General features: G+C 46.2%; 2 protein-coding genes, 2 long non-coding RNA genes, 1 other non-coding gene and 3 pseudogenes across 24 annotated transcripts; 6 read left to right on the forward strand and 2 right to left on the reverse strand.

Annotated features, from left to right (window-relative positions):
- Positions 1–386: 386 nt before the first annotated feature.
- LOC125546003 (uncharacterized) lies at positions 387–5,635 on the forward strand. 3 transcript variants are annotated; one of them, XR_015599002.1, is made up of 4 exons: positions 387–602; positions 1,434–3,734; positions 4,852–5,209; positions 5,302–5,635. It is a non-coding gene; the product is annotated as an uncharacterized LOC125546003 (long non-coding RNA). The 3 variants fall into 3 exon arrangements; XR_015599003.1 differs by having other exon boundaries at positions 4,852–4,989; XR_007300397.2 differs by having other exon boundaries at positions 4,852–5,635.
- Positions 5,636–6,255: 620 nt separating this feature from the next.
- On the forward strand, positions 6,256–7,039 carry LOC125546006 (uncharacterized; annotated as a pseudogene).
- Positions 7,040–7,147: 108 nt separating this feature from the next.
- On the reverse strand, positions 7,148–9,777 carry LOC125546004 (putative FBD-associated F-box protein At1g61330). Its single transcript, XR_015599004.1, has 5 exons — positions 9,541–9,777; positions 9,140–9,255; positions 8,002–8,853; positions 7,712–7,877; positions 7,148–7,585 (listed from the first exon to the last, which is right to left on the reverse strand). It is a non-coding gene; the product is annotated as a putative FBD-associated F-box protein At1g61330 (transcript).
- Positions 9,778–14,649: 4,872 nt separating this feature from the next.
- On the forward strand, positions 14,650–19,496 carry LOC147981686 (uncharacterized; annotated as a pseudogene).
- A 10,113-nt stretch (positions 19,497–29,609) lies between these two features.
- On the reverse strand, positions 29,610–35,351 carry LOC125546007 (uncharacterized). 18 transcript variants are annotated; one of them, XR_015599009.1, is made up of 10 exons: positions 34,982–35,351; positions 34,575–34,692; positions 33,974–34,060; positions 33,767–33,863; positions 32,115–33,641; positions 31,325–31,926; positions 31,063–31,218; positions 30,873–30,922; positions 30,347–30,709; positions 29,610–30,171 (listed from the first exon to the last, which is right to left on the reverse strand). It is a non-coding gene; the product is annotated as an uncharacterized LOC125546007 (long non-coding RNA). The 18 variants fall into 18 exon arrangements; XR_015599006.1 differs by having other exon boundaries at positions 29,610–30,204; XR_015599005.1 differs by having other exon boundaries at positions 29,610–30,216.
- A 3,502-nt stretch (positions 35,352–38,853) lies between these two features.
- On the forward strand, positions 38,854–44,303 carry LOC147981687 (uncharacterized). The gene is made up of 5 exons (XM_087516050.1): positions 38,854–39,045; positions 41,000–42,554; positions 42,629–42,840; positions 42,944–43,897; positions 43,974–44,303. The coding sequence occupies exons 1-5, from the start codon at positions 38,854–38,856 to the stop codon at positions 44,301–44,303; spliced, it is 3,243 nt and encodes a 1,080-aa protein (XP_087372176.1).
- Positions 44,304–46,739: 2,436 nt separating this feature from the next.
- On the forward strand, positions 46,740–47,276 carry LOC147981688 (uncharacterized). Its single transcript, XM_087516052.1, has one exon. It carries the CDS (start codon positions 46,740–46,742, stop codon positions 47,274–47,276), a length of 537 nt encoding a protein of 178 aa, XP_087372178.1.
- A 6,152-nt stretch (positions 47,277–53,428) lies between these two features.
- LOC147981689 (alkane hydroxylase MAH1 pseudogene) lies at positions 53,429–55,076 on the forward strand (annotated as a pseudogene).
- The last annotated feature ends 16,226 nt before the right edge of the window (positions 55,077–71,302 follow it).

Raw genomic sequence — 71,302 nt, forward strand, 5'->3', positions numbered from 1 at the left:
ATAGCCGGGCCGTGCCGTGCCGACCCACGGGCGTGGCTCTCTGGCCCAGGCACGACCTGATTATTAAACGGGCCGGCCCGTGGCACGTTTAGCATGCTGGCCCATCTGAGGCCTATTGGGCTGTATTTTAGGCCTATTGGGCTGTAATTTAGGTCATATATATAAAAAAATCTGAAAAAAATTAAACGGGCCATGCCATGCCGGCCCGTGTGCCCAGCCTCCAGGCCCAGGCATGGCCCATGGCGTGTCACGTGCCGGGCCTAGCCCGTTTAGCTCGGGCCGTGCCGTTCCTGCGTGCTACCGGGCCGGCCCAGTTAGCACGGCCCGTTTGGCCAGCTATACAGCAAGTCCTCTGCTCTCCGCGTTTCCCTTATTTCTACCGCGTCTGGAGAGTGGAGACTCACTGAGAAACAGAGAGACAGAGAGAGGGGGTAACCGTGGAGTCGATCTCGCGGCGGGGACTCCTCCGAGGCTTGTACGTCTTGCCGACCACCGGCGGCCTGTTCGCCGGTGAGTTCCTGCAGCGGCCCGAAGAGGCACGTGCTCGCAGTGGGAGGGGGGAGGCGCCGGATCTAACGGGACAAGTGCGTCAACAACGTGTGGTATATTTCGTTTCTTCCTCACCTGGATCCGACTAGTTTAGTTTTTGAGTTTACCGACGAAGTAGATCTACTGTGTGAACTGTTGGTGGTCAGCCGTAGGTTCCCTTCAGCGTTACTTCTTTCTTCTTCTTCTTCTTCTTCTTCTATTCTAGATCCGATTGAGCTAGATTTGTTCGGCTAAGTTCATGGTGGTATGGATCTGAAATGCAACCTGTCGGTCATCCATTCCACCATAGGTTTCCTTCCGTTCTACTCCAACTCTCCAAGCGAATCGTGCGTCTACTTCGAGATCCAGTTAAATCATGAGTGGATCTAGTTTCTTCAAGCAAATCACGAGTGCCAAGCATTTGTTTTCCTGGCCGGCCGGTGTGTGCATCTTAATTCTTCAGTGCAAATTGCTTCCCATGCATGATAGATTTACAGTGCTAATTTGGTCGTACAAGCTACTTGACAACATCCACCAAAAGCTTCCTTTTCCGTGTTCTACTTGAGGCAATCAATCCTAGCTAGGTGGATCTGTATTAGATGCATCTTGAGCTCATCCACCAAAAGCTTCCTATGTGTGTTTAGTCTATGAAGAACTGTGTACTAGTCATACTAGTAGGGTGAAAATCACAACTGCCCGGGGACTTGAAAAGATGCTGCTGTGAAAGAAATGAAAGGATGTCGTTATTCACCTGTACCATCCACTGTTCTTTTTTGTGCTGGTTGATGTTTGATATAAGCTGTTTTTCTTTTAGGTTTTGCTTGTATTTGCCTAGATAGATAACTAGCTCATATTCTTGCTGATTTGCTTGCTGCTAATCATTCCAAAAACTTTCATTTGAACAGGTACCTTGCATGGGGTGAAGTGAAGGCTGTTTTATTAATCAATCATCGTATTATGTGCACAATAAGCTTTTGCTATGCTTTCACCGTCGATGCCCACTGGTTGGATCATGCTTCTGTTTATGAGCTCATTGAAGTAACTCTCTCCAAGCTCAAATGGGCCAATTTCTCGTTTGCATTATATATAAAACCTTCAGCTATCCATCTCCATATCAGTCCGTCTCTCTTAATTTTGTAATCTTTTGGAAATATGCTTAAATATCCTCGAACATAAGAACGAGCCACACATGCTGCACCAATACTGTGAAAAGTAGCATAGAATGAGTAAAAGAGGCTCTTGACTTTTAGATTATGCAAGAGCTTTGATCTACAAGTCAACCCTTTTTTACTAACTACTAGTAGCTTTGATCTGCCTTCTTATCTATAGGATTAGTTATTATGTTTAACTATGTTTTTAGAAGATTAAGCAAGCTTATTCGATATGTAAATGGATAGTTTGAGGTTTTATTTATAATGATAAACAAGGGATTAGCAAGTTTGAGCTCGGTGATAGAATTACTCAATGAGATCCTAAATAGAAGCATGGTTCAACCAATTGACATCAATGTTGATAAAGGCATGGAAAAATCTTATCGTATACATGATATGGTGATTGATTCCATATGTTTTTGCCAAGTGAAGAAAAACCATTTGCATGGCACTCAGTCAAAGGCAAGATTTGAAGATCAAACATTCCAAAGAGCATGACAGGTAGCAGCGATGCCACAAGTGAGGTTTGTTGCAACTGTTGATTCAGTGTAGCTTATGCTGAGTGTTCCAAGTTCTACATGTGCTGGATTTAGAATATTATGCTGTATGCCTCCGTTCTTGCCAATCATAATGATTCAAGAGCACTGCATTTGTCTTGGTGTTTTGATTTGTTTTCCTTTTGCAACGACATGAAGCTCTCATTTTATTTATATCCACTTATGCTGAATTGTATTGTCATGAAGCTCACATTGTATTTGTACCCACTTGTGCTGAATTATATTGTCACTTCACTTGAGTCCAGAACCATCAAGTTTCTGTGTTGGCTCCTGCAATTGACTGATGACTAACTTGTTTTCCCATTTATTTATCTTGTACGGTTTCTTGCTGGTTAATCTGCCTGGTTTTAGCTGTCCATTGTGTCTCTTATATTTATAACAGCTTTCAGTGTCGTTTTACTCTACACTGAAATGAAATATTAGGTCATTCAGTTTGTGCAATGTTCTGAGATTTCACCTTTTAGGTCATTAATTTTGTTTATGGCCCTCTATGTGACACATTTGTTTGAATTTGACTGCACAAATCTGGCAGTGCTACGAGCCTGAATTGGTGCCTATGATTTTTTTGATGTAAAATGGTTTGGATAAGCAAGCAATACGATAACCTTTTGTAGTTTACAGTTACAACGTCATAACTGTTACTCTTTTGTCTTTTGTCTTAACAGTTAATGCCTGTTTCTGTTGAGCGTTCAACGGTTCAAGTTCTCCTCTTCTTGGATTTAGTTAGGATATATGCTTCCATTCTTGTCAATTGAGACTGCCTGAGAACACTGCATTTGCCTTGGTGTTTTGATTTGTCTTTCTTCTGCAACACATACATGAGAGTTCTCGATGAGATCCTACCCACTTACTCAGCAGTGCCTGCTGTACTTTGCTCATGAAGAACTTCTTTTCTCCATTTCTCTGTTTTGTAAGGAGTATAGAAGTAAGGTGTACTGCTGGGCTTGGACCATGTCTTTCTGTTTCCAGCAGCTTGCCGAGTCGTTTTACTCAATACTTGTGGACTGAAATTTAAGTCGTTCAGTTTGTACAACATGTCGTGATTTCACCTTTTATTTGTAGATGTTGCTATTGCCTTGCTTCTTCCGCAGTTTTCTTGAGGGCAAGGCGGGGCACCGTCTGTGCAGGCGACGGCAGCAGGAGCGGCGCAGCGCCACGATACCCGAGCACAACCTTGGTCGGACCGCCCCGCGACACCCCACGTGGAGCGCGGCGGCGGCGAGCGGTCCGGGAGCCCAAGGAGGCCCTTTTGCCAGCCGGCGTGACTGCGAGAGAGTGCCCGAGCTACCACGCCGAGGTGGCAGCCCGCTCTCCACGCAGGTCACAGCCAGACGAGCCGGAGGCTCCCGGCGCACGATCGGCTGGCCGGCGGCCACGTCGTCAGCCTCTACGAAGTCGGCCCAACGCAGCTCCGAGCACAGCGCGGGGGTCGGGGAGGGAGACGAGGGGGCGGCAGGCGGCGCATCCGAGGAAGGGGCTACCGCGGGGAGGCGCTCCGGCGTGTCTCTGCTTTCTTTCTGCTTCTAACCATCTGATTGATTTCAATTCTTTTATGATATGCATGGCAATATAAAAATAAGTTCATCACTGACATCTGCATGTGCGAAAAAGAAAGTCGAATGGACTTCATCCTACCTGGGTGTGCACCTTCACGAGAAAAGAATCCGCCTAGCTAACATGTTGTCGACGAAACAAGAGGAAGATGTCCTTTTATATTGGCTAAACGAATTTTGTTAAAAAGAATTACAATGAAGGAAATGAGGTAAATGGAGGAGTTCCACTGTTATGAGCTTGGAAGGAAAGCAAAAAAAAAAAAGGAATAAATGGTCATCCTTATGATAATTAAGGCAGGAAGGGAAGGAATTAAAGGAAAGAATAAAAGATGGAATAAACTTGATTCTTTATGATAAGGTAGGACGCGAAGGAATTAAAGGAAAGAATGAAAGAAGGAAAAAAATAATTTTCCCTATTATATACGAGGCATGAAGGAAGGAATTAAAGGAGAAATAAATTTCACAAGGAAAGAATAAAAGAAAAATTGAGTTTCACTAATTATATGAGGAATGAACAGAAGGAATTAAAGAGGAAATAAAATTCGCTGAGAACTAAAATAAGAAATCAAAATTTCACAGTTAAGGAATTAACAGAGCTAAATAAATTCTGTTGTGGACCAATAAAATATATTGAGTCATGCATCATCGACTGTGTGTGCACAAAAAAAGTTCCGTCATGCCTCTATCTAGGAATATATGGGGTCACGCTAATACATAAAAAAAAAAGACTTGGATCGTGGAGGAGCTTGTCAAAAGTGACCATGTTACTTTTGAATCTCCTGTTGTTGTTGTTTTTCTTAAATCTGATGTGAGTTATTATAATTTGTAATGAGTTATTATTTATGGCAGAGTGAATGTCAAGTTAACAACTAATTGATTTGTAGGAATGGGAATGAACTTCATGAAAATTAGTTTTCGCCTTTTTCTCACACTTGATGATAAGAACAATGAGTTCACTCTCACATTGCTTTGTCACGGAGTTATCATCATGTAATAATAATGGTTCCTATGTACGTGAGAGCTGACAATAGGTATATGTGACTCTACCTTCTACTATTACAGGTGATCCAGTCACTTCCGTGTTACGAGTTTATTTGCAAGTTTTGCGGCAGTGGAGGCAAGAGTGAAGTCATCCCAAATCACTGCACCGGGGCTCTGTATTTCACAAGATCGCGCACGCATTGGCGGGGGATGAGCCGGGTATTCCATTTATTTTTGTGAGTTAATGCGGAACAAACCCAAATAGTTGAATTGGCCCTGCTGAAATATCAAATCAAGATTTTCAGCTCGTATACAGACATCCAAATGCATGGTTAAATTGCTTTGGCGGAACGACACAACATGGTTCACTGCTAGAAACATGTCGAAGTTCATGTTAGAGACGATTAAGATGGACCGTGGCGATAGTGAAGTGGTTTAAGTTGAGTCAACAAGTTGATGACCTCACACCTTAATTTAATTTTGCATTAATAATTATTATTGTGAGCTCTTAATAAATAAATGCATCGCCAGGTATATTAAGACATGATTGGTGTTGAATCATACGAACATGTATGTGCGGCTGCAACACACAAAGAATTACAAGCTGTTGCACGTAGGGCTCGAGAAATCGACATGGTGATTGTGATGACCAATATCACTGCCTTGGGACGATCATATTTGATGAAATAGGCAGGCAAGTGATCAACATGGATGATGATGACGAAGGGGAGAAGTGACAACACAGATGACTCGTTGTGGGTGTGTGAGAGTTTATTTCTTCCGTTGTAACGCACGGGCATTTGTACTAGTATGTACCTTAAATACATAAACTGACTTTATAAAATATATGGTTTCATGTGTGCTATAGATGAGATGCATAAAAAAGATCTATTTATGGGCACCGAGATTAAACATGCAGAATTTCCTGGGAGTTTAGAGCATCTTCAATAGATGGTCCAAATGTAAAAGTAACTAACTTTTGAACCGTCTGAGGCCCAAAACGCAGCTTCAACAGACGGTCCATATGTAAAAAAAAAGGGTCACGGCCTCGCCGTGATGTAAAATACAACACCTCGCGGTGCAAATTTAGATCACAAGGTGCATCTTGTCCAAAGCCAGCCGCCGTCCGCGAAAGCCCAACCGCCTCATTGCTTTATATGTAAAGCGGGGCGAAAGCCTTTTTCGGTAAAGCCCAACCGCCAGTTCCTTTCCTTTCCCGCCCGCCCGCCCGTGACCTCCCGCCCGTCCGCCGCCGCCCCGCCGCACGTTGCCCGCATCAGATCCGGCCCCGCCCCCGTCGCTGTTTCCACGCCGCCCCGCCACGGATCCGACCACGGCCGCAGCGTGCGCCGCCGCCCCGTCCGCCGCAGCTCCAACCCACTGCAGCTCCGCCCGGCCCCGGCCCGCCCGCCGGAGCTCCGACCCGCCCCGGCTCCGTCCGCCACCGCCCCGCACGCCGTCGCCGCCCCGCCCAGCTCCGTCCGCCACCGCCCCTGCCGCACGCCGTCGCCGCTCCACCGCTCTCCGATGGCGCCGAAGAAGGCGTCGAAGGGCAAGTCAGGCTTCTTCGGCGTGAGGCAGAAGCCCTCCGGTAACTTCGGAGTGGAGTTCTCCGACGCCGGGAGGCGTTGGTGGATCGGCACGTACCCCTCCGTCCACGAGGCCGCGCGTGCCTACGGCGTGGCAGTGTGGCGTGCCGAGAGGCCTCGGGAGCACCTCAACTTCCCAGAGATTGAGAGTCGGGCGGAAGCGGAGATGCTTGTGCCGCAGGGCATCAAGATGAAGGAGATCCCGACGAAGAAGACGACGACGAAGAAGCCGTCGGTTGTCGTCGATGCCGGCGAGACCGACGAGGAGGCGATGGCGAGGTTTGCTCCGAAGCATCCGGAGTACGTCCAGGCCGAGCTGGAGTACTACTGGAAGCGTGAGGCGGAGCAGAAGAAGAAGGAGGACGAGGCCGGTCCCTCGACGGTGATCCCCCCATCGAGTCCTCTTCCGAGGAGGACTGGGCAGACTTCTCGGAGGAGGAGGAGGGTGCGACGACCCGAAGGAGGAGTTCTAGGCGCAGTTCCGCAGCTCCGACGATGAGTAGTAGTTTATCTAGTAGTTTGAATAAGTAGTAGTTGAAGTTCATGTATGAAACTATGTTGAATTTGATGTTTGAACTATGTTGAATGAATTAGTAGTTTGTCGTTTTAAGAAATTTACATCTTCATTTTGGACCATCTATTGGAGTTGCTCTTTTGGGCCATCAATTTAGACCATCTGTTGGAGTTGAGCTTTTTTCGGAGCTCCAAAACGCAGTTTTTGACGGTCCAAATTTTACATCTCCGACTTTGGACCGCCAAATTTTAGACCATCTATTGGAGATGCTCTTAGACAAGATAAACCACCCTGACATAGATCTACCGGCTGCCGGTATGGCATCGACTACAGGGCCCCATGAGCTCAAATTGAACAGCCAATGGAACTCTCCCAGCTATGTATCTACCAACAGTCTTCACAGCTCTATGAGCTTCGTCAACACCTCTCTTGCTCATCGGCCAGCATTTGGCAATCTTACTTGAGGTAGTGCATTTGCCAATGGTACCAGGCCCTTCAATACACCTATTGTAGTCATAGGTTGTGTCCAGCGTCAAGCGCTCAAGCGAGTGTGTGCTCTCAAGGATGTGAACCGTGAGCTCAACCAGGCTGTTGGCTGAACAGAATCCCGTGATCGTCATGTGTCTGAGGCGGTTATGCGACAAGTCCAGCTTCTGCCTCGGGCATTCGTCATTATCTCCAACAACAGGATAGTGTTTCATGACATACTCATTATATATATATATATATATATATATATATATATATATATATATATATGTAGGATTAACATCAAATGTCAATGTCGAAGTGTAATACGGTAATACCATAGATACATCTGAGAGATATGGATAGTGACTTACGTGTAGGGTGAAAGACTCCAAGGCAGGAGAAGCATCAAGAAAAGAAACCAAAGAAAAGAACTCATAGCTTGGAGGGGAGCCTTTGAGGAGGACTGCTCTGAGTCTAATTTCCAAGTTCTTGAGGTGGGGTAGCTTGGATTGTAGCAACGGAGTGTTGGCATTCTGAAAAACGATAAATTACAAGATTAATCACGTGTTCCTGCATCAAACTACTCCTATACACTATTCCCTATATACTTGAATGGTCCCAATAATTTGATCATTATAAGATGGTAAATGCACATACCTCGCTACGACCAACCAAAATAAGACTCTCAACATTCCGTGCGATGGACGGAAGACTAGTGCGAGCATAAAAAAGAACACCAGACGAGCGTGCAGATGATAACTGTACATGCTTAAGTTGAGAACAATTTCTCACGTAGATTTCTGGCAAAGCGCTGTCATAGTTAAAATAGCAGAGGTTTGGAGCATCAATCTCTACAACCCGCAGCATGTTGCAAAGTTGAACATCAAGTATCTTGAGATGCTGCATCGTACAAGGTATTTTCAAGCGAATTATCCCATGGCATGCGAATATTCTGAGCTCCTCTAGGGTAGAAGATTTTGAAAACAAGTGCTCCAATCCTTCCTCGGTAGTGTGGACAAAAGACAATCTTACAGTTTTCAACCTTGCCAAGGAGCCAAGTGTTGATGTGGGATGAAAAGTTCAAGAGCCGATGTTAAGAAACTGAATTGAACTTGCAGCTCCCTCATCAGACAAAACTGAACACGGGAATTTGTAAATTTTCTTCATGGATAAAGGCATCTCCAAGTAAAGATCTTTAAACCCAGACTTAACGGTTCTTCGGAGCCACCTGTCCAGGTAGGAGGCTTTGATATTCGTGCAAGGGGTAAGAATAAGGCTAAGTGTCTCCACCTTCACCCCTTTGTCATGATGGTTTTTAAGAATTTTGTCAACTTTGTCAATGAGATAGATTTTTCTTTCCTCAAATTCTATGTGATTCAACCCAAGCGCACAGTCGTTGAGTATGAGTTTGGAATAGCATCTCCAGGAACGCAAAAATGCACGAGACGCACAGGCAGCACAAGCAGCGTCTTGTATTGGTAAGAGAGAATGTATACGATGTAAGATGTCCTGCCAAAACAAGGTTCATCAGTTATACTGTAGTACCTATTAGCTGACTGCAATAGTAAATCTAATCAAAGACCAGTAAAGTAACGAATGAAGATGACAATGCATCAATAGAGCCAAGTAAATGTAAATATCGTTGGAGGAGCACGGGCAAACAGTCGGTTTGTTCTTTTTCCTATCGTCAAAGTTGTATGCCCAAATGTAATAATAATACGTATTCTTGTGCCAGCAGTTATGATAAAGAATTACTTGTATCTGAATACTTTGTTGACAGCAAAGTAAAACATACCTCGGGTAGTTTGTCAAAAAGAGTTTGTTGTTTCATATTCTCAGCAACTTGAGGAATATCAGTACCACCTTGATGATGGTTTATTTGAGCCGACGAAGCCTTTGATCCACTAGTATCTGCAATGCAGCAGAGAAGGTAATAATATGTCACAATTTTACTCAAGCAACTCGGAGAAGATAAGGTAAAATAGTTAGTCCGTCTATAAAGAGTCAATAATCTGAAAAATTGTTTACATGAGCTCTTAGAGAGCTATATATTTTTTTCTTTTTTACATTCATTCACATAAAAGAGTATAGTACTAGCACGCTAACCCGAGCATCCATTGAGGATGGTTGAAACTGTTTGGGATATAGGAGTACATACATACAGTAAGAAGAAATAACCGAGGAGAGTATACGCACTTGCAGCAGCCGTATGACGTTTCCGCAGCCAACACCACCGATGCCGTGTCCTGTGCACCGCGTGGAGGATCGCCACGGATCGAGATGGGAAAAAACATAGGTGCCGACGACGACGAGGGGGCGACATGGATGGAGGCTCGAGGAGAGAGAGACGGTTAGGGTTGAGGAAGGAGGTCGCGGTGAGAGAGATCTGGCGCGGCGACGGCGGAAATTAAGGATCCGCCGACCGCCGCTCTATCTTTTACCTTTGCGTATCCGCACAACGCCCGACTATTGTCCCCTAGGCCCAACAGCCCAGTTAAAAGATGGATCGCTCAAGGTAAAAATCTTTCCCCTAATAATAAAGCATGGATTGACTTTGTCGGATTCATCATTATAATACGCTTCTTTCCGTAATTTTATGCTTTCAGTTTAAATTTAAAACATATTCAAGATGGTACTAAATTACGTTAGGCCGTCATCCGTCGCTCCCTGCCTAGCCCACGTATCCACCAAACCAATCCGAGTAGAACTCTAAGCCACACAACGTGGTTAAGCAGCGGCCGAGCTCTGACCCCCCACGCCCCGACCCGTTTTTCGCCCAAGAGAATTGACGGCTGTCGCCGCACCCGACCAATACGACGAGGCCGGCGTGCCACCTCCCGGCTCCTCCCATCCCCGATCCGGAGCACCAGCCTCTCTTCTGCTCCCTCCACCACGATCTGGCAGCATGCCAGGAGCTAGGCCACCGGCGACTGCTGTTTTTTTGCTAATAGAGGAGAGATGGTTGGGCACTGCTGCATGCGGCGGCAGTGGCGGAGCTACAACAAATAAGTTGGGCGGGCCAAAAAAATTTGATGTTAAACCATATAGTTAAGTATCGAGATGATGTTGTCAAGTAAAATTTGAAGAAAGAAAGGAGATTTCTTATGCGCTAGCTGCCTAGTTTTATGGTCTTGTGCTCTTTGCCTGGGTAGCTAGCCTCTGGCAGCCGCCATGGCCACGCCCGCCTTGGGGGATGGGTCACCGTCGGCGCTGCTACACCCGGTGGCTGGTTGCCTGGCTGTTGCACCTCTCCGTCTCCAAGTGGCTTGGCTTAGTGCTGAATCGGGGCAGAAAGCTCATAGCTGGATGCAAGGCAGTGCTTGATGATGGATGCGAAGGAGACATGCACTGTTGGGTTGGTTTGCTACTCGATTAAGCTGTTACATGTACACAAGACTATTATTTTCCTCTGGAGCTGGGGGGGGGGGGGGGGGGGGGGGGCACGGTCTGGTTTTGCCCTCAAGAAGCTCCGCCAGTGTGCGGCGGGCTTCAAGATCGGATCCACCAGCAAAACCCATCTCTGCATCGACACAAGATTTGCCGGAGCACACTTGCCGAACGACGACGTAACGGGTGGTTGGGCGACTCATCAGCCACTCCGGCGCCTCTCCAGCTCCATAGCCACGTGCCTGCAGCGTCGTCTATCCATGCACCCACCTGAGCGGCGAGGAGCAGCGAAGGACACGCGCACGGAGTAGCTCCCGCGTTGATTTCCTTCGCGTACAAGTACGCGGATCTCTGGATGGACAAAAGCTATACGCGTACACAAATCTCCGAAGCGGGCGAGCGGATTTCAGCCGACTTGGATATAGACGATACACGGCGAGCAACGACTGGGCCCACGACCCTCAGCCATGCCACATGCATGCGTGGCCTCCAAAGACACGTGAACACCCACAGAATCACTGCGTTTGCATGCAGCTGGCATACGTCGTGTGCTACTCATGCCGGCAAGACGGATCACATCAGCGTGCAAGCACACGACCGACCACGTCACGCATGATAGTCTACAATATTGGAACACCAGCCGGTACACCGACACCAAGACAAAATCCGCCAGCGAACCTGCAATCCTGCATCAAGTAGCCACCGAACGACTGCACCTAGCGATTTGCATCAAACCACTGATCTCTGCACCAACCCCACGCCACGACGTTCTGTATGATTGCATCACGCTAAAGAAAAAAGAACTATTCGTCGAGCACGTCTTCGAGAAGCGACTCCGACATGCACCATCCACACACTAGCTGTTGTGAAAAAAGATGCAATTCTTCACCGACTTTTCCGGTATGACACCACATTGTCACTTCATTGCCGCGACGGACGTCTCCAAGAGATGCATAATCATCGACAAGCCGCTGCAATGCCAGTCGATTTACCCAAGCTACTTCAGCCATGATTGAGTTTAATGGCGCACTGGGAGGAGACAAACAAATATGGGAAAAGCACGATATGAAATAGGAAAAGCGATGTTGTGAGGAGAACAGATGTGCAATAAACATAAACATTTTATTATATACGTACGTCTCGGCTGTCCTGCTGACTCAGGACCAGATTAGTGATCTAGGTCTGGGTGATTTACACGTTGATAAATTTTGGAGAAGCACTGACAGTTTTTTCAAGATTATTATGCAGATGTACCATCGATTATTTATTTATGTGCTTTCTCCAGTGGAAAAAGTCTATCGAAACAAGCAACTTACATTGCTACAACCCAATTATCTTAGATTCTATCTATGTCTGATGTTCTTAACCTTTATATGCTTCTTAGATTTTAGCTTTGTCTGATGTTCTTAACCTTTATATGCTCCGTTACAGAGAAATCCTTCTAACATGATGAGAAGACAATATGATGAGAGCAGATTATTACTTCGTTCTGGTTCAGCATCGTCTTTACGTTTTAATATTCGAGCGGTAAGTTATTCCATCATGTTACATCACTACTGCTTTCATATTTTTATGACTAGCTAGCCCTTCCTATAGTTTTACCATTTTTTTATCCACGCATTTTTGCAATATTAATTTTTTGGGGTGATGCAATTTAAGTTATGTTATTTTTATGTCTAAGTGCTATTATCAGTAATTGATTCATCCGGCAAGGCAATGTTGAGGTGATAGCTCGATCCTCCATGCCCACATTTTGAAAATTGTAAAATTATCTTTTACTAATTTAAAAATTGGAAACCACACACCGATGCCCAAGTACATGTCACAACTTTATTTGTTTGATTCATTTAGTTGTATTGCTGTTTGGTTCAAGGAAACTGTCATTTTCTCCATCGGCAGACTTCTTACTTGGACCTTAGTTAAAATATGGTGTAAGGGCAAGTTGTGGGGATATAGATTGACCGCAATATCCGCAAGCAGGAAATCAAAGTACAAAAACTGCCTCGTCCACCTAAGCTTGAACTGGAATTTCTAATTAGAAAATTTGCATTTCATTTGGCATTTTGCCATTGTGCTAAATTATGTTCCTTGGCCATTGAGTTGGATAATTATCATAGTTTCTATTTTTGACTCACAACATGTAAGGAGTTCCATAATGTTTTTTCTTGTCCATACATTGAATGGCCAGTAATTATTTTTTGCAAGTATTAGGTTTTTGACGGTGCATGCATAAGAAAGTACATACGAAGAAACATTTTTTATGAGCAGTCCATTTGATGAGGACACCACAACCATCGACAAGTCTCCAACAATTATAGGTCCAATCACAAGAAGTCGCGCCAAACAAATAAGTGACCAGGTGAACGCTAACTTAAGTTTACCTTGTAACCTTGATGACACAACTATGCTTTCGTCTCCATTGTTGTTGGTTGAACTTAGGTATAACATGGAAGCAATCCAACAACCTATGAGCTCTTGAAGCAACCGCTTTGGAGGAACAAGTTTGGAGAAAACAAGTTTCAAGTGAAGCTGATGCTGTCAGTTTTTACCTCTGATGTTTTGGTGTGGCACACTCATATGATGGAGAGACGGGGCCATAGAGGTACATCAACAGAAGCTACATCTAATTATCTTTCTAATGCAAAAAACCTCACATCATTCGGAGTTGTGAGTCAAAAGTTCTAGTCATTCTCGTGGAAGGTGTCCAGGCTGTTAAGACTTCGCGAATTTTCGAGGAGCTCTGCAACAACTCCCAAAGTTGACTGCTTATTCACCCAAGGAAGCCATGCAAACCTGCTTACTTTTGAAACCATTTTCACACCTAGCTAAGGGGGGTTGTCCCTGCTATAAAACCCCATCTCCCCCATTCTCTAGAGAACCTTTTGTTAAACCATTCAGCTACAAGCTTATGCAGCAAGACTGCTAGAGAGATCCGAGAGATCTTGCTACCTTTGCTCTTGTGAGTTCATTCGGATTCGCGAGAAGGAGCCTCTGGTTCCCCCTAGTTCGTGCTCTACGGTTCCGGCCGTTTTGTGTGGATTAGTCCCGGTTTGTGGTTTTGCGATTGTTCGGACAACCGGTTGGAGCTCTTGTAGCTTCGGTCAGCCATCCCCAACGTACGGGTTGCATCCAACCTTGGCAGGTATAAAGCTAGTTATCTCGGCTGCTTGCAGCTAGTTATCCCTCCCGATTCGATCCTACGACGTGAAGATTGGGTCACCCTCGGGCGTGAACTCGTTCAACGGGTTTCCGTCTATCATCTGGCATCAGAGCCTTCGTTGACACGGTAGGATCTGTTATCCAAGTTTATATTGCTATAATCCCTTTAGGTCGAGTGTTTTTCATGCTATATTTTCTGTCCTAGAAGTCCAAAGCCCCACCAAAAATAAATCCAAGCCTTGTTGGTGCTGAGATCTTATTGTTGCATACCTTGCATATTCTTCATCTTTTAGATCTGCACCAAGTTCATCTTCATAGTTGTTTTCAGATTTGGTTGTTGTGCTTTGAAACAAGAGAAAAAAAGTGGCAAAAAAATCAAAGAGAAAAAAAGAGAGTGGCAAAAAAAAGTCAAGAGAGAAAAAGAAAGTATTGTGCAAGATCCAAAAGTTTCAGCTTGGTAGAATTTTTTTTCAGAAGCTTGTGTGTTGTGTGTTTTTCAATCTTGGTGCAAAGGTGCAGCAGATCTATCCCCATATTTTCTTGGTTTGCATCAACTTGATTTCAGCACAAGCCCCTTTTTGTTTACCCCACCGAGCTCCATCAAAAACCAAAGCTAGTTCTTTGATCCCTGTTTTTCAATCGCTTTAACACATCCGGGAGAAGCACAATCTGATGTGAACTCATAAGAACTTTGGTGAGTAAGAGGTGAGGTTGTGTGATTCCACAAAATTATCCTATTCCACTTTTGGCCTTACTAACATGGCAGGGTCTAGATCGAGTGTTCATGGAGAAAACCATGGGGAAGAAGATGCCCCGGTCACACGTGCCGAGCTGCAGCGACTCGAGAACAACTTACTCCAAGCCATGGAAAGGATGCTTCACGAGCGTCCTCTAGCAGGTTGTGATAGGGTTCGACACCGACAACACCCTATTGATCCACTTGAGGAAGTTGGCGGTGAGAATTCTGTGCATGCTGCTGTTGACGGTGACTTGGAGGATGATAACAACAACCATGATGGACATGTGGCTGCCGCTCGTGGGCGTGGTGCTGCTTCTCATGGAGGGCAGCGAGGAGCACAACTTCGAGGGCGAGGCCATTGTCCTCGTGGACACTACTATGACCCTCATGAGCGTGTTTCTCGTGGTCATGGAGATGATTTTTATGATTATGATGGTGTCCCATACCGTCGTGCTGCTGAAGATGGGCGTCGTGCAGAACGTCATGATCGAGATGACATGGCAAGAATCAAGTTGCACGTCCCCAAGTTCACAGGAAAGGAAGACCCCGATGCATATTTTGATTGGGAAGAGCAGTGTGATCAGATTTTTTGTATCCATAACCTTGCTGATCCAAAGAGAGTCAACCTTGCTTGTGTTGAGTTTTCTGGTTACACACTCACTTGGTGGAACCAACTCCAAGAAAATTAGCTGCTGCTAGGCCGTGACCACATTGACACTTGGGAAGAGATGAAACAAGCCATGAGGCGAAGGTTTGTTCCTTCACAATATCAAAGAGATCTCCGAAATAGATTGCAGCGCCTCAGCCAAGGTACGCGCACAGTGGATGAGTACTACAAAGATATGGAATTGTTGCTGGTTCGTGCTCGTATTCATGAAGATGAGGAGTCAAAGATGGCAAGATTTCTGCATGGTCTCAACAATGAAATTTCAGATTTTGTGGAGATGTTTCCCTATAACACTCTACAAGATATTTTGGAGCAAGCAAAGCGCACGGAGAGGAATGTGCAGCGGGGTGGTCATGGACGGATATCTCATAGCCGCACCACCACACCATGGCAAAGATCGCAGCCAAGTGCCTCTCATGGTGGTTCTCAGTTTCAGCATACTTCACACCCTACCACCACCAGGCGAACAGCGGCTTCATCGGCATCATCACCGTCTCCTAGGAATGTGTACAAGCGTGCTCCTTCTGCTGCTGGAAGTACTTCTAACCCCACGGCTGTACCATCATCTCGAAGCCGAGATATTGAGTGTTGGAAGTGCAAAGGGCATGGTCACATTTCTTCTGAATGTCGAAACAAGAGAGTTCTCTTTGTGAATGAACAAGGTGAATGGGAATTTGAGAGTGAGCATGAAGACAATGGAGCATTGGGTGATCATGAGGATGAAGAGGGCGAGAAGAGTGGTTGTGATATTCAGGCCGACATGGGAGATTGCTTTGTTTCTCGTCGTGTGCTTAGTGTTAATGCAGCTAGAGAAGAGAAAGGGCAGCGACATAATATTTTTCACACTCGTGGCACCATCAAGGACAAGGTTTGCAGAATTATTGTTGACAATGGCAGTTGCAACAACATTGCAAGTTCAGATTTGGTAGAGAAGTTGGGACTGAAACAAAGAAAGCACCCAAGTCCATATAAGATGCAATGGCTCAATGATTGTGGTACACTTCGAGTAAGCAACATTGTCACCGTTCAGTTTTCCATTGGGAAGTACCGAGATCAAGTGGAATGTGACGTGGTGCCAATGCAAGCATGCCAATTGCTGTTGGGAAGACCTTGGTTGTATGATCATGATGTGCAAATCAGCGGCCGTACTAATCGTCTATCATTCCAATACGAGGGAGAGCGCATATCTTTGCTCCCTTTGACACCCGAAGAAATATTGATGGATGATCTGAAAAAGAAAGAGAGAGTGAGCGAGAAACACTTGAGTGACACCCACCAACATAGTGAGCGAGAGAATCCAAAGCCAAATAAAACCCCACAGCTTAAATTGACCAAGACATGGGAAAAACAGGGATTAGTTATGATGGCTAGGAAAAGGGACATGAGAGAGTTGAGAGAACCCAGTTCCGTGTTCTTTGTACTTTTGTACAAGGACAATTTTCTTCCTACTAATGAATTAACCTCCACCACTCCTAGTGTTGTTGTTGAAATGTTGCAAGGATATGAAGATGTGTTCCCCGAGGAGATACCACCAGGGCTGCCACCACAAAGAGGCATTGAGCCCCAAATTGATTTGGTACCAGGAGCCCCATTGCCGAACCGACCACCATACCGCGCAAACCCGAAGGAAACCAAGGAGATTCAACGACAAGTTGAAGGCCTACTAAACAAAGGTTATGTAAGGGAAAGTCTCTCTCCTTGTGCTGTACCCGTTCTTTTAGTACCAAAGAAAGATGGATCTTCCCGAATGTGTTGTGATTGTAGGCCTATTAACAACATCACCGTGAGGTATAGGCACCCAATACCTAGGCTTGATGATATGCTTGATGAACTTAGTGGTGCCACCATCTTTTCTAAAATTGACTTGCGAAGTGGCTACCACCAAATAAGAATGAGAGAGGGTGATGAATGGAAAACTGCTTTCAAAACAAAATCTGGTTTGTATGAGTGGTTAGTTATGCCATTTGGATTGACAAATGCACCTAGCACCTTCATGAGATTGATGAATCATGTGCTTAGAATGTTCATTGGCAAGTTTGTGGTTGTTTACTTTGATGACATCCTGATTTATAGCAAGACTTTGGATGAACATGTTGAACACATTGGGTGTGTGCTTGCTATTCTAAGAGAGGAGAAATTATATGCTAACAAGGAGAAGTGCACATTTTGCATAGAAAAAGTTGTGTTTCTTGGCTTTGTTGTTTCAGGTCAAGGTGTGGAGGTAGATGAGGAGAAGGTCAAGGCCATCCGTGAGTGGATGCCTCCACAAAATGTAAGCCAGGTACGAAGCTTTCTTGGCCTTGCTGGTTTCTACCGTCGGTTTGTGAAGGACTTCAGCACCATTGCTGCCCCAATGAATGAGCTAACCAAGAAAGATGTTCCCTTCAAGTGGGCAAATGCACAAGAGAATGCCTTTCAAGAGCTGAAAGAAAAATTGACATCTACACCATTGCTTGCACTACCCAACTTTGGTAAGACTTTTGAGATTGAATGTGATGCAAGTGGCGTGGGTATTGGAGGCGTACTAATGCAAGAAAGTAGGCCTATTGCATATTTTAGTGAGAAGCTAAGTGGTCCAACTCTAAATTATTCAGTTTATGACAAAGAATTATATGCACTTGTGAGATCTTTAGAAACATGGCAACATTATTTGTGGCCTAAAGAATTTGTGATACATTCCGACCATAAATCTTTAAAACACCTTAGGGGTCAACAAAAACTGAACCATAGACATGCAAAATGGAGTGAATTCATAGAATCTTTTCCCTACAAGTACAAGAAAGGAAAAGATAATGTTGTTGCCGATACTTTGTCTAGACGCCATATTTTACTCTCACAACTTGATACTAAAATTCTTGGGCTGCAAAGCATCAAATAATTGTATGCCAATGACCCATATTTTGCTGAACCACACTCAAAGTGTAGTGAGGGGAAAGGTTGGGAAAAGTTTCACTTGCATGATGGATTCTTGTTTCGAGCTAACAAATTATGCATCCCAGATTGCTCTGTTCGTTTGTTGCTTTTGCAGGAGGCTCATGCTAGTGGTCTCATGGGACATTTTGGAGCAAAGAAAACTGAGAGTGTGTTGATTGACCATTTCTTTTGGCCAAGGATGAGGCGTGATGTTGAGCGCTACATACTACGTTGTGAGATTTGCCGTAAAGCTAAGTCACGTTTAAACCCTCATGGACTTTATACGCCCTTATCCATTCCTAGTACACCTTGGGAAGATATTTCTATGGATTTTGTTCTTGGATTACCATGCACTAAGAGGGGGAGTGATTCAGTTTTTGTGGTGGTTGATAGGTTTAGAAAGATGGCTCATTTTATCCCGTGTCATAAGAGCGATGATGCTTCACACATTGCTGATTTGTTTTTCAGGGAAATCGTGCGGCTACATGGAGTACCACGCACTATTGTTTCAGATCGTGACACCAAGTTTCTGAGCTATTTTTGGAAAACGTTGCGGGCAAAGCTAGGGACAAAGCTTCTCTTTTCCACTACATGTCACCCACAAACGGATGGACAAATTGAAGTTTGAGAGCAGTTTTAAAGAAAAATTTGAAGATGTGGGAAGAATGTCTCCCCCACGTGGAGTTTGCATACAACAGGGCAGTACATTCGACCACTAAATTTTGTCCTTTTGAAATTGTTTATGGTTTCAAACCTGCTGCTCCCGTAGATCTTTTGCCTTTACCATTGCAGGAGCGAACCAATCTTGATGCAAGTAAGCGTGCTGACTTCGTGAAGAAAATTCATGAGAAGACCAAGGAAAATATTGAGAAGATGACTGAACAATATGCAAAACGAGCAAACAAGGGAAGAAAGAAGGTGTTGTTTGAAGAAGGTGATCTTGTGTGGGTACACCTATGGAAGGACCGTTTCCCAGATCAACGCAAATGCAAGTTGCAGCCACGTGGAGATGGTCGATTCAAAGTTCTTGCGAAGATCAATGACAATGCCTACAAGATTGACCTTCCGATGGATTATGGTGATGATGAGGACACCACAACCATCGACAAGTCTCCAACAATTATAGGTCCAATCACAAGAAGTCGCGCCAAACAAATAAGTGACCAGGTGAACGCTAACTTAAGTTTATCTTGTAACCTTGATGACACAACTATGCTTTCATCTCCATTGTTGATGGTTGAACTTAGGTATAACATGGAAGCAATCCAACAACCTATGAGCTCTTAAAGCAACCGTTTTGGAGAAACAAGTTTGGAGAAAATAAGTTTCAAGTGAAGCTGATGTTGTCAGTTTTTATCTCTGATATTTTGGTGTGGCACACCCATATGATGGAGAGATGGGGCCATAGGGGTACATCAACAGAAGCTACATCAAATTATCTTTCCAATGCAAAAAACCTCACATCATTCGGAGTTGTGAGTCAAAAGTTCTAGTCATTCTCGTGAAAGGTGTCCAGGCTGTTAAGACTTCGCGAATTTCCGAGGAGCTCTGCAACAACTCCCAAAGTTGACTGCTTATTCACCCAAGAAAGCCATGCAAACCTGCTTACTTTTGAAACCATTTTCACACCTAGCTAAGGGGGGTTGTCCCTGCTATAAAACCCCACCCCCCCATCCTCTAGAGAACCTTTTGTCAAACCATTCAGCTACTAGCTTATGCAGCAAGACTGCTAGAGAGATCTGAGAGATCTTGCTACCTTTGCTCGTGTGAGTTCATTCGGATTCACGAGAAGGAGCCTCTGGTTCCCCCTAGTTCATGCTCTACGGTTCCAGCCGTTTTGTGTGGATTAGTCCCGGTTTGTGGTTCTGCGATTGTTCGGACATCGGGTTGGAGCTCTTGTAGCTTCGGTCAGCCATCCCCAACGTACGGGTTGCATCCAACCTTGACAGGTATAAAGCTAGTTATCCCGGCTGCTTGCAGCTAGTTATCCCTCCCGATTCGATCCTACGACGTGAAGATCGGGCCACCCTCGGGCGTGAACTCGTTCAACGGGTTTCCACCTATCACCATTGCCTTTTGATTGTAGCAATAAAGTACGTTTAAGTTCGTATTTGGGTGACAAGAGAGTCAAGGGTGGAACAAGGTCCCTTTTTTTGAACAAGGTCCCTAGGTTTAATTGGGAAACAAGAAAGTTGCATTCGGGTGTTTTTTCTACGTAGCAATACATGAGCATGCAACCATGCATCTCTTTGGGTAGACAAATACATGTATTGTGCATGTATTATGCTTTAACAAAACTAGATGATACCCCACAAATTGTTGCGGGAATACTTTGCAGCATATTTTTAATGTGATTCGTTGTATGAATCATGAATATTTAAAGTAACAATACAAAAAAAACTGAAATTACCTATATTTTCGATTACTATATAGTTGTAAAATTCTTACGAAATATAAATAGCATAATAGAATAAAAATTCTCATGTATGTTTGCATGATCAGATTGGTCTTTTTTCATGCATGTTTCATGATAAAGTGGCATGATTGCATGTTGATGAGAGACATATGGTAAGGGTAGTGGGGGTGAGCCTTTTCTCATGTATATTGTGCGATGATATGGCATGCTCGCATGTTGAGAGGAATAGTTAGTGGGGGTTGGCTATTTAGATATAGAAGTTGATGATTAAACTAAATAAAGTTTTTGCTTAAGATGATTTTTTAGCATAGTACGGGCACGGACGCTCATACATACACACATATAATCACCCCTATGAACACACGCACGCTCACCCTATTCCTATGAGCAGCTCCGAGAGACGGAGCCGGCACATCATTTTGAGATTGACGAAGTCGTCAAAAACACCTTCATAATCGACGAAAACACTTAAGACGAATTTTGATAGCATCATATGATCCATGCAAACACCATGTGTTCTATCATTGCAACGCATGCCGGTCCATAAGCTAGAGACATGGAATTTGTTTTTTCTTCCGTTACAACGCACGGGCATATTTGCTAGTAATAAATAAAGACAATCGAACTCTATTCAACTGGGCGCCTCGCGAGCGGACGGACGGCGAGTCGGCGTTGCCGCGCTGGGCTGACCGGCTGAGCAAGGGGCGACGAGCGACGCGGCGGCCGGCGGCCCGGCCTTGGCTGTGGCTTGGGAGGGCAGCCAGATTTGCTAGTTTCTATTACCTCCGTTCCCCCAAAAAAGATGTATCTAGACACTCATAATGGGGATTGAATTTACACCGGAAGAGAGAGAGAGAGAGAAAGAGGATCCTTTTTTTAATAAAGGGGCGAAGAGAAAGATGATCCCGTGACAAATATTTTCCCATCGGCCTCTACTAGATAGTAACACTTGAACGTTCAGTGGATACTTAATTGGGTCTTCAAGCTAGTGGATCTATCCAAGGAAGCTTCCGAGCTCTGTACCGGAACTTGGCAGCACATGTCACCTTTGTGTAAATTCAGTCCAGTTTATTCTGGATTCTGTTCATCCTTCTGTTGAGAATGTTAAACGGAAAGCAAAGCACATGTGAGATGCCTGAGTATTGAGGAGAAAAGGCATGTGTTTCTGCTTTGACGGGAGAGGCATGCAGACACTCCAGGCTTGGTTATATTCTCTGTGCAATCTCGGCAAGAAGCACCATGTACAACTACAACTTGAAACAGACAGTTTGAAACAGAAAGCTCCTAGTCATATCAAATTTTGGTTGATAATATTTCATCTTAATCCGTTTGTACTAAAAAATAGTCTATTGAAACTGTGAACTCATGCTAACTTAATTTTTTTGTGTAGTTCAGTCAACATCAAGATGCAGTACCTGATGTTGATGAGGATGCGGAGTGGAGAAACGACTTGAGTAGGGCTAGTGATCGCCGCCTTGCCGTTCTTCTAATTCGAAAGTATCTCTTGCCGTGGACTTGGCAAGTGATAATTCATTTTGTTGTTGTCGTGAACAAATTTGAATGATGATGGCACATGAAAACGGTTTCGACCAACGCTCGATCTGAATGAGATGTGGACTGACCGGTATCTGAACCCTTGTAAATTGATGGCTATTGGTCGTAATAATTCCTAAAAATCTAGTTTACATAAATTCTGAGATTTTATATGTGTGTTTTTTTTAGAATTATTCGTGGAATTCTTATCTATGGTCCGTTGTTATATGTAGAATTTTGTATGAAGGCTGTGAAATTTTGTAGAAATCTATTGTTATATGTGTAGCAAAGTCTGTTATGATATGTGTTAATTTGAGGTATTTCCTTCCCTCCCCCTTCTTGCCATTTGGACACCTGGGCAGTGGGGTGATCTCCCACGTGGTGGGAGGGATATCATGAGCACAGGAAAATCCCCACTGGGGTTGATTGCCCTGGTTTTTTCCTACCCAACAACCAAACAAGGCCGAGGCCGGAGTGGCAAATGCGCGGTTTTCGGGAGGTCTTGGAGGACTGTTCTTTTCAAGACCTAGGCTGGAGAGGTGTCCCCTTTACCCGGGACAACAAGCAGCAGGGAAATGCCAATGTGAAAGCACGACTCGATTGTGCTGTTGGCAATGCAGATTTTCTGTCCTTGTTCGTGTATTCTACTGTGAAACATATCAGCTCAACAGCTTCAGATCATTGCTATGTTCTTGCCGAGTTGAGGTGTGTACAGGAATGTGGGGAACGACGTGGTCGACGCCCGTTTCGATATGAAAATGGTTGGCAGTCTCACCATGACTATGATGCGGTGGTGAATGATATTTGGTAGTCAGAGACGGGTCAGCAAGGTTTGGAGGGCGTTATGCTTGCACTAACGTCTGTTCAGGAAAGACTGGGATCATGGGGTGATCGTGAGTTTGGCAACATCACCAAGAAGGTGCAGAGACTTCAGAAAAATCTAGAGCGTCTTCGGGCGGCCTCGATAGGATGGGGGCCGAATGCGGAAGAGCTGTCAGTGGCGTCACAGCTTCAAGAAACCTTGAGGCAATAAGAGGTGTGGCTAAAACAACGATCAAGAATTGATTGGCTGCGTAAGGGGGATCGTAATACAAAATATTATCAAGCCCAAGGGGCGAAGCGCAGTCGAACAAATAGAATTTCATCCCTTGAGAAGGCGGATGGAACAATATGTGATGACCCGGTGGAAGTGCAACATGAAATCATGGGTTTCTACCAAAACTTATATCAATCTCAGGGTTTTTGTTTGACGATATTTTGTCACTTTTTTTCAGTGCCCGCCGTTAATGAAAAAATGCATAATTATTTTTTGCCTTTAAGTATTGTACACAATTAGAAGAATTTATGCTGATGAAACTGCCATGCCAGTACGTGACAAGTGTGTTAATCTCCTTAGCTTGGTGGGCTTTGACTTAATAGAGCCCCTTTCACATGCAAGCACAAGGGAGTAATAAAAAATAAATGTTTAAACACCTTGGCCCGTGAGAGCTACCACGATATGCATGCATGGATTGTTAACCTGCGGCGGTCGTGCTAAGCAGATGGATAAATAACCAGGTTGTTCCTCTTATTAATATAAATTTGGGCAGTATTTAAAGCCATCTCCAATGAGCCCACTACTCAGGCACACGTGAGCCTCAAATATGGTGTACCTAGTGCCAAGCCTATCCAACGCATGCATGGATTAGTACGCAAGCGAAGTTGCATGTTGGGATAAGCATTGCATGTAGCTGCGTCCAGCGAGAAGAAAGGAACTAACGCGCGAGAGATGCTAGCTCACCAACGTCCCGGCGGCGGCGCGGCCTCCATCTAATCCTTCAGCTACTTTGCCCTAGAGTATTCCTATATAAGCAGTACCTACGCGTATCCATCGAGGAGGGGGCGAACACATCCGGCCGTCAGGCCGTCCACACATGCGCCGCCGCAGGGCTGCGCACGGGCGAGGCGCACACAGATGGGCTGGTCGCCAGGCCGCTCTCACGCAGGCGGCTGCCGCCGGTGGGCTACACACCGGAGAGGGGCACAGCCACACACGCGGCCGTCAGGCTGCTCACGCGCACACACGCACGCGTAGACGCCGCCGCCCTGCACATCCACGCACGGCCGGAGAGGCAACTCACGGAGCAGACGGGAGAAGACCAGATCGCATAGACGGACGAACGCAGCCGGGCGAGAACACCGGCGGCAGTGACATGGACACCAAGCTCACGTGCCCGGAGGGTGAGATTTTGATTTAATACATCTATTTTCTTCTTTCTCCTTCACATCCAGCATGCATGCGCTACATGGAGAGTATGTGCCGGTGACGGGAGATGACACTCGCGTGATCTCGTCGCCGCCGCCGGAGATGACGGCGCCGGAACTGAAAACTGCACCGACACCATCGGAGCTTGTCTATGCCAAGCCTTTCATTTTCAGGTGTCATGTTCTGGCTGAAGATGACTCGGAAGCTACTGGAGCTCGCCAACGACGCAGCCCAACCGCTAGCCCCGATGCTCTACCATGATGGTCTACATGTCCCTCGCAAACAGGTCATGATGTACAGGTCACAACGAATAGGTCGCTGGTGCACAGGTCCATAGCGTTCCAATCGCGGTGCACATGTTTGGTGTCTTGCTTCCCGGATGAGACGGCGAAACGGAACCGGAGCTCACGATGATGCAGCCCAAAACCGTCCCCTCCTCTGAGAGGCGCACCCATCGCGGCGGATAGGTCGCACCGTACAGGTCTCCGGTGTACAGGTCCATGGTGTCCCGATTGCGGTAAACGGATCTAGCATTTTGCTTCCCGGAGAAGACGACGCAGTCCGAGACTCGCCTTTCCCTTCATGGTGTACAGATTCTCGATGGAACCAGTGTCTGCAACGACGCGGCCAAGGACTGGCTCCTCCTTCATGAGGTGCACGTCCCCGACAGATAGGTCAATAGCAAACAGTTTACAGGCGTACAGGCTTTGCACCATGTTTCTTAGAGGAGACGGGGTGGCGGAATCGGAGCTCAGTGACGACTCGGCCCGGAACTCACTTCCCCCTTTGCGGCGTACAGGTCTCTGGTCGAACCAGTGTTTGCAGCGACACAGTATAAGACCGGTCCCTCCTTCGAGAGGTGCATCTACCGTGGCGAACAGGTCCTTGGAGTACAGGTCCATGGCGTCACCGGCGTACAGGTCACCCTTTGGCGTAGCACCAGCCCAAGGCGACGCGGCCTCTACAATGCCACCTTTTCCACGGCCTCGTGAGGCGGCCCCCTTTGTCTTGACAGACGGTCGAATACTCGGCGTCTAGCCGAGACGAGGTGCCAACCACCCCGGTCACGCCAATGTGAGTGCGCGTCAGTTTTTACATTGACGCCGGTCTCTTCAAACTATTACACCCGCAAGGCGCACCCACCATGGCGGACAGGTCCTTGGCGTATAGGTCCATGGCGTCGCCGGCGTACAGGTCACCCTTTGGCGTAGCACCAGCCCAAGGCGACGTGGCCTCTACAACGCCACCTTTCCACGGCCTCGAGAGGCGGCCCCCTTTGTCTTGGCGGACCGCCGAATACTCGGCGTCTAGCCGAGACGGGGTGCCAACCACCCCGACCACGCCCATGTGAGCGTGTTTTAGTTTTTACACTGACGCCGGTCTTCCCAAACCATTACTCCCGCAAGGTGTACCCCCTCGCACACCCCGATGAAGTAACCGGTCGTCGAGAAGTCTAAGCCAAGTGCGACCCATGCCGCGCCGACAACAAATATTCCAACGCTGCCAAAATCGACGAGGCACGACGGTCTGAGGTCTACATCGACGAGCTCGCATTTTCGTCATCTTCAAGCAACGCCGCCACCCGGCGACACTCGAATCTACTCCGACTTCTACATCAACACACTCCCCCAACCCCGTCCAAGCTCCGACGAGGCGAAGCCACTTCACCGACATGTCTCCTTCCGATGAAGCTATCCATATCTTGCCGGGCACCGACGAGGCGAAGGCAAGACACACCGTGTCTAACACCGACGAGGCGGACACCACCAGGCCGGGCACCGACGAGGCGAAGGCCGGCCATCTGTCTGAGCTGACGAGGCCAGACATCTTCATCATCGGACATCGACAAGCCGGAGGGATGTGACTAAGCATCGCTGGAGCGACGGACGTACCGCTCCACTCTTCAATTCCACCACATCATCACCATCATCTACACCGAGCACATGAAGAAGACGAGACTTGAAGACGACGACCATTGCGGCAGCTTAATCGGAGGTGGTCCGCGGCTTTGACTCGCGGATGTAATTAATCGGGAGCCTTCCGAGGCCCCGTGAACCAGAACCTCACATCGCCCAAGTCATATCGGCCGCGCTAGCAGGCCATGGAGCGCTTATGTAATGGAAGCTTGTAATTTTGTTTCTCAAATGAGAGATTAATAAAGTGCAAGTTTACCTATCTTTTATTTGTGTACTTAGTACACTGGCACGCCCGCATATTTATTTTCCCTGGCGCGTAGAGAGATAATAACACAATAACCATCGTTGTTTGTTATTACTTTTCATGTCAAACAGTTTTAATGATATGTTTGCGCTACTGCAGCTAGTTCCTGCTCGTGTCAATGACGCTATGAATGATTTGCTGGAAAAGGACTTCACAACGGAGGAGGTGCGGGTGGCTCTTTTCCAGATGGCACCCTCCAAGGCGCCAGGGGTGGATGAATTTACGGCGGGATTTTTCCAGCGCCATTGGGATATCTTAGGGGCAGATGTCACCGCTGCTATCCTAGATTTTCTGAATGGGGGCGAACTACCTTTGGGTCTAAACGATACAGCTATTACCCTCATTCCCAAGGTACGTAACCCCCCAAAAATCTCTCAATTCCGTCCAATTTCGCTGTGCCCTGTTTTGTACAAAGTTGCATCGAAGGCAATCACAAACAGGCTCCGGGGCTTGATGGACGAGATTATTGGAGAGGAACAAAGTGCATTTGTGCCAGGACGTCTGATTACAGACAACGTACTGGTAGCTTATGAAACGATACATGCGATGAAGAAAAAGAAGCGATGCAAACAATCCTCATGTGCTGTTAAACTTGACATGTTGAAAGTCTATGATCGGGTCGAGTGGCACTATCTGGAGGCTATGCTATCTAGGCTTGGTTTCGGCGAGAAGTTTGTTCGTCTCATTATGAAATGTGTTACCTCCGTCCGGTTTGCTGTGAAGGTCAACGGGTCGTTATTGCCATACTTCACGCCGTCCAGAGGTTTATGCCAGGGTGATCCAGCCTCCCCCTTTCTTTTTTTGATATGTGCAGAAGGCCTAACCTCCTTGATGAAATATTATGGTGGTGCATATATTGATAGGGGGGTCAGAGTGAGCGTTCATTCCTCGTGGATTAATCATTTGCTCTTTGCGGACGACAGTTTGATATTCATGAACGCCAAAGAAGAAAGTGCAAACCGATTAAATGATATTCTCAGGTTCTATGCTGCTTGCTCTGGCCAGGCAGTCAACCGGGAGAAAAGTGCAGTTTACTTCACCCCAAATGCTTCTCAGGAGTTGAGAAGGGATATTAAGCAAACACTTGGAATCGCTGTGGAGGCATTTACTGAGCGATATTTGGGTCTACCGACAGCGGTTGGCAAGATCACGAGTGGTAGTTTTGCTCATATTGTTGAGAGGGGCAGAAACAAAATGCAAGGATGGTCCGAGAGAAACTTGGCATGTGCGGGTAGAGAAATCTTGCTTAAATCAATGGTTCAGGCTATTCCCACATTTAGCATGTCTTGTTTTCAGTTGACCAAGAAAGTTTGCTCGCACTTACTTCTCTGATGGCAAAATATTGGTGGAGTAGCTCCATTGACCGCTGATCTTTGCACTGGGTGTCTTGGGAAAATCTCACTGCTCCAAAGGTGGATGGAGGTATGGGGTTTAGGGATTTTGAAAGTTTTAACCTAGCCTTGCTTGGCAAGCACGGATGGAGGTTGCTGACCCATCCCAACTCCATATGCTCCAGAGTTTTGAAGGGAAAATATTTTCATAATTGTGATTTCATGGAAGCACAGGCGCCTCGCTCAGCATCGGCGACTTGGAAGGCGATCATAGCAGGTCGAAAGGCGCTGGAATGTGGCTTGATCAAACGAGTTGGGAACGGTGAATCTATCTCCACTTGGATGGATAGGTGGATCCCGAACACTAATACTCGTAAGCCAACGGGTCGGACTGGGGTTGATCCTATACCACGGGTCTCAGAGCTGTTCGATCATGAGACGGGGTCTTGGGATGTTGAACTAGTCCGAAGGAACTTTCTACGGGCAGATGCTACGGCTATACTGAACATACCATTAAGAGCATCCGAAGGTGAGGATTTTATTGCCTGGGATTTGGAAAGGTCTAGTGTTTATTCTGTTAAGTCGGCTTATCGTGCTCTAGTGACTCACAACGAGCATTCTGCTCAAGAGGAAGGAACGATAACGGATCCATCATCGTCAGAAAAACATATGTGTGGACTGCCTTGTGGAAGCTCAAGGTTATTCCCAGAGTAAGAGTTTTCTGGTGGCGAGTGTTACGGGGTATTCTCCCGGACTATGCTACCCTACATCATCGTCATATTCGTACAACGGCGATATGTGATATATGCAAGACAACGGCGGAAGACTTGCACCATGCGTTGATTGGCTGTTCTCATGCGGGTCTGTTTTGGAGAGCGGCTCGTGATTTTATGGGAATCAATCTGCCGCTGTTGGATTCGGGTACGTGGGCACGAGATGTGCTCATGGATGATCAGATTACGGACCATGACAGAGGTAAAATTATTACAGTCATGCATGCTATTTGGTCGTCGAGGAATCGGTGGACCCATGATCAACCAGCTTATGATCCAGTTCACGCGATAAAAATTGTTCTTAATGATCTACTGCTGCTTGAATTTCCAAAGACTGTTCGAGGCGTCTTGGGTCTCCAATGGCGTCCTCCGGATGCGGGATGGATAAAGATCAATACGGATGGAGCAATAAACACTGAAGCTTCATGCGCGGGAGGAGGAGGCGTGGCAAGGTCTCATCTGTCGTTCATGGGAGCGTGGAGCAAACCTTTTTCGGGTGTGTCAGATCCTTTCGTTGCGGAAGCTATGTCATTACGGAAAAGAGTTATCTTTGCACAACTACGTGGTTTCTCACATGCAGTGATGGAGGTGGACTGTTTAGAGGTTGTCAACCTCTGGTCATCGCGTGATAGTTCAAGGTCAATTGTCACGCCTATCTTAGATGAAATTCGGGGGAAGTCTTTGTCTTTTATTTCCTTTCCGCTTAGGCATGTGTCCAGAGAGGTGAATACTCCGGCCGATCTGTGTGCCAAGAAGGCTTCCGCCTTATTGGCTTCGGAGTGCTGGCTTGAGGACTGCCCTCCTTTCCTAGTTAATAGCCTGAAGGCTGATTGTAATTACATGCTACTAAGTCAATAAAGCTCCCATAAGTTTCTGGCAAAAAAAAAAAAACGTGAAGGCCTCTGCTGCTATTGGGGAACCGTCTAAAGTAGTTCATGATCCATCCACATGGAGCTTCCAATCTTTAGTCCAGTCCAGAATTGCTCAAGGGGAAGGAAATCAAGACCATGCACAACATGAGGAGCAACTAGGCATGGAAAAATGGTTAGATTACTTTCTCTTCTTCTCAATTACTTTGTCGATGGCTGACGTTTTGAGATTAGATTAACTTGTGCCTTTACAAGTAGGTAGAACCCAAGTAGGAGTACAAGATTTCATCTCTATAAATAAACTACAAAAAAATATATTAACCGTGAGACATGGTTTTGCATTGATTATCCGTTCCTCTAGTTGAACGATTTAGTTACATCCGAATTGCTTTCAGAATTTGCTTTATGAAAACTTCTGATTGAAATTGCACCAATTTTCTTTGCTTGATTATTAGGATGGACATATGGTTCATCAAAATAGGCTATTGTCCCACTAAAAAAAACTAGGCCACTGTGTCTCTCCATCATCTTCTTATAAGTTTACACACCCCTATGTCAGAATACTGGCTCCGTCCCTGCCTAGAAATATGATGGTTATACTTTGGGCCCTGTCCATACACCTAAATAAATTAAATAAACAGGGGCCAATAAAGAAGAGAAGAAAACCGACCCACCATGAACTTCCTATTTTGCTAGCTGCAAATCCACACAAAAGAAGACAAGAAAACTGCGGAAGAAGCAAGGCCTCACCTCCGGTTAAAGCAAGCTCATATGTGTTGATGGTCATTGGGCAGCCGGCGGCGTCCACCAGTTGAGGCAGCCAGGGGGTCAATAAAGGAATGTTTAACCAAATGAGGAGTAAATTTTGGCGAGGACAGCCTGGGAGCCTTTTTTTTTACCAGCAATATTTCTCCCTGGCTCATTTCATCCTCATCTACACCCCACGTGCTTCATCATTACACTACACACGTTAATTAGGTTCAGTTTATACAACAAATATACTGGAAATCATGAAAAAGAAAACAAACGCATAGGAAGAATCAAGCACCACGAATATCTTGGCAGTCACTATAAGACCAAAAGAATCAAGCACCTCGACGCTCCATCCAACCTCTGCATGGCAGTAAAGCAAAACTAAGATCGATGTCATGATAAAGCTTTCCAAAAAAATCAGTGTTCTTAACTAATGCATCTAAAAATCATTATTTGACTACAAAAATAGGTGCAAGATTATACGAACAATTCAGCATCAAACCCGTTGGGCATTTGAACTAACATGTCTATCCCACAAAACTAAAATGCGCTGGACCTTGGCTCCGGCAGAACCTATTTCATGACAAAACAATCATGAAATCCTATCAGGTGACTGCAGGAGATTGTAATTAACCAAAAGGATTAATAGATGATATTATATTGTATCCAACTAACCGAATAACCAAGCAGACTAAAGGGATGAAGAGGCATACACGGCATCAGGTACATCGACGGGAGCAGCTAGCGACGCTTGTGTGGAGAGTTGTTGTCGCTGCTACCAGTACAACAGCTGTGCTGTTGGAGGAATTGGTGGTGCGCTGTACACATCGTCCTGCGGCTCGAACCTTCTCGAGACAGGTCAGAGGCATCTAAGAAATAAGAGAAAAGTAGGAAAAAAATAAGATGGTGATTTGGTTAATTGACAGGAACTGTAGTTTGCAGGGAAGGGAGACGAGTTTGCAACTCGGTGCTCACCCTCGCCGTCAGCCATCAGGTAGCAAGAATTTGTGCACGTGCAGGGGATCCTCTTATTCCCATTTCATCTGCTCCCTGTGCCACATCCACTGCATCCACGAGCTACAGATCTTTGGGGGAGCAGACCACTACTGCATCTATGCTGAAAGTACTACAACAGGCAAAACGGCATCCTGAACCAAATTTTATTAAGAAAAGTAACCTTCAGCAAAAGTAGGTATTTAGTCTATGCAAAAATGATACTACGGTACAATACATGATAATGCCTAGTCGAACTGATGCATCTCTTAGCCACAAATCGTAATAGGACAGTACCAAAAGGACCTACTATTCAATTCCAGTCTTTAGAGAACAAAATCACATTGGTCATATTTTCTTAAATTTCATAAAATAATAAAACAGTACTAAAGAGCCAATGTTCAGAATCTGAGCGCTCACCATTTAAAAGAGAATCCAAAGCAAAAAATGGGAGTGCAGGGAGGTCACCATCTAAGTGAAATAGGTAAAATCAACCTTCACAATGATGAAAAAGAAAATCTGTTTGGAAAGGGTGTTTTCGTGAGCTTCCCACCACTCTGCTCAATGAACCGGCCGATATTGTCCTGAATCATCAGCTAAAACATTGTTAACTGATCATTATTGCTAACTCAAAAGAGAAATGAAGTAAATATAGTGTATTCAGCAAAGCCAAATTATAAGGGTGCAGTACAAAACAAAACAAAATGTATGTGTTAGTCTATCTCAGTGATGGCTAAACAACTAATATACTCTGAAGGACAATTTTTGTCACCTCTTCCAATGAAGAAACACTCTCCTGACACTCTTCTGGCTGGCCGGACTCGGTATCTCAGTGGTTCTTACCATCATTCTTCCTTTCTTTCTTCTCTACCTGTAGTGTTACTTCACCATGCTATAGCTGCACCTGGGCGCAGATGAGCATAGAGCTACAGAATGGAAAATAGATTTCTGTAATGTGTGACGAGCTATCACTAAAATCGCAACCAAGTTAACAATTATACACAGACCACACCAATAACATCAAACAAAAAGGTAGGCCTGAGCATATAGTTCAAAATGAGTACTGATATTTAGATACAAATGGTTGAAAGAAACAGCATATGCATGGAGAAGGTTACTTAAATTTATGTCAGCAAAAAATTCAAGCTCTTCTGCTGTGGACACTTCAGTGCGTTCAATGCTTGCTTTATTGCAAAAAAATGCTTTCTTTCTTACAGCAATCTGTGTTGAAGTAAAACACTTGCTAAAGTAGCAGCTTAGTCTTGTCATAAAGATAAGGTACAACTTTAAAATGAGTTAGATTGTGTACTTTCAACAGCAAGAATGACCATCTTCATTAACTGCCATATTCAACATACCCTTAAGTTGACTAAAAGAGACTATTGGTCTAATTTGCAGAAAGGAAAATAACGGAGATAAGTCAAATGCCTCATCTATCATTTAGGAGAGGGTTAGTATGGCAATAGAATGGTCGGAATTTCTAAAATTAGTCACAAAATATGTTAAATTTGTGGCAAACATATATCACTAATCAAATAGTTGGTTGAAGCTTGGTTTTGATTTGTATGATTTGATGCTCGGCTTATTCATTATTTTCCCTTGACAAGACTTCACCTAAGTTGGACCTCCTTCCGCATGACACCAAGTTATTGAAGCAATATTCACATATTGAACCATGAGAGAAAGTGTGTGTATAGCACATACAAAAGTGTTTCAGATACATAAACCAAGTTATGCAGTACCATTTAATGCATAATTGAAAATTCTCCATAAGCATATGGAAAATGAACTAAAATAGCATCCCTTAAGAAGTGTTAGAAATATGATTTTGGCCTACTTTTACGAAGGCATGGAGCTGAAGGCACATATCAAAACAATCTGCACATAAGAACTATTCTGCAATATCTGAGAACAAACTCTTTGATACACGAATTTTAAGCACGCGCACACTCTAAATGGTAATTAATTGGTCCAGGAGCAACCCTGCTGATAAGAAATTTTGTTTGTTGTAGTGATTGGATTGGTCACAGATTTCTTGTCTTACAAACCAATGGTATGATTAGGTCCAAACTGATATAAATTATCTGAGAACAAATTAGGAATCATTATTTCCTCAATATATCTGTCAAAACACACTTCATAATTCATATATGCGACATATATTCTCCAGAAGTTCATCTTACAACAAGTATGATACATTCAGTAATTGTAGTCACCAAATAATAAAAATAGGCAGCACCTCGCAATGGTCAACATGGCATTTCTCCAAGATTCAAAGATCCCGAAAAGACCATGGCACCTTCAATTAAGGTCAATGTCTCAAAAAGTCAAGGACATGCTCATATCATTACAGACCATAATTTTGTGCAGATTGAACACATTCATAATTTTGTAAAGATTGAACACATTGAGGGAGTTACTAACCTCGCATAATCAAGTGCTCCAGAACATTGACTTCATCTACAGATGCAGATCTGTAGCAGATAATATGATCAAACATCTTCCTTTCTTGTATACACTGCTGCACAAAATAAAAAATTCAAGGAATTTAAATACATGAATAATAAATAATATATAACCATGAACAAGTCTGGAAACAGTAATCTGACCCAAAGAAAATATGTTTGATACCTTTGTAGCAAGTACCACCACAAGTTAGTTTCAAGATGCTTGTTACATTAACTTCCTTGTTGTGCACATCTTCTGGAATTGGTATGCCTGTAAATGGAAGGGAAATGCGTTAGGAAGCAACTATGATAAGCATAGAGTATTGGACCATCTTGGCTATAAACAGACATGGTTCTGCAGAAGTTCATCTAGAAAATCAATTTAAGTAGAATGGTTGAAGCTGGTAGCATCCAGTCATAACATTATTTTTCTAAAACTGTAATGAACCTGGCAATGACCAACTTTCAATTGTCGGAATTATAAAGAAATTGTATAAAAAATACAATCAACTAAAGCGAGGGAATTATCAAGAAATTAGTAGAAAAATTACAAACAGCTAAAGCATCAGCCGGAAACAGCATATACAAATAAGTAGCACACCAAATTACATGAAATTACTCAATTGTTCATACGTATCTTATCAGATAGATGTTGGATATACAACTACTATAATTTCCAAAAATGATAAATGATCCAAACTATTTGAAAGGACAGCAGAATCAATGAGCACCAGTCAATTGAACATACAACAATGGAGATATTAACCAAAAACTATGTGTGAAACCTTTGTATCCATTGAAGCTGCAAGGATGTCTCATTTGCTATGTCGCATGCCAGTTGCAGGAGAAGAGCCAGAAGGACCCCTTGGTTTAGAGGAACAGGTTCAGTCCACACAAATCAACCTGGCCGAATGGGCATTTAGAGTATCAGGTATCCACAGTTATACATACATATGGGTGTAAGAGATGGACTAACTATGAGATGCAAATTTGTACTAAAAAATATTGTACTCCCTCCGTTTTGAACTAAAGCCACTACACTACACTCATTTTGGAATGGAGGGAGTACATATGTGTGTAGACTGTAGACATCTCTTGATTTGCTCAAGCGGCAAGAAAAAAACAGGGAATAAGCCAACAACTGCACTTCAAATTTTTAAATGTGCCTCCTGATGTGAGTAGTATTAAGTACCTCGGGAGATTAGTCGTTGATCCATCAGTGGGCTGCAAAGCACCAGTACTTGATGAGATTGATATCGAGCCGCTCACGACCCAAGGCGTGGCCGGCGTGCCGCCCCGCCTCCGCCGCGAGGAAGACCAAGCCGATCTCACCGTCGATGAGGAAACCCGGATGACACTGGATCCGGGATCGGCAGCCTGCTCGCGTGCAGCGAGGGAGAGGGGCCGCCGGCGAACTGGGCGGGCGTGAGGCTGAGACGCGGACGGCGCATAAGGCGTACAGGAGATGGTCAGGGCCGAGGCCGGGGCGGGGGCTGTGGGCGGCGGCGGCGGCGGGCTATCCATTCGCTCGCTGCCAGATAGAAAGACGAAGCGGGTGACGAGATAGAGACGAGGGTCGATCCAGACACCGCGGGCGATGCGGGGATCGGTCGGTCCACCGGACTGGGCTTCCATAGCAGCCTAATTAAGCCCAAGCCCAATCAATCGCAGGCCTTGAAAAAATCACGAGAGTAGCAGCCACAGATGTTCTTGTTTCGCTTAGTTTTCGTTTTTTGTTTTTTCTTTCTTAAATAATTCGGGATTTCGAAAAAGTTCCAAAATTCTAAAACGTTGCCGAATCCGAATAATGTTCACAAATTTTACAAATGTTCGTTATTTCAAAGAAAGTTCATGAATTTCATATTGATGAACATCTTTTGTCAGATGAATAAATTTTCAATTAAAAGAACATTTTTAAAAAAAATCGGATGAAATTTTTTAAAAATGGATGACCATTTTCTTAATTTGGTAAAGACTTTTTAAAATTATGTTGAACATTTTAGATTTTTTTACTTGAAGAAACAATTCTGAATTCAACATTTTTTAACCCGGATGAATTTTTAAAAATGGACGAACATGTTTTGAGTTTGATGAACATTATGGTGAAGAATTTTGAATACGATGAACAAATCTGAATTTCCTGAACATTTTTTGAATTCACTGAACAAAAAAATGTTCACGATTTTAAAAAATATTCACGAAAACAAGAAAAGGAAAAAACAAAGAAGAAAAAAGGAAATGAAGAAGAAAATAAAAGACACTAAAACGTAAATACAAAATGAAAAAGCAAAAAAGAAATAAAACAAAATTGAAAAGGAGAAACCCTCCAAAAAAAGAAAACCAGTGTTCATAATTCTTGTATACTTGGCTGGCTGAAGTTAATCACGGTTATCTGTCCTTGTACTGCACTAGCCGCATTAATAAAATACATTGTTGAGTTGTGAATACTCAAAATGTTAGGAGTGTACGCCAATCATGCATGGATTAGCTTTCTAGCGGCAGCTAGTAGTGAAGTAATGGCTGAATGCATCATTCTGATGCAGAGGCTGGAGGTTGTCATCCTTTTCCAAAAAAAAGCTAGTACTAGTGAAGTAGTTGAAGGACCAATTTTCTTTGGCTCATAGTTTTATTGTATACAGAAGGATCCTACAGAAGCCTCCATTTGCTTTGCGGATGTGGCAGCCGGTTACTATTGTTGACACTAAGCATGTGGAGTATAGTGCGACAGAGATGCTGAAATGTTTGAACAAGTCAGATTTGTTGGCTGGACAGCGAGCGGCAACACTTATTAACAAAAAAAATATGTAGGTCCATAGCAGTTAAAGGACACAAAATTCCCGCGAAAGATTATAAATATGTGAAGAACGTAACGTGCGCGGCAATCTCTTTTGATGGTGACTAATGAGGTACGTAGCTAATAACAAATTAATTTGTACCAGCAGAATTGTAACTAGGAACAGTTGACAGTTGTTTAGTGACATCAGAGTTTGCAACCACCCCTGCAGAAAGAGTCTAAGGTATATCAAGAGAGAATTACAAAGTCTTCGACTGGACTCACTTTCCCCTATATGTCCAGGAGAATAGCCCGGACACAGTCCAAAAAAAGATCAGACCCTCTACAGTCAGCCCATTTTCCGGGCTGTCTGATACACATTATATTCAGTCCATTTGGGGGGCCGGTCCGGACGCGCTCTGATGTGGCCGCAAGGTCGAATCAACCTGCACTAGCCCATCCCGATCCCACAAAAACTTCACCTCGGGCCCAACCCTAGCTGCAATCTCGCTCGACGGCTCCACTCCCTGTCCTCTTCCTTCCTGCCGTCCATCAAGACCATGGCCGGATCCGGCAGCAATTATTCCTCTGAAGTTGACCTTTTGGATTGGGACACCTTCGCGACAGAGTCGGACGAGGAGCTGGGCATCCGTGTAGGTGTGGCCCTCGGTTGGTCATCGATGGATAGGGGCGGAAACTTGAGCTCCACACCCTCCACGATTACCCTACATGGCTCCTCCATCTCTGCTCCCAACCGCGTCGGCTCGCCGCGGTCCACGGCCGTCCTGGTGGCCCGGTAGGGTTCGTGCAGATTCAAGCCAACACCTCCGCCACCTGCTCCTCCCGGGCAGTGCTTGGTGCTGGACCTAGCACCTCTAATTGCGTGGAGTTGGCTCCTAGAGTTGGAGCCTGGGCAACTTGCCGTGCAAGGCAGGCGTCCCGGGCTGAATCCAGCTGCCCCGTCTGCGGCTTTGCAGATCAGCGTTGGTTGGCCCTGTCCACTGATTCCAACGATGAGGGCAAGCTCGTCTGTCGCGTACTATGTCGATCATTGACCACTGCCGAGACAGGCACCTACCGCCGCCGATGCAAAAAATGCGAAAAGCATTGCAGCTCGGCCTCGAGGAGTCCGAGTTGCTAGCCAAGGAGACAGTGGTGGAAACTGCCTCACCAAGGAGCAGGTCTGCGTTGCCAGAGGTTTGACCAGACTTCCCTCCTCACATGAATCCTCTGGCACCTCTGGCAATGATGACGACCCTCCATATGCTGACGGGTACGCCGACTTCGACGCCCGCTACCGTTGGTCGGAGACGGCAAGGAGGGGGGCATTGATTGCTATGCTATGTCCAGTTGTACTCCCTCCATTCCCTTATACAAGGTCACAAACGCAAATTACAGGTACCAAGGTAAAACTTAATGACTGCTTTGCAAGCCAACTTTTCTTCTCATTAACTGGGATCATTAATACGTCCACGTGCATGCAAAGAAGGAATGAGAAGAAAGTAGTACAGTGTCATTATGACTACATGCATGCAAGTATTAAACAAGTTGGTAGTACGAGGAAACATCATTAAATTTTGCCTTGATTAGTATTTTTCATAATGGCCTTGTATAAGGGAATGAAGGAAGTATGATTTACTAGTCTGTGTTAGATTTATCTACGTTGCATGAGATTGTATGAATTTGGGAGTATGGATATGAGGGAGACGGCTGCACATGTTAAGAAATGAGAGCCGAATTGGTGCTATCCGCGAATATATATGTGGTCAATTTGTCCAGTCCAAATTGGAGGTTTTTTTAGAATACTCACACACATATATCATATATTGATAGGTGAAGGGGGTGAAGAGACCCATCCACGGTTCTACAACGCGGGGAAACAACCCAAAGGTAAATCAACTACTCGCTAACACCCCACCTATACAAGCTTGCAAGCCTACCTCCTACCTCTCTGCTGAACGAGTAAATAGCATAAAACTACCACTTTTCGTGCTAGGATTCTAAAAAACCACCATTTTTTTGTTTGTGACTGATACCTACCTTTTTCTCGCCGGCTGTCTCAAAAAACCCAAATCGCCCGTTGCTAGCATTTTGAACCATTTTCTGACGGTCCGGGTCCGCCAGTCAGGCCAGTTCAGCGCCGCGCGTGACGGCGAGGCCGTTAACGGCCGTTACTCGGACCGACCGGTGCGGTCGGACCGCACCCGCTCGCTCGCTGCCTTTCTCTCTCTGTCGGCAGCATCTCTCTCTCTCGCTCCTCCTTTCCCCCGTGCTCTCTGTCTCTCCCGACGATGGCGGCGGCGAAGAAGAAGGACGACGACGAGCCTGGGGCGACAGCCAACGGCGAGGGCGGTGCTCACTCCGAGGTCAACAAGTGGCTAGGCAGCGCAAGTTTCCCGACCCAGCGCTCGTCTGGGCCACCGACGCAGGAGTTCCAGATCTCGCCGGCGTGGCGCGCGGCCTGTTGGAAATATGCCCTGGAGGCAATAATAAAATGGTTATTATTATATTTCTTTGTTCATGATAATTTTCTATTGTTCATGCTATAATTGTGTTATCCGAAAATCGTAATACATGTATGAATACATAGACCACAACACGTCCCTAGTGAGCCTCTAGTCGACTAGCTCGTTGATCAAAAGATAGTCATGGTTTCCTCACTATGGACATTGGATGTCATTGATAACGAGATCACATCATTAGGAGAATGATGTGATGGACAAGACCCAATCCTAAGCATAGCTCAAAGATCGTGTAGTTCGTTTGCTGTAGCTTTTCTGAATGTCAAGTATCATTTCCTTGGACCATGAGATTGTGCAACTCCCGAATACCGTAGGAGTGCCTTGGCTATGCCAAACGTCACAACGTAACTGGGTGACTATAAAGGTACATTACAGGTATCTCCGAAAGTGTCTGTTGGGTTGGCACGAATCGAGACTGGGATTTGTCACTCCGTATGACGGAGAGGTATCTCTGGGCCCACTCGGTAATGCATCATCATAATGAGCTCAATGTGATCAAGTGGTTGATCACGGGATCATGCATTACGGTACGAGTAAAGTGACTTGCCGGTAACGAGACTGAACAAGGTATTGGGATACCGACGATCGAGTCTCGGGCAAGTAACGTACCGATTGACAAAGGGAATTGTATATGAATTGACTGAATCCTCGACATCGTGGTTCATCCGATGAGATCATCGTGGAGCATGTGGGAGCCAACATGGGTATCCAGATCCCGCTATTGGTTATTGACCAGAGAGTCGTCTCGGTCATGTCTGCATGTCTCCCGAACCCGTAGGGTCTACACACTTAAGGTTCGGTGACGCTAGGGTTGTTAGGAAGACTTGTATGTGATTACCGAATGTTGTTCGGAGTCCCGGATGAGATCCCAGACGTCACGAGGAGTTCCGGAATGGTCCGGAGGTAAAGATTTATATATGGGAAGTTGTCATACGGTCGTCGGAAAGGTTCGGGGGCATATCGGTATTGTACCGGGGCCACCGGAGGGGTTCCGGGGGTCCACCGGGAGGGGCCACACCCCCTAGGGCCCATGCGCCTAGGGTTTGGGGGAAACCCTAAGGGGGGGCGCCCCCTTGCTTGGGGGGCAAGCCCCCCTCCCCTTGGCCGCCGCCCCCCCTCTAGATCTCATCTAGAGGGGGTCGGCCCCCTTCCCCCTTCCCCTATAAATAGAGGGGTGAGGGGAGGGCTGCATACAACATCCAAGGCGCAGCCCCTCCCCTCCCCAACACCTCTCCTCCTCCATAAGAGCTTGGCGAAGCCCTGCCGGAGTACTGCAGCTTCACCACCACCACGCCGTCGTGCTGGATCAAGGCGCGGGAGACGTCCTCGCTCCGTACGTGTGTTGAATGCGGAGGTGCCATCCGTTCGGCGCTAGGATCTTCGGTGATTTGGATCACGACGAGTACGACTCCATCAACCTCGTTCTCTTGAACGCTTCCGCTCGTGATCTACAAGGGTATGTAGATGCACTCCTCTCTCCCTCGTTTCTAGATGACTCCATAGATAGATCTTGGTGATGCGTAGAAAATTTTAAAATTCTGCTACGTTCCCCAACACGGCCAAGGCAGTGGCCAAATCCATCCACGCGGATCCAGAAGGCGGGCACCAGTGGGCCTCCTCACTTGGTGGCGTGGAGTAAGTTATACTCGACTTGTTTTAATTATTTTTCGTAGTTTATTTATGAACTAGGGTTAGGATTTGTTTCTTAGATTGTTAATGAGTTAGTTTCTTTGGTATATTATTATGTATACATTGTAAGCAATATATGAATTAGGGTTTAGGTTTGGATGATATGTTGTGCAAGTGAAACTGTTGCATACTTTTTAACTTGAAAATATGAAGAAATCTGAATGTGTTGTTTATTTCTTTGCATAGTTTGGATGATGAAGTATGGGAATTGAGGCTGCATTTTCAGGGTAGAGACAACATGGAAAGGAAGTTTTCCTTATCAGAAATGAATTACCTGTTATTGTTAGCACTTATTGAACTTGAGGGCTATGGGTTGGATGCCTATCTGTCATATGTTAAGGATGAGGGTAAGGGGTTGGAGGGGATTGAGGTTTTGGACAGTGATGAGAAGGTGGAGGAGATGCTAGATTTGTTTGCTGAGAAGAAAGTATTGAACATAACAGTGAGAGAGGCTACTGACCCAAATCCAGCAGATGCAAACATGGACCACACCTTGCTTGAAGAGCAGATTCCAATGAGTCAAGTTGGTGATCCCATTGTGTATAGTGTTTCCCAAGAAGGTGTCCTTTTCCCTGTCTCAAATTCTTCAGAGCCTCCAGTTGTGCCTGTTGATCCATATTTTAACACACAGCAGAGCTGTAATTTCAACAAGGGAAAAGAGGCAGTGGAAATTGAAGGCATTGAAGCAGAAGATCAAGATGATGATGAGTTGGACAAATCCTCTTTAGATTTTGAGTTTTTCAGGGGTGATTACAGAGGGAAGAAAATTTCATACAAGTCTTGGGCTAGGGGAGAAGATGAAGGTGGTGAAGGAACAAGTCAGCACTACAGGGAAGATGAAGAGATGGCTGAGCATTATTTTGGGGCTGCTTCTGAACCCTCAGAGTTTTGGCAGGAGCCAAATGGTTCTGAAGAAGAAGCTTCAGATCATGTGAAAACTGTGGCACAGAAGATACCTGTGAGGAAACAAGGCCCAACAAGCAGATCACACAGTGAGCCAGATCACATAAAGTTTGAAGATTTCGTGCCAGAAGCTGATGAGTTCTGCTTTCCAGGTGATGAAGGCATTTCTGATGAAGATGATACACCTAGGTTGCCTTGTGGCAGGACGAGAAAACTGAAGAAGGAGGAGAGAATATGGTATGATTCCTCTAGGCCTGATGCACATGAACAGTTTAGGATTCATTTGTGCTTTCTGAATGTGGTAGAGTTCAGAGAAGCATTGAGAAACTACCATGTTAGGACACTTAGGAACTTTGAGTACCATAGGAATGATCCAAGTAGGATCATAGCCTGGTGCTCAGATAGAAAGCATGGTTGTGAGTTTTATATTACTGCTTCTAAGATTGCCCATGAGTCAACCTTTAGCATCAAGAAGATGAATCTTGATCACACCTGTGGAGCAAGTGGAGAGAACACAAAGGTTACCATGAAGTGGGTTGCAAAGGCTGTTGAGGATACTGTAAGATCCAATCCTGGTGCAGGTGTTGAGACTATACTGAGTTATACAAAAAAGAAATTTGGAGTACATGTTCCAAAAAGTTTGGCCTACAGGGCAAGGAGGAAAGCAGTTGATGTTGTGCAAGGGGATCACAAGACACAATACTACAGGTTAAGAGACTATCTGCAGTGTGTTTTGGACACAAACCCTGGTAGTAGGTGTGTTGTGACAACAAAGGAATTTGAACTCCACCCAGCACCTACCCCAAGGTTTCATTACATGTTTTACTATCTGTTTGCTTGTAAGGAGGGGTTCCTAAATGGTTGCAGGCCTTTCATAGGTAAATCTAGTCTGTATAGTGCTTAAATAGGGATTGCATTACATGTTACTGCTTACTAATGGCTTAAAATGCAGGTCTTGATGGATGCTTCATCAAACTAAGCACTGGGCAGCAAATCCTGGCAGCAACAGGGAGGAATGGCAACAATAACATCTTCCCTATTGCATTTGGTGTTGTTGACAAGGAGGAGACAGATAGTTGGACTTGGTTTCTTACACAGTTAAGGACAGTAATTGGTAGTGGCAACAAGTTTGGGCCCTACACAATTATGTCAGACATGCAAAAGGTACAACTACTTCAGTTTGGTTTCTTACATAGTTTGGTTTCTTGCAGTATGTAATGCTTTCTCTACTTACTTCACTAGTTATTAATACAAAATCAATGAACAGGGTTTGCTCAATTCAATAGAGGATGTATTTCCTGATTCCCCTCAAAGATTTTGTTTAAGACACATATATGCCAACTTCCAATCAGCTGGGTTTAGAGGGGATGAATTGAAAAAACATCTAGACCAGGTTGCATATTCTTTCACTAAGCATGGGCATGATCTGGGCATGGAAGCATTGAAGAAAGAGAGTGAGGAGGCATGGAAGTGGTTGTCCAACATACCAGTCCATACTTGGGCCAGGCATAGAATGGATACTATATGCAAGACAGACCTTGTTGTAAACAATCTTAGTGAAGTTTTCAACAGGATGATTCTGGATGTTAGGAACAAGCCCATAAGGACAATGCTTGAAGGAATGAGGACAAAACTCATGATCAAGTTTCAGAAGATTAGGGAGAAGACAGAGACATGTAGGTGGGATATCACACCCACTTACTCTGAGACATTGGAGGAGGCCAAGAAGTGGGCAAAATATTGTGATGCATATATGGCTGGACCAGGCATTTGGCAAGTTACAAGTAGTTCAGAGAAGACCTACTGTGTAAACCTAAACAACTACACTTGTGACTGTAGGAGGTGGGATATGATAGCTGTTCCATGTAGTCATGCTATAGCAGCAATGCAGAAGGTCAAGCTACACCCTGAAGATTTTGTCCATGAGTTCTTCAAGAAGCCCCTCTACTGTGAAACCTACAAGCATATTATATACCCTGTTCCAGGACCTGATTGTTGGCCACACACCATGGGGGATGACATATCTCCTCCAGTATTCAAAGAAAAGAAGGGTAAAAAGCAGACAGCTAGGAGGAAAGGACATTTTGAGGTGCCTGCCAAGAAGGATACATCAAGAATTGGGACAATGACTTGTAGCAATTGCAATATGCAAGGTCATAGATATACCACATGTGGTGTTCCACTGAAACCCAAACTGCAGATGAGAAAGAATAATCACCAGGTATGCTTATTGATAAAGAAATTTATGTTTCATAGGCTAGGTGGTTTAATTCTAATTTGCTTTGTTAAATGTGCAGGCGAATAGGTCAGACTACACTTCATCTACCAGAGCTACTACAGGTGTGGTTCCACCACCACCACCACCACCAGCACCATCAGCACCATCTAGGAAGAGGCCTGCAGCAGCCACAGCTACTCCAGGACCAGCAAAGAGGAACAAGGCAGCTGCTTCTGCTACTCCAACACCTGCCACATCAGCACCTGCCAAGAAGACCAAAGCAACCAAGAAGGCAAGGGCTCCTAGCACATCTTCACCAGCCAAATGCTTCTCATACTTCTGCTTATCAACTACCCTGCCACAATTCTGTTCATGGTACATGTCCCACAGCCTGGACAAGCAATTCTGAAGAATTGGATGCCAGGGCTTGTCAACCCACTCAGTAACACCACAGTTAACACCTTCACTCTGCATTTGGAAATTGAAATGTACATCACTAAGTGCACTCAATTTCATAACAACAAATCATATCAGACTATACCTACGGCGCTGGACAACCATAGAAACGCCTTCCAGTTAAGGTTCCTTCAAATGCCACACACTTAATTGGCCTCATGTGGTGCATCATGCAGGTGGGTTCAGAAAGCTCCAGCTGGCCACAGAAAAGAGGCTCCACGGTGGTGTCAGGGGTCTCCTGCATGAACACATCAACAAAATAACCTTACCTCATAGAAGCAGACATGGATCACAAATTAATTCCCCAATCCAGCAAGAACCCTAACCCTAACCCTAGTTTTCAAGCATACATAAACATAGCTCAAATAGCAACCATAACCCTGCCTACTAAATAACATTAACCAAAGCTTACCCTAGCTCACCAAGATGAACACTAACCTAATCTAGCTCCTAGATGAACCCTAACCCTAGCTCAGCAGATCGAAAAACTTGCCCAAAGAGCCATGTCCATGCTTGTGATGTCGCACTCATCCTCTAAGCTCGTATCCCCGTCATTCCCGGAAGGCATGGCGGCGGTGGAGCTTCCACAACGCAAGTCGCCGCTGGCGTCGAAGAGCAGAGAGGAGAGGAGAGTGAGAGCGAGAGAGAGAGATGAGTGCGGGCCGGGGAGCAGAGTGAGAGCAGAGAGAGGGAGGGAGACGACTTAAGGCAGCGAGCGAGCGGGTGCGGTCCGACCGCACCGGTTGGTCCGAGTAACGGCCGTTAACGGCCTCGCCGTCACGCGCGGCGCTGACCTGGCCTGACTGGCGGGCCCGGACCGTCAGAAAACGGTTCAAAACGCTAGCAACGGGCGATTTGGGTTTTTTGAGACAACCGACAAGAAAAGTGGTAGGTATCAGTCACAAACAAAAAAATGGTGGTTTTTTGGAACCCTAGCACGAAAAGTGGTAGTTTTATGCTATTTACTCCTGCTGAACAAACCAGCTGACTGCTAGCTCTTCCCCTCCTGTTGAACCCAAGCGATCACAGCCTCGACGGAAGGGCAAGCTTTATTGAAAGCTTTATTGAAAACAATGTCGTTCCCGTGCTTCCAAAACTGGCAAGCAATGAGGGTCGTTAGGGTGTGGTAGTCCTTCCTAAGTCGTGTAGGCAAAGCCCTCGACTCCGTGCACCACGGCGGTCACAAATCGTTGCTCGTCGGCATCCACTCCACATTCCCCCCATGATTGCAAGATGACATTCCAAACTGTTCTTGTGAAATCAGAGTTAAGGAGTATGTGATCAATGCGCTCGGGCACTTGATTAGAAAGGGGGCAAGCCACCTGGTGTGGGAGGCCCCTCCTGGCCAAACGACATGATGCCATCTAGTCCGAAAATGCAAGTCATGGAAAAAAATCACCTCAAGGGCGCGCGAGTGTCCTAGACCACCGTTGCCGCAAGATCGTACCGACGACCAACAAAGCGTGAAAGTTGAATTGGAGTTGGAGATGCCCTTGGGCCAATCTTTTTGAAGTTATGGAGAGCAATTTCCTACCTACTGGCAATGCCATTGTTAAGTTCTCCGCTGTCACTTTTGCCGGTGCATTTGAAATTCGAGCCGCACACGTACAGATTTGTGGCGTGGCGCGTTGTGGCTTGGCCGGAACGAGGTTCGGGTTTAAGGTAAACGTCGGCATCTCCCAGCTTTCATTCGCTTTCTCTTTTCCCCTCCCCTAACCACAACCACGTAGTACAAAGATATCGCTTTCGCTTTGGCACGGAGGCATAACACAACAGCTGTGCATGGCTTGGCCACAAGCCGTCGTGGAGTCATCAAAGGTAGGTAGGAATACAATGCGCAAGCGAAGCATCGAATTGTTTTTAGTATCCCGTACGACGTACGCGACGCGACACCCTCCAACGGCAGCGCGGCATCCAGCATATACCGAGCACAATCAAGGAACATGTCAACCGGCGCATGCATTGGGCCAACTTCATCGCGCGATCCTATCATGTTCGGCCCCGTCTGTTTGGATAAAACGGACAAAGAAGGCGGCCCAGCATGCGACGGTCCGTACTCATCTTGTCCGTTTTGTGTCCGGGCCAACCCATTTCAAACGCAAACTTGCGCCGGATTTGGGTCGCGACAGACACCAAATGGACGCGCGCCTCGTCCGCGTCAAGACCGCGTGGTAGGTGGCCTCCTACCTCCCACCCGCCCACATCAATGCGCACGAGCGGGCGGCCCCACCTGTCATCCGCACGTCGAACGGTCGTCGTTCTTCTTTAAGTGGGAAGCGTGGACGGGTCGTCGTCCACACTGCCCCACGCCACCCCGTGGCCTCCTCGAAACCCGACAGCGCCGAATCCAAACCCTAGCCAATAACTCGCCGGCCGGCCGCCCACATCCATGGGCCTCTGGAACTACGGCCGCAAAGGCAAGCACGACCGCGAGGCTGGTTCCTCGTCGGGACGCCGCCGCGACTCGGTAAAGAAAGAGGAGCCCGCGTCGCCATCGCCACCACGTCGGCCGCCCGCGCCGCCCGCCTTCTCCATCGCGCCCACGGCCGCCGGCTCGCGTGATCGGCACTACATCGAGGCGGGCGTCTGCCGCCGTTATTGGGAGACGAGGACGCCGCTGCCCTGGAGCGACGTCCACCTTCCCAATAACTGGCATCTGTCGGCCGACCATGTGCTGATCCCGTCCGTCCCGCAGAGCGGCCGTGCGCGCCGCCAGGAGATCGAGCGCCGCCGCCGCCTTCTCCGGGACGACCTCTACCACGACGAGAGATACGCCCCTGACTCGACATTGTGGGACACGTGGTTCCGCGATGAGCACGACGTGCGGCGGGCGTCGTTCTTCGCCGGCACGTCGACGGGGCCGCGGCGGCCACGTGAGCCCCGAGCTGCTCCCCAGGCGCGCGGCGTACGCGGGTCCGCGGCCTGACGCCCACGCCGTCGCCGTCGTCATCTCCATCGCCACCCCCACCTCCTCGCATGACGGCGGAGGAGGAGGCCCGGCTCATGGCGCGTATGCTGGAGGACTCCATGCACACGCACGACGATCGCCAAATGGGCGGACCTCGAGACGACGATGGCCCTCTCCGCGGCCGGCGACATCGCCATCCCCGAGGAGCCGCCGGTGACCGCGTTGCACCCTGACCTGATGGGCCAGGGGTGGAGCTGGTCGTGCTCCGCTGAGCAGATGGCGGCCGCCCTGAGGGCCGTGAACTGGTGCCCCACGCCGCCGCAGTTGCCGGAGCGGGAGGAAGTAGTGCAGGCACCACCGGCCACCTTGCAGCCCGCCGCCCCCGTGCACCACGGACCGCCGGTCCACCTGTGGACGCCGCCGGAATACATCGACCTCGTCAGCGACGACGACGACACCGGCGGCCAGTGAAGACGGCGACGGTCACGACATCGACGGGCGCGGCAGGAGCGCGCAGGAGGCGTTTTTTTTGGTTTTGTGTTAATTATGAACTGGGCCGTTTAAGTGGACTGAACTGGGCCGTTTTGTGGCCGTAACCCCTATATATGTTTTATGTTTTTTTAACTGCATTTATTTACGTTTTTAGTCATTTCAATTAAGTTTTTAAATTTTTTTATTCACGTCCACCCCAGACAGGTTTTGGGGTGTGGTCGTGCGTTGGGCGCACCCACACGTTGAGCGCACCCACGATCCATCGGACAAACGCAGACATTGACGAACCCATCGACGCTTCAAAGGACAAAATCCGGTTAAACCGGACGTCCGTTTAGAGTCGCATGGTGGAGTTGGCCTTAGTTGGTGACCGGCCGGCGTGAAAGTCTGGCCGTGTTTGTACGTATTTCCGTGCAGCAGCCAGCAACAGGCCATGTGTCCGTCTGCCTAGAGGAAGAAAAAGACGAAACGTGGCGGCCATGTTTTTGGCCATGGCGTGGCCGACTCGACTCGACGGGCAGTGCCAGTGCCAGTGCGCGCGCAACTGGCAGGCTGCCTTCGCGCCGAAGCAACGCAAGCAAAAGAAAAGGCGGAACGGCTGGCCCTCGCTGTGCAGACGTTTCTAGAGAGATCGCCGAGACGTGTCAACCGCCCATAGGCCCGCCAGCTGTCACCTCCCGCGGCTCCGCAAAATAAATAGCCCCTCCACCCCTGCACCTTTACCCACACCACCAACAACAGAGATCCTCTCCACTCCTATTCGTACTCAACCCCACGCCGCAGATCGCACCACCAGCCGAAGCGATGGCCACCGTCGCGTCCAGGGCCGTGGCCGTCCTCGCCGTCCTGTCGGTCGCCGCCTTCTCCGTCGTCTCCGCGCAGGAGGCCCCGGCGCCCAGCCCCGCGTCCGCCGCCGGCGCAGCGGCGCCGTCCCTCGCCGCAGCGCTCGTCGCCTCCGGCGCCGCCTTCCTCTTCGCCGCCGTCCGCCACTGAAGCGGCCGCCTCCGTCTTCCCCGACCGTCCGCCCGTCGATGGCTACTCCTCTACATCTACATAGTACCGCCGCGTAGATCCGTTTAGAGCGCCGCTGCTGTTACCACTAGCGATTTGTTGGTTGTCCGTGTCCGCTTGGCCTGATCTGCCTGCTACTGTCGATGACGATGATGATGATTACTATCTCCTGCTTGTAGATACTTCTCACCACTGCTATTTATCCGGTTTGATCTGCTGATATGTTCGCTCCCCATTTGATTTTGATGATGCTTTTCTGTCAGTGGTGATTCCTGAATTTTGATGCTCGTGATCGTGGTGAATCTGTTTCTCACCACTGCAACAGTGCACAAGCCTATTTTTCTCTCTTGTTGGCTAGCAGAATCGTTATTTTGCTTGCTCAGTCGAGGCTCGCAGAAATGGATGTATCTAAAACTAAAATACATCTAAATACATCCATACTTGCGACAAATAATTCGGAACGGAGAAAGTACATGCAAGAGATGCTAATCTCGCAACAGATGAAAACCTAGATTTATTAATATAAATGAATATTAAATTGGAGAAGAATCTGCACATGTTTGAGTAAACATGAATGATGGGCTGATGCAGGGGTCATGGGTGGCGTGTGCTGCTCGTTTGGACTGCCTGCCGTGAATTGACCGGGGTCATTTTCTTGTTGCGATTCTCGGTAAAAAAAAAGAAAAACTTTCCCCGTTCTATGAAACAAGTGCCTTGTTACCACCATTCTACCCAGCTTAACATCAACAGTCATCACAAGGAAACAATAACAGCTAAACAGTCCATTCCATAGACAGGCAAATGCAAGTGACCATTTGCCATTTGGCCTGTGTTGTAGCGTTCCATGTCACATATTCCAGTGTTTGTTTCGGTCGATAATTGCCAATGCAAGCTGTGAGCATTTGCTGTGTCTGTGAACCGTGGGCATGTTTGCCCGCCCTCCATTCGCATTTTCATTTGCTGTCCTTTTGCCACCATATCGCACCATTAAAACTGCTAGGAGATTCAGACTAAGAAGTCGTTCCGTTTCAGTTGGCACTATGATACGGTGTACCATGCAAGCGTGTCCATGAATTTCTTTGCACATACGAAATCTGGTCAAATTAGCATCACATCACATAGTTTGCCATAACTATGTGTACAATGCAACAAATTTGGGTCAAATTAGCATCACATCGCATAGTTTGCAGTGTGATATATAAAAATCCAAATATAAGTTTGCTCCGATTAAGCATCACATCACAAAAAGGTTTGCTATGAACTACTCCCTCCGTAAACTAGTATAAGAGCGTTTAGATTACTAAAGTGCAAAGTCCATAAAAAGTTGTAGGGGGTGTGCATCCACGGGGAGAACCTAACATGCTGCTACTGTTAGTTCCTGATGAAGCTCTTCCCCTCCTGCTTCTGCGCGTCAACGGGGGATCTTCTACATCGACCCTAGTAGATACGGCGGCCAGGGCATCCCGCGCCACCACGCGCCCGCCTCCCATGTAGGATGATGGCGCCTCCACCTCCCCAGGTCACCATCGCCTCCATCGCACCCAAGGCCTCGCAAACATCGTCATCAATCTCGCTCCCTCTTGAGCAACATCTCCGTGCATCCCTCATCCTTGTCGTCCTCGACCCCTCGTCGCGACAATGTCGGGATCTGGTCGGGGACAAGCCTCATCGTCAGCGCAAGGCCATCTCCGAGGTCCGAGTGAGCGGTGGAGAGAATTCAGTGTGCTCTGTTCGAGCGGTGGAGACAAATGGAGAAGAGGATAGGATAAGGTAATGTTTGGGACGAAGCCTAGTTTTACCAAACGAGAAAATAGGTTGACTTGGTTACTATAAGATTTCTGTCTAGAAAAACTTTAGGAAACAAACTGCCTACCGCTTCATTCTCAACCGCCCAGGAGAGGCGATTTGGCACTCGTTCTGTCCGGTCTGTAAATAGGTTTAGGATAGGTATGTCGGATGACGGCGCTCGTTCGATGCAGACGCCGCCATCGCGAATAAAGTTTTCCGGGCCACTGCCTCGACGGCATTCTTCAACGGTGTTGAGGAGCCACAGATTTGTGTTTGAACAAGTTCTCCAAGACGGCGGTGGAGTTCTTGCTTTGGTTCTTGTTTCTTCGGCTCCGTCCGCGTCGCGCCGGCTGCGTCTCCAGCGCCGTCGCAGAGCCGAAAGTATGTGTCTTGGAGTTGGCTGACGCTCCAATGCCTGTCTTGTCCAAGGGATGGTCCACAAGGAGATTTGGCGTGGAAGATGGTTGCTGGTTCTTAAGTTTTTTGGCGGCTCTGCCATTCGAGAACTTTAAGACCGCGATTCAAGATGTGTGGAGTATTACTTGGGCCGACGACCCACATCGACATGTGCGATGTTACTTGTGACGGCGCCTGTTCAGAGGCGGCTCTGCCATTCGAGAACTTCAAGACTGCGATCCAAGATGTGTGTAGTATTACTTGGACCGACGACCCACATCGACATGTGCGATGTCACTTGTGACCGCACCTGTTCATAGGCTCATAACACAACTTGGTTGCTATGGCACTATCTTGGATGTTGGCAAGTTTCTTCCCTCCGGCGAACGCTCTGGCGACGACGGCGACTGGATTCTTTGGCCATGACAGTGGTGGATGCAGGAACCCAAAAGATCAATTTTCAACCTTTTATTTTTATGGGGTTTTCGTAGATTTTCTTGTGTGTTGTCTCTCCGGGCTGTTCTAGAGAGATGTTCCTGCTTTTATGAATCTATAGATGATACTCCTCCTAGAAAAAAAGATTCACGTCTAGAATCAACGGTTAGAAGGACGACCCAAATTATTAGAATCTGACTTTTTTTTTATCATTTTGAAAAATACAAGTCTTGGTGCCTAAGAGCATCTCCAGCCGTTGGCCCCCCAAGCGCCTCGAAAAATAGTCGCCTGGGGACGAACCGGCGGTAAAATCGGCCTGGGGGCGATCGGGTTCCCAGCCGACGCCCTCAGGGTCGGCCCCAGGCGCCTGTTTTAAACTTTTTTGAACATCTATTTGACTAAAATTCGGCGAACGGGGCAAATATTCGGCGAAACAGTGCATTACTTCGGCGAACTGAAATAGTTTTTTACATAGATAAAATACTTAAAAAAATAAACACGACTACAGGCCGAATAACGTGCTGAGAGAGGCGACGTTGCCGCCGTCGCGTTGTCCTCGTCGTCCTTCTCCTTCACGCGGCCGCCCCTGCCGGACCCCTGCCCGGGGTCGCCCTGGCGGATCAGTGGCAGCGCGTCGTCGTCGTCGAGGACGACGACGCCTCCTCGTCGCGGCGACGGCGCCGAGCGGCGAACTGCTCTAGGGCGAGGCGCTGGCGCTCCAACTCCGTCCACGCTCAGTCTTCGCGCGTCCACTTCAAGGCCGCCGCGTCGTCTAGCCCTGGCTCCACCTTCACGCCGGCGAGCCCTGGCTCCATCTTCACGACGGAGAGCCCCGGCTCCGTCTTCGGCTTGACGAAGCAGGGAGGAGCCGAGGAGGAGGCGCGTCCTCCCTCGTTGATGACGACGCCGAGAGAGAGAGAAGGGAGGGTGAGGTGAGGTGGGGCCAAGGGAAAACGACTGTTAAAACGGTCGGTTTCTTTGCCACCCGCTGGCTGACGACAAAGAAACCGCTAGCAGACGGCAAAGAAACTGGCGGTTAGGTTGTTCTTAAAGTCCACCACCCATCATCTTTGTCGTCTGCTAGCAGACGGCAAAGACTCTATGCCGTCAGCTAGCATACGACAAATAGAAGGCTGACGGCAAACACCTTCTTTGCCGTCCGCTCATTCTTTGCCGTCAGTTAGCATACGACAAATAGAAGGCTGACGGCAAACACCTTCTTTGCCGTCCGCTCATTTTTTGCCGTCAGCTAGCCGACGACAAAGAGCTGGCTGACGGCAAAGATCCCGATTCCAGTAGTTATCTTCGGGCACCCAACGAGGATGGAACAAAGAAATTGATGGCATCTAATAAGAGGGGAGACTGGCCTGGCATGCTAGGTAGTTGGGCTTGGAAAAATTGCCCAAAGGCATGGTAAGGAATGTATTGTGGCAAGTCTCGTGATGCAACAATTTGTGCTAGAGGTCGTAGCATCCGAGGATTTATGGATTTGGCATTGCTTCTTTGGTATGCCGGGCACTCTCAATGATATCAATGTGTTGCAATGGTCTCATTTGTCTGCTAGGCTTGCTAGTGGTGATGCTCCTGCTTGCAACTACACTATCAATGGACATGAATACACAAAAGGATACTATCTTGCAGATGGTATATACCCTCCTTGATACACATTTGTCAAGAGCATCAAAAATCCCAAAACTAAAAACAATGTGAATTTGCAAGGGTGCAAGAGGCAGCCCAAAAAGACATTGAAAGAGCATTTGGTGTTTTGCAATATAGGTTTGCCATTGTCCGTGGTCCTGCTCGCTTTTGGGATAAAAGAACCTTGAAAAATATCATGACATGCTGTGTTATCCTTCACAACATGATTCTTGAAGATGGGAGAGGAATGAACTTGGAATTTTTCTACGACAATGTGGGTGGCCGTGTCAAACCAGTTAGAGACCCTAACTGCAGCTCTTCCAGCTCTTCCAGCTCTACAGTCAGTCACCATTGGCGGTTGCCACGCTCCTCCCCCTCGACCACTTCGGTCCTCTCCGAGCAGGTGACCGTGCAACGGCGCAGCCATGCCGTCATTCTCCTTCCTCGAGCTTTCGCTTTGCTTCCTCTGCTTCGTCTTGTTCTACTGCTTCCACGTCAGGTCCAAGCGCAAGAACCCGGCGCTCCCGCTGGACTGGCCGCTGCTGGGCATGCTCCCGGCGCTTCTCGCCAACCTGCCACGCCTACACGACTGGGTCACCTCCGTCCTCGCCGCCAGCACGCTCAGCTTCCGCCTCGCCGGCCCCCCGCGCTCGGGTATGCAGCTCTTCTTCACGGCTGACCCGGCCAACATCCGCCACGTCCTCACCTCCAACTTCCCAAACTACCCCAAGGGCCCCGAGTTCGCCCAGATCATGGACATCCTCGGCGGCGGCATCTTCAACGCCGACGGCGACTCCTGGCGCCGCCAGCGGGCCAAGGCGCAGCTGCTCATCTCCGGGTCCCGGTTCCGGGTATTCCTGTCCCGCTGCACCCGCCGCAAGGTCGAGCGCGACCTGCTCCCGCTGCTTGCCCGCGTCGCCGGAGCCGGCGCCGGTGAGTGCGACCTGCAGGACGTGTTCCTCAGGCTCACGTTTGACACCACCACCACGCTGGTCTTCGGCCTCGACCCCGGCTGCCTGGCTGTCGGCTTCCCCGAGGTGCCGTTCGCGCGCGCCATCGACGACGCCATGGACGTGCTCCTCGTCCGCAGCGTGCTCCCGCTGTCGTGGTGGAAGCTGGTGCGGCGGCTCGGGGTCGGGTATGAGCGGAAGATGACGGTGGCCTGGCGCGACATCGACCGGTTCATCGGCGACACGATCGCCAAGCGGCGGGAGGCGGTGAAAGCCAGAGGCGGAATGGAGGACTCGGCGGACCTGCTCTCCTCCTACATCGACGACGACAAAGACGACGACGATGCGGGCGCGGTCGTCGACGCCTTCCTCCGCGACACGACGATGAACCTCATGCTCGCCGGCCGCGACACGACCGGCTCGGCGCTGACCTGGTTCTTCTACCTCCTCACCAGGAACCCGGGCCTGGTGTCCAAGATCCTCGCAGAGCTCGACACCATCAAGACCACCGCCACCACCACCCTGGACTGCATGGTGACCTACGACCCGGACGAGCTTGGCCGGCTGGTGTACCTGCACGCGGCCCTGTGCGAGTCGCTCCGGCTGTACCCGCCGGTGCCGATTGAGCACAAGGGCGTGGCCGCCGCCGAGGCGCTGCCGAGCGGGCACGAGGTGCGGCCAGGGGACAAGATCCTTGTGTCGCTGTACGCGATGGGGAGGATGGAGGCCGTGTGGGGCAAGGACTGCCGGGAGTTCCGGCCGGAGCGGTGGATCGGGGAGGACGGTAAGCTGCAGTACGTGCCGTCGTACAGGTTCGCCTCCTTCAACGCCGGGCCGCGGACCTGCCTGGGCAAGGACATGGCGTTCGTGCAGCTCAAGACCGTGGCGGCCGCCGTGGTGAGGAACTTCGAGGTGGAGGCCGTGCCGGGGCACGTCGTGGAGCCCAAGATCTCCATCATTCTCCACATGAAGAACGGCTTCAAGGCCAGGATTAAGAGGAGGCAGGTGATGAACAGCTGATTCAGAGTAACAAAGTTAGCCTGTGTGCCCGCTCTCTGTCTCCATCGTAACAGGCTTATGACTGTTTCGAATAAATATCTACAAATAATTTCCTCTAGAAAAAGTCTATCTACAAATAATGGTACCTGGTATATTCGTGAGATCTTAGTAAATCTCAGAGACTTGTTATGTCTGTCGATGCTAGATTCGTGAGATATTACATGAAGATGCAATTTTTTCTTTTTAATTATTTTTTCTTTTTAACTACATATTATGTCACTTGATTAGGACTTAGTTTTTTTTTTGAAAAACACCTGTCCATATATTAATTAATTAAAATGTCATTACAATCGTTCATAACAGCAGGCGCCACACATGACGGAAAATTATTAAAAAGAAAACCATCACATCTATTATCGAAACTAAATTTACCAATCTCATGCGCTACTGAATTGGCCCTTCTATTTATTTTTGACAACTTGAAGTTTTCCAAAAGCCTGATGATGCTAAGTGCTTCCTTCGTAAGGTCTATGAGCGAGAATCTGTCACAACTTTCATTTGGTAGGAAAGAAGCCACGAACGCACAATCGGTTTTCAAAATAATAGGCATGTTAAGAGAAATACCGATATAAAGTCTAGCTAGGTATGCTCGAAACTCCGCTTCATCCACACCAGAGCATAACCCAATGAAGTCCCAAGATGAGACAATGATATCACCCGTACAACTCCTGGCCACCACCCCAACGCTCGCGGCACTTAAACTCTCCACAAAACTTGCATCGACATTGATCTTGATATGGCCAAAAGGAGGCGGCTGCCACACCTCTCTGGGCCTCACAACAGTATTACCTGCACCAAAACCAACCACCACCTCTTTTCCTTTGTAATTGGTGATTACCTCATTTGTAGGCTGACACGATGAAAATGCCGACCAGTAACTTTCCAAAAACATGGCAGATCCTTTAACAATTTCTTTTCCTTCCCCAAAAATCAAATCATTCCTCAAGTACCAAGCTCGCCAGAAAAGAAACAAGACGTGTTCCCTTTGCGAACAACCTAACCGGTCTAAAAGAATACGTAACCAGTCAGGCCTAGAATAATTGAAAGCCTCTTCCCTTGGCAAATTCCACACTTTCCTCAACGCCAAACGAAGTGCACGAGGCTTTGGGCAAGAAACAAGAGCGTGGAAGGTACTCTCATCCTCAACCCCGCAGATAGAGCAAGTACGAATGGTAGCTTGATGATGTAAAACTCTATTAACCTGAACCGCCAGGCTATCAGATGCTGCACGCCATCCAAAGATTCTAATCTTTTGTGGGACGTTGGCCTTCCAGATAATATGCCATAATCTCCTTTCTCCGTTAATAGCATTACTGGATTGCCCACCATTCTCTTTCTGGTCCTTAAGCTTTAGCACCGGATTGTACGCACTTTTCACAGAAAATAATCCATTCTTTTCAAAGTGCCAAGCAATGAAATCACCATCCCTTGAGGATTGAATTCGCAACTTCAATATCTCTTACGTGTCGTGATGATAAAAAAGATGCCTAATGATATTATCGTCCCAATCCCTAGACCCTCTCTTGAATAAATCTGAAACCCATTTTAGTCTTGATCTGTTCTTTTTGCCAGAGATCTTGAGGCCAGAAATCCTTGGGAGCCAATTGTCCCTCCAGATATTGATATTCCCTCCATCAACCACCCTCCAAATGACACCATTGTTAAGGAGTTTCAGACCATGCATAATACCTTGCCAAGTCACTGAGGTTGACTGGGGAAAAACCGTGTCAACAAGATGCCCCCGAGGATAATATTTTGCCTTCATTACCTTAGCACATAACGAGTCCGGGTTAAATAACCTCAGGTCACGGAAGCCCATTCCACCCTCACCCTTTGGTCGCGTTAATTTATCCCAAGCCAACCAATGGGGTTTCCTCCTGTCCTCCTCATCGCCCCACCAATTTTCTTTTAATAATCTGCGATAAATCCTCACAAAGAGAAGTAGTGAATTTAAAAATACCCATGGCGTACACCAGGAGAGCCTGAATTACCGACTTAAAAAGGTCTTCTTTCACCCCGCTTGAAGCATATTTATCAATCCAGTCAGAGAGACGTTTCACTGCCTTTTCCTTAGTAGACTGGAATCTACCAGCTTTCATTCTTCCTTGAGGAACAGGAAGGCCGAGATATTTATCCTCAAAACCCTCCGCAGTGATCTTTAAGATGATCATTGTAGACACTTGGTTTTCCATACTGCACGACTTCCCAAACATAATCGAACATTTATCCGGACTGAGTAACTGACCAGTTCCCCTCTCGTACATATTCAAAATATTCTTGATGGTCATAGCTTGATCAATGGATCCTTTAAAGAATAATAGACTATCATCGGCAAATAATAAATGAGAGATACCTGGAGCATTTTTGTTCAGCCTGAAATCCTTGAGGGTAACATTCACACAAGCATTCTGGAGCAACAACGAAAGTGCTTCTGCCACAAACAAGAACAAGTATGGGGATAACGGATCACCTTGCCTTAGTCCACAAGAGGGGGAGAACGTCCCCAACAGCTGCCCATTCAAACGCACAACAAACTTCACATTCATAACACATGTCATAATCCAATTAATCCACATAGGTGCAAAGCCCAATGCGCCAAGCATACTCCTCAAAAAATGTCAATCCACCCGATCATATGCCTTAGCAAGATCGAGCTTGTAAGCGCAAAACTCCCCCCTTTGATCTTTTAACGTACTCAAAGAATGCATGCATTCAAAAGCTATAAGAGCATTATCAGAAATTAACCTGCCTGGAATGAACACACTTTGAGAAGGGGAGATCATACCATCCAATAGGGGTCTCAGTCTATTAACAAGGCATTTGGAAATAATCTTGTAAATAACATTGCATAGACTGATTGGCCGAAAATCTTTCATTGATTGTGGATTCTTCACTTTAGGAATAAGAACAATAGACGTGTCATTGACCCCATCTGGCATCCTTCCAGAAGTAAAAAATTGTTGCACTGCTCGGACAATATCATTCTTAATCAATCCCCAATTACGTTGGAAGAATCTAGCCGGAAAGCCATCCGGACCCGGAGCTTTTAAAGGCCCAATTTGGAAAACGGCGTCACTAATTTCTTGCTCAGTGAAAGGTTTGCATAACTCATCATTCATATCATCACTAACAAGAGGTCTCACAAGCGGTATAATAATAGTCGGGTCAACCATGGCATCAAAAATATACAATTGCTTAAAGAAGGAATTAGCAATACCTTGAATTTCTTCCACATTTTCTGTAAGCGAACCATCGTCCTTCCTGAGAGAAGAAATATTATTCTTTTTTGCTCTCCAAGAAGCCTTCCGACGAAAGAAATTTGTATTCCGATCTCCCCATCTCATTTTATCAAGGCACGATCTTTGCTTCCACATAATCTCTTCCTTTAACAGTAATTCATCCATCTCATTGAGAATCTTATTCCTCTCCAAAATAGCACACTGATTATCAGACAAGAAAAGTACATTTAACCTTTTACGAGCAGACTCGAGTTTTTTAGGAAGATAACCAATATGAACTCGACTCCACCCATGTAGAGATTTCATAACTCTATCTAGATTATTCGCAACATCCCCCAAATCTTCCACATGAATCCCTTTAGTCCAGCAGGACTTAACTTGATCATCCAACACCATCCCTTCCCTCTCCCAGTATGATTCATACCTCAAGTGCTTTGTAATTTTACCAACTTTGGGATCTCTCAGCAGATGAATAATAATAGGACAATGGTCTGATCATGAGCTCAGAATGTGCGATACCTTACAACGAGGGAATAACAAAGACCATTGAGGGCAAGCCACCGCGCGATCAAGACGCACCTTGACATTTCTGTCGCCTTCTTGCTTATTATTATAAGTCCATGGGACGCCTTGGAAACCCAAATCAAATAAATTACTGTTGGGTTTCGTAGTAATTTCAAAAAATTTCCTACGCTCATGCAAGATCATGTGATGCATAGCAACGAGGGGGAGAGTGTTGTCTACGTACCCAACGCAGACCGACTGCAGAAGCGATGACACGACGTAGAGGAAGTAGTCGTACGTCTTCACGATCCAACCGATCAAGCACCGAAACTACGGCATCTCCGAGTTCGAGCACACGTTCAGCTCGATGACGATCCCCGGACTCCGATCCAGCAAAGTGTCGGGGCAGAGTTTCGTCAGCACGACGGCGTGGTGACGATCTTGATGAACTACAGCAGCAGGGCTTTGCCTAAACTCCGCTACAGTATTATCGAGGTATATGGTGGCAGGGGGCACCGCACACGGCTAAGGAATAGATCACGTGGATCAACTTGTGTGTCTAGAGGTGTCCCCTGCCTCCGTATTTAAAGGAGTAGAGGGGGGAGGCTGGCCGGCCAAGGAGGAGGCGCCAGGAGAGTCCTACTCCCTCTGGGAGTAGGATTCCCCCCCCCCCCCCCCAATCCTAGTTGGAATAGGATTCGCGGAGGGGGAAAAGAGGAGGAGGGGGCCGGCCACCTCTCCTAGTCCTAATAGGACTAGGGGAAGGGGGGAGGCGCGCAGCCCATCTAGGGCAGCCCCTTCTCTTTTCCACTAAGGCCCACTATGGCCCATTTAGCTCCCGGGGGGTTCCGGTAACCCTCCCGGTACTCCGGTAAAATCCCGATTTCACCCGGAACACTTCCGATGTCCAAACATAGGCTTCCAATATATCAATCTTTACGTCTTGACCATTTCGAGACTCCTCGTCATGTCCGTGATCACATCCGGGACTCCGAACAACCTTCGGTACATCAAAATGCATAAACTCATAATATAACTGTCATCGTACCCTTAAGCGTGCGGACCCTACGGGTTCGAGAACAATGTAGACATGACCGAGACATGTCTCCGATCAATAACCAATAGCGGGACCTGGATGCCCATATTGGCTCCTACATATTCTACGAAGATCTTTATCGGTCAGACCGCATAACAACATACGTTGTTCCTTTTGTCATCGGTATGTTACTTGCCCGAGATTCGATCGTCGGTATCCAATACCTAGTTCAATCTCGTTACCGGCAAGTCTCTTTAATCGTTCCGTAATACATCATCTCACAACTAACATATTAGTTTTAATGCTTGCAAGGCTTATGTGATGTGTATTACCGAGAGGGCCCAGAGATACCTCTCCGACAATCGGAGTGACAAATCCTAATCTCGAAATACGCCAACCCAACATCTACCTTTGGAGACACCTGTAATGCTCCTTTATAATCACCCAGTTACGTTGTGACGTTTGGTAGCACCCAAAGTATTCCTCCGGCAAACGGGAGTTGCATAATCTCATAGTCATAGGAACATGTATAAGTCATGAAGAAAGCAATAGCAACATACTAAACGATTGGGTGCTAAGCTAATAGAATGGGTCATGTCAATCAGATCATTCAACTAATGATGTGACCTCGTTAATCAAATAACAACTTATTGTTCATGGTCAGGAAACATAACCATCTTTGATTAACGAGCTAGTCTAGTAGAGGCATACTAGTGACACTTTGTTTGTCTATGTATTCACACATGTATTATGTTTCCGGTTAATACAATTCTAGCATGAATAATAAACATTTATCATGATTATAAGGAAATAAATAATAACTTTATTATTGCCTCTAGGGCATATTTTCTTCAGTCTCCCACTTGCACTAGAGTCAATAATCTAGATTACACTGTAATGATTCTAACACCCATGGAGCTTTGGTGCTGATCATGTTTTGCTCGTGGAAGAGGCTTAGTCAACGGGTCTGCAACATTCAGATCCGTATGTATCTTGCAAATCTCTATGTCTCCCACCTGGACTAGATCCCGGATGGAGTTGAAGCGTCTCTTGATGTGTTTGGTCCTTTTGTGAAATCTGGATTCCTTTGCCAAGGCAATTGCACCAGTATTGTCACAAAAGATTTTCATTGGACCCGATGCATTAGGTATGACACCTAGATCGGATATGAATTCCTTCATCCAGACTCCTTCGTTTGCTGCTTCCGAAGCAGCTATATACTCCGCTTCACATGTAGATCCCGCTACGACGCTTTGTTTAGAACTGCACCAACCGACAGCTCCACCGTTTAATGTAAACACGTATCCGGTTTGCGATTTAGAATCGTCCGGATCAGTGTCAAAGCTTGCATCAACGTAACCTTTTACGGTGAGCTCTTTGTCACCTCCATATACGAGAAACATATCCTTAGTCCTTTTCAGGTATTTCAGGATGTTCTTGACCGCTGTCCAGTGATCCATTCCTGGATTACTTTGGTACCTCCCTGCTAAACTTATAGCAAGGCGCACATCAGGTCTGGTACACAGCATTGCATACATGATAGATCCTATGGCTGATGCATAGGGAACATCTTTCATATTCTCTCTACCTTCTGCAGTGGTCGGGCATTGAGTCTTACTCAACTTCACACCTTGTAACACAGGCAAGAACCCTTTCTTTGCTTGATCCATTTTGAACTTCTTCAAAATTTTGTCAAGGTATGTGCTTTGTGAAAGTCCAATTAAGCGTCTTGATCTATCTCTATAGATCTTAATGCCTAATATGTAAGCAGCTTCACCGAGGTCTTTCATTGAAAAACTTTTATTCAAGCATCCCTTTATGCTATCCAGAAATTCTATATCATTTCCAATTAGCAATATGTCATCCACATATAATATCAGAAATGCTACAGAGCTCCCACTCACTTTCTTGTAAATACAGGCTTCTCCGAAAGTCTGTATAAAACCAAATGCTTTGATCACACTATCAAAACGTTTATTCCAACTCCGAGAGGCTTGCACCAGTCCATAAATGGATCGCTGGAGCTTGCACACTTTGTTAGCTCCCTTTGGGTCGACAAAACCTTCCGGTTGCATCATATACAACTCTTCTTCCAGAAATCCATTCAGGAATGCAGTTTTGACATCCATCTGCCAAATTTCATAATCATAAAATGCGGCAATCGCTAACATGATTCGGACGGACTTAAGCATCGCTACGGGTGAGAAGGTCTCATCGTAGTCAATCCCTTGAACTTTCCGAAAACCTTTTGCGACAAGTTGAGCTTTGTAGACAGTAACATTACCGTCAGCGTCAGTCTTCTTCTTAAAGATCCATTTATTTTCAATTGCTTGCCGATCATCGGGCAAGTCAACCAAAGTCCATACTTTGTTCTCATACATGGATCCCATCTCAGATTTCATGGCTTCAAGCCACCTTGCGGAATCTGGGCTCACCATTGCTTCTTCATAGTTCGTAGGTTCATCATGATCTAGTATCATGACTTCCAGAACAGGATTACCGTACCACTCTGGTGCGGATCTTACTCTGGTTGATCTACGAGGTTCAGTAGTATCTTGATCTGAAGTTTCATGATCGTTATCATTGGCTTCCTCACTAACTGGTGTAGGTGTCACTGAAACAGCTTTCTGTGATGAACTACTTTCCAGTAAGGGAGCAGGTACAGTTACCTCGTCAAGTTCTACTTTCCTCCCACTCACTTCTTTCGAGAGAAACTCCTTCTCTAGAAAGGATCCATTCTTGGCAACGAATGTTTTTCCTTTGGATCTGTGATAGAAGGTGTACCCAACAGTCTCCTTTAGGTATCCTATGAAGACACATTTCTCCGACTTGGGTTCGAGCTTATCAGGTTGAAGCTTTTTCACATAAGCATCGCAGCCCCAAACTTTAAGAAACGACAACTTTGGTTTCTTGCCAAACCACAGTTCATAAGGCGTCGTCTCAACGGATTTTGATGGTGCCCTATTTAATGTGAATGCGGCCGTCTCTAGAGCATAACCCCAAAACGATAGCGGTAAATCAGTAAGAGACATCATAGATCGCACCATATCCAGTAAAGTACGATTACGACGTTCGGACACACCATTACGCTGTGGTGTTCCAGGTGGCGTGAGTTGCGAAACTATTCCACAATTTTTCAAATGTACACCAAACTCGTAACTCAAATATTCTCCTCCACGATCAGATCGTAGAAACTTTATTTTCTTGTTACGATGATTTTCAACTTCACTCTGAAATTCTTTGAACTTTTCAAATGTTTCAGACTTATGTTTCATTAAGTAGATATACCCATATCTGCTTAAATCATCTGTGAAGGTGAGAAAATAACGATATCCGCCACGAGCCTCAATATTCATCGGACCACATACATCGGTATGTATGATTTCCAACAAATCTGTTGCTCTCTCCATAGTACCGGAGAACGGTGTTTTAGACATCTTGCCCATGAGGCACGGTTCGCAAGTACCAAGTGATTCATAATCAAGTGGTTCCAAAAGTCCATCAGTATGGAGTTTCTTCATGCGCTTTATACCGATATGACCTAAACGACAGTGCCACAAATAAGTTGCACTTTCATTATCAACTCTGCATCTTTTGGCTTCAACATTATGAATATGTGTATTACTACTATCGAGATTCAATAAGAATAGACCACTCTTCAAGGGTGCATGACCATAAAAGATATTACTCATATAAATAGAACAACCATTATTCTCTGATTTAAATGAATAACCGTCTCGCATTAAACAAGATCCAGATATAATGTTCATGCTCAACGCTGGCACCAAATAACAATTATTTAGGTCTAATATTAATCCCGAAGGTAGATGTAGAGGTAGCGTGCCGACCGCGATCACATCGACTTTGGAACCGTTTCCCACGCGCATCGTCACCTCGTCCTTTGCCAGTGCCCGCTTATTCCGTAGTCCCTGTTTCGAGTTGCAAATATTAGCAACAGAACCAGTATCAAATACCCAGGTGCTACTGCGAGCTCTAGTAAGGTACACATCAATAACATGTATATCACATATACCTTTGTTCACCTTGCCATCCTTCTTATCCGCCAAATACTTGGGGCAGTTCCGCTTCCAGTGACCAGTCTGCTTGCAGTAGAAGCACTCAGTTTCAGGCTTAGGTCCAGACTTGGGTTTCTTCTCTTGAGCAGCAACTTGTTTGCCGTTCTTCTTGAAGTTCCCCTTCTTCTTCCCTTTGCCCTTTTTCTTGAAACTAGTGGTTTTGTTAACCATCAACACTTGATGTTCCTTTTTGATTTCTACCTCCGCAGCTTTCAGCATTGCGAAGAGCTCGGGAATAGTCTTGTTCATCCCTTGCATATTATAGTTCATCACGAAGCTCTTGTTGCTTGGTGGCAGTGATTGGAGAATTCTGTCAATGACGCAATCATCCGGAAGATTAACTCCCAATTGAATCAAGTGATTATTATACCCAGACATTTTGAGTATATGCTCACTAACAGAACTGTTCTCCTCCATCTTGCAGCTATAGAACTTATTGAAGACTTCATATCTCTTAATTCAGGCATTTGCTTGAAATATTAACTTCAACTCCTGGAACATCTCATATGCTCCATGACGTTCAAAACGTCGTTGAAGTCCCGATTCTAAGCCGTAAAGCATGGCACACTGAACTATCGAGTAGTCATCAGCTTTGCTCTGCCAAACATTCATAACATCTGGTGTTGCTCCAGCAGCAGGCCTGGCACCCAGCGGTGCTTCCAGGACGTAATTCTTCTGTGCAGCAATGAGGATAAACCTCAGATCACGGATCCAATCCGCATCTTTGCTACTAACATCTTTCAACACAATTTTCTCTAGGAACATATCAAAATAAACACATGAAAGCAACAATGCGAGCTATTGATCCACAACATAGATATGCTAATACTACCAGGACTAAGTTCATGATAAATTAAAGTTCAATTAATCATATTACTTAAGAACTCCCACTTAGATAGACATCCCTCTAATCCTCTAAGTGATTACGTGATCCAAATCAACTAAACCATGACCGATCATCACGTGAGATGGAGTAGCTTTCAATGGTGAACATCGTTTATGTTGATCATATCTACTATATGATTCACGCTCGACCTTTCGGTCTCTGTGTTCCGAGGCCATATCTGCATATGCTAGGCTCGTCAAGTTTAACCTGAGTATTCTGCGTGTGCAAAAACTGGCTTGCACCCGTTGTAGATGGACGTAGAGCTTATCACACCCGATCATCACGTGGTGTCTGGGCACGACGAACTTTGGCAACGGTGCATACTCAGGGAGAACACTTCTTGATAATTTAGTGAGAGATCATCTTATAATGCTACCGTCAATCAAAGCAAGATAAGATGCATAGAAAGATAAACATCACATGCAATCAATATAAGTGATATGATATGGCCATCATCATCTTGTGCTTGTGATCTCCATCTCCGAAGCACCGTCATGATCACCATCGTCACCGGCGCGACACCTTGATCTCCATCGTAGCATCGTTGTCGTCTCGCCAATCTTATGCTTCCACGACTATCACTACCGTTTAGTAATAAAGTAAAGCATTACATCGCGATTGCATTGCATACAATAAAGCGACAACCATATGGCTCCTGCCAGTTGCCGATAACTCGGTTACAAAACATGATCATCTCATACAATAGAATTCAGCATCATGCCTTGACCATATCACATCACAACATGCCCTGCAAAAACAAGTTAGACGTCCTCTACTTTGTTGTTGCATGTTTTACGTGGCTGCTACGGGCTTAAGTAAGAACCAATCTCACCTACGCATCAAAACCACAACGATAGTTTGTCAAATAGACTCCGTTTTAACCTTCGCAAGGACCGGGCGTAGCCATACTTGGTTCAACTAAAGTTGGAGAGACAGTCGCCCGCAAGCCATCTATGTGCAAAGCACGTCGAGGAAACCGGTCTCGCGTAAGCGTACGCGTAAGGTTGGTCCGGGTCGTCTCGTCCAACAATACCGCCGAACCAAAGTATGACATGCTGGTAGGCAGTATGACTTGTATCGTCCACAACTCACTTGTGTTCTACTCGTGCATATAACATCAACATAAATAACCTAGGCTCGGATGCCACTGTTGGGTTTCGTAGTAATTTCAAAAAATTTCCTACGCTCATGCAAGATCATGTGATGCATAGCAACGAGGGGGAGAGTGTTGTCTACGTACCCAACGCAGACCGACTGCGGAAGCGATGACACGACGTAGAGGAAGTAGTCGTACGTCTTCACGATCCAACCGATCAAGCACCGAAACTACGGCACCTCCGAGTTTGAGCACACGTTCAGCTCGATGACGATCCCCGGACTCCGATCCAGCAAAGTGTCGGGGCAGAGTTTCGTCAGCACGACGGCATGGTGACGATCTTGATGAACTACAGCAGCAGGGCTTCGCCTAAACTCCGCTACAGTATTATCGAGGTATATGGTGGCAGGGGGCACCGCACACGGCTAAGGAATAGATCACGTGGATCAAACTTGTGTGTCTAGAGGTGTCCCCTGCCTCCGTATATAAAGGAGTAGAGGGGGGAGGCTGGCCGGCCAAGGAGGAGGCGCCAGGAGAGTCCTACTCCCTCTGGGAGTAGGATTCCCCCCCCAATCCTAGTTGGAATAGGATTCGCGGAGGGGGAAAAGAGGAGGAGGGGGCCGGCCACCTCTCCTAGTCCTAATAGGACTAGGGGAAGGGGGGAGGCGCGCAGCCCATCTAGGGCAGCCCCTTCTCTTTTCCACTAAGGCCCACTATGGCCCATTTAGCTCCCGGGGGGTTCCGGTAACCCTCCCGGTACTCCGGTAAAATCCCGATTTCACCCGGAACACTTCCGATGTCCAAACATAGGCTTCCAATATATCAATCTTTACGTCTCGACCATTTCGAGACTCCTCGTCATGTCCGTGATCACATCCGGGACTCCGAACAACCTTCGGTACATCAAAATGCATAAACTCATAATATAACTGTCATCGTAACCTTAAGCGTGCGGACCCTACGAGTTCCAGAACAATGTAGACATGACCGAGACATGTCTCCGGTCAATAACCAATAGCGGGACCTAGATGCCCATATTGGCTCCTACATATTCTACGAAGATCTTTATCGGTCAGACCGCATAACAACATACGTTGTTCCTTTTGTCATCGGTATGTTACTTGCCCGAGATTCGATCGTCGGTATCCAATACCTAGTTCAATCTCGTTACCGGCAAGTCTCTTTACTCGTTCCGTAATACATCATCTCACAACTAACATATTAGTTGTAATGCTTGCAAGGCTTATGTGATGTGTATTACCGAGAGGGCCCAGAGATACCTCTCCGACAATCGGAGTGACAAATCCTAATCTCGAAATACGCCAACCCAACATCTACCTTTGGAGACACCTGTAATGCTCCTTTATAATCACCCAGTTACGTTGTGACGTTTGGTAGCACCCAAAGTGTTCCTCCGGCAAACGGGATTTGCATAATCTCATAGTCATAGGAACATGTATAAGTCATGAAGAAAGCAATAGCAACATACTAAACGATCGGGTGCTAAGCTAATAGAATGGGTCATGTCAATCAGATCATTCAACTAATGATGTGACCTCGTTAATCAAATAACAACTTATTGTTCATGGTCAGGAAACATAACCATCTTTGATTAACGAGCTAGTCCAGTAGAGGCATACTAGTGACACTTTGTTTGTCTATGTATTCACACATGTATTATGTTTCCGGTTAATACAATTCTAGCATGAATAATAAACATTTATCATGATTATAAGGAAATAAATAATAACTTTATTATTGCCTCTAGGGCATATTTCCTTCAATTACATTCCGAAAGGACTTCATGAAAATTATCCATGAGTCTATTTGACCTCTTATGACGAGAAAAGTGCTCATTTTGCCACATAGCCTCGTTAAAGTCACCCACCATAAAACCAAGGACCCGTGCCAAGAGGTTTTATCCGCCTCAAAAGATCCCACATAATGTACCTTTGGCTCGCCTTTGGTTCCCCGTAAACGAAGGTACATCTCCATTTAGATCCATCTCCATTGCTGATGTACATGTCAATAAAATGATCACCAAACTTATTTAGTTCAAGAGAATATTTCTCATCCCAAAAAACTGCCAAGCCCCACCTTTTCCTTGTACAGAAACAATATAAACATATTTCAAGCCCAATCGATAACGCAAACTCTCAACATACTTTTTGTTTTGTCTAGTTTCAGAAAGAAGGATAACATTGGGTTGATGCGTCTTTGAGAGACACACAAGTTCTTGGACTGTCCGAAGCTGACCCAAGCCTCAACAGTTCCAGCTCATCATTTTCGTGTCTCCTCACAGACGTCATCAAACGCGCCCGTCAGTTGACCGGTAGCCCCAAGGCCGGTAGCTTCCTTAGTTGGGTCACCCACCTCTTTTTCCTCTCGTACAGATTCCCTCCTCCTATCCTGTAGCACCTCTTCCCCCCATCCACTACCTCAGTAACATGACAGATAGAACCATCTATGTCCAGCACTGCCTCAACCCTCTCACCACAAACTCTCTTACAAGAAACACTAATATTACCAGCACACCTAAGGTCTCAGTCGATTGAGATCTAACCTAGACACATCCTTCAACAATATACTACTCCCTCCATCCCATAATATAAGAGCGTTTTTACACTAGTGTAGTGTCAAAAACGTTCTTATATTATGGGACGGAGGGAGTAGTTGACAATAGTGATATCACAGTCTTGTCATAACTACTATCATTCACTAAATAGACATTTCTCTACATTCACTAAATGAGATGTTTCCTCCTATTCCCACGCTTTACAGTTTAATTTTAACCACCTCATAATTTGTATTACCATACAAACATCAGACCGACACATGTTGATCTAAAAGTCGACGAATATCATTAGCTAAGCGTCACCGGCGGGACACATGTTGTGAGGAGCAAATAGGGTTTGACGTTGCTAGAGTCTATGTGCAGGGTCTGATTAGGTCGATGGAAGTACATGTTCTACTATGATGAATGTGGTTATCAATCTAGTTGAAAGGCGGTCCATAGGTTCAAATTCAAAACTCCTGTTTTGCATCCAAGAAAAAAAGGAAAGTCCTAAACCTAGCCGGCTGAAATTACGCTCGCGTCGCTCGCCTCCTCATCCCTCATATTCATGGACCCATACGTGTCTCCACCTCATCCTTCCCCAAAGTACCATGCGTGGTTTCATATCTTTCTTTCTTGTCTTTCACCTCCCCTCCCCTTTCCCCTCCCCAGCACGACGACACCCACTATTGCCAGACGCCGCTACGCCACTGCCACTCCAAGTGTTTCTTCGCGCGGTCAACAACCCCTTGAATCACCGATGCACCCAACTGCTACAACCCTCAACCATCATTGCCAAGTTGCACGCGGGGGATGCTGTGACATGTGGCGAAGACGATGATTGGGTGTTGCATGATCTTCTCGTGCATTATTTTTCACGATACCTAAAAGGTGAAATGGAGATTTTCACTTTCTCCAAAGTGCACCTCTTCTCAAACTCTCAACACAAGAAGTTACGAAGTTGGATTCCCATTTTTAGATTCTTGTGGTTTCGAGGAATCCAACTACAAACTCTCCCCTTTTCCCACTTGAATCTTTGATCTTAAGCTTTAAAATGCTAATTTTACGAATGAGTGAGTGCCCTTCTCCGACCCTTACTGCCCAACTGAAGAGTAGACAGCTAATGGGTTCCATTTATTGAACATGGTCTATGGCCCGTTTGTGGGGATCGGTGCAAGACAACCACTGCTAGTTCTTGGGCAGTGAGCACATCATTGGTGCACGGCACCAGAGTAGTAGTTGTTGCAAATTATGACAACTGATGCTTCAGGGAGACACCGTCGGTGCTTCAAGGACTGTTGAGTGGGGTTGATGAGGAAGCGACTTCGCACGATGAATGCGAAGGAATGACACTGCAGTTGCAAGTTCAATTGCCTGCATTACAACAGGGGCGCATGTGCTGGAAAAGACTACCACTACTACAACGAGCTCATCGTCGTAACTGCACTGCGCACGATGGAGATGTCAGGGAGTCATGGGGCGAAGAGGTGAAGGAAACGATTAAGAGGCAAGATCCAAGAACAAGCGTGTCCTAGTCAGACGTCTGGGCCCGATCCTTACCAAAGGTCAGCCGGTTGATGCCTGTCTGAAAGCAAAGTGAAAGGCCTTGTGTCACACAGAGAAAGTGCAAATATGTGTATGTGTTGCATCAAACACTTACACTGACGCTCTGCAAACTGAGATGCTCAATTATGGATTGATTTATTTGATTACCAAGATGAAGGGTGCTAATACAATTCAGAACTTTAGACCTATTTGACTTCTCAATGCAAGCATTATTTTTAAACAAAAATACTAATTAGTATAATTGCTAGTGTGGTTGGAGCCGTGATTTTCCCTACACATAGAACTTTGCTAGAAAATAGGAATATTATGGAAGAAGTTTTAGTGTTGCATGAAACCTTGAACTCTGTTCATCATGGTAAGCCATATGCTATGCTTTTTAAAGTAGATTTTGAAAAGGTGTGTGATAAAATAAAATGGCGTGTTGTATATCAAATGTTGCAATTGAAAAGGTTTCCTACTAAGTGGTATGACTCGATGATGAGCATTATGAGAGGGAAAAAGTGAATGTTAGGGTAAATGATAGTTTTGAGCCTTACTTCCCTGCTTCTAAAGGGTTAATGCATGGGGATCCCACGTCTCCCTTGTTGTTTGACTTATCTGCCGAGGCTCTGCCAATTATAATGAAATGTTAACAAGGAATGTTTAATCAAATGGTGTGATGTTGGATGTTATTGAAAGGGGAGCAGGGGTTAATCTCCTTCAATATGTGGATGATGCGACTTTGTTGTTAGACGATGATTTAGAAAGCACAGAACTTTGAAGTTTATACTTTATGTGTTTGAACAAATGTCGGGGTTGAAAATTAATTTTCACAAGAGCAGCTGTTTTGTTTTGAGGATGCTAAGAAAAGGGGTAAGCTTTATAGTGATATTTTCGCTTGTAAAGTTGGAGAGATGCCTATTACATACATGGGCATGCCTGTGAATGAGATGAGATTGAGAAACAGGGATTGGAAGAAGGTGGAGAACAAGTTTGAAAATAGATTGGGATATTGTTATGGGAGGTTGCCATCATATTGGGGCATGCTTATTTTAATTAACTCTTGCTCGAGTAGTTTACCTCTTTATATGTTATGTTTTTATGAGCTCCCTATCAAAGTTGAGAAAAGATTTAATTGCTTTAGAGCAAGGATGTTTCGGCAGGATGAAGAAGGGGTGAGCAAATATCATCTAGTAACTTGGGATAAAATCTGTAAACTTAAAGAACAAGAACATTGAGGGGGGGGAGGGGGGGGATTTGATAGTTGTGAACCGGCCTGATTTGGGCACGTGGCTGTGGAAAATGGAACATGCCCAAACATAAAGAACTAGTGAAGGGA

This window comes from Triticum urartu, chromosome 3A, assembly GCF_056163025.1.
Source record: "Triticum urartu cultivar PI428250 chromosome 3A, HENAU_Tu73, whole genome shotgun sequence".
Lineage (NCBI taxonomy): Eukaryota > Viridiplantae > Streptophyta > Magnoliopsida > Poales > Poaceae > Triticum > Triticum urartu.

Excerpts from the sequence above, each read along its gene's own strand:
- LOC147981688 (XM_087516052.1), top strand. The coding sequence starts at position 46,740 with ATGGGCCTCTGGAACTACGGCCGCAAAGGCAAGCACGACCGCGAGGCT.
- LOC147981687 (XM_087516050.1), top strand. The coding sequence starts at position 38,854 with ATGGCGGCGGCGAAGAAGAAGGACGACGACGAGCCTGGGGCGACAGCC. Across the intron at positions 39,046-40,999 it reads GTTGGAAATATGCCCTGGAG|GGTAGAGACAACATGGAAAG; the intron begins GCAATAATAAAA and ends CTGCATTTTCAG. Across the intron at positions 43,898-43,973 it reads TGAGAAAGAATAATCACCAG|GCGAATAGGTCAGACTACAC; the intron begins GTATGCTTATTG and ends TTAAATGTGCAG.